Source organism: Bombina bombina, chromosome 1 (assembly GCF_027579735.1).
Source record: "Bombina bombina isolate aBomBom1 chromosome 1, aBomBom1.pri, whole genome shotgun sequence".
In the NCBI taxonomy this organism is placed as follows: Eukaryota; Metazoa; Chordata; class Amphibia; order Anura; family Bombinatoridae; genus Bombina; species Bombina bombina.
This window is the reverse complement of record NC_069499.1, coordinates 753244550-753316638: the sequence shown is the minus strand read 5'-3', so window position 1 is coordinate 753316638 and position 72089 is coordinate 753244550. Positions and strand designations below refer to the sequence as shown.

At 39.6% G+C, this 72089-nt stretch overlaps 1 protein-coding gene across 2 annotated transcripts; it reads right to left on the bottom strand.

Annotated features, from left to right (window-relative positions):
* Positions 1-21677: 21677 nt before the first annotated feature.
* On the bottom strand, positions 21678-57046 carry NKAP (NFKB activating protein). 2 transcript variants are annotated; one of them, XM_053699295.1, is made up of 10 exons: positions 56659-57046; positions 55316-55396; positions 55159-55235; positions 48940-49038; positions 35960-36005; positions 33239-33354; positions 30182-30260; positions 29509-29658; positions 22377-22973; positions 21678-22092 (listed from the first exon to the last, which is right to left on the bottom strand). In XM_053699295.1, the coding sequence occupies exons 1-9, from the start codon at positions 56901-56903 to the stop codon at positions 22799-22801; spliced, it is 1068 nt and encodes a 355-aa protein (XP_053555270.1). In that variant the 5' UTR covers positions 56904-57046; the 3' UTR covers positions 21678-22092; positions 22377-22798. The 2 variants fall into 2 exon arrangements, with proteins under 2 accessions (XP_053555270.1, XP_053555271.1); XM_053699296.1 differs by having other exon boundaries at positions 35960-36002.
* Positions 57047-72089: the final 15043 nt, after the last annotated feature.

Sequence of the window (72089 nt, the reverse complement as noted above, 5' to 3'; positions counted from 1 at the left end):
CCTCGACGGGGATAGTTCTACGCTTAGCTAGGGTAGAGACTGCTCCCTCCACCTTAGGGACCGCCTGCCACGAGTCCCATGAAGCGGCATCTATGGGAAACATCTTTTTAAAAACAGGAGGGGGAGAGAATGGTACACCTGGTCTATCCCATTCCTTCGTAATAATTTCTGAAAACCTCTTAGGGATTGGAAAAACATCAGTGTAAACAGGCACTGCAAAGTATTTGTTCATTTTACACAATTTCTCTGGGACTACAATGGTGTCACAGTCATCCAGAGTTGCTAAAACCTCCCTGAGCAACAAGCGGAGGTGTTCAAGCTTAAATTTAAATGCTGTCATTTCAGAGTCAGACTGAAGTAACGCCTTCCCTGAATCAGAAATGTCACGAACAGATAGAAGCTCTCCTGCTTCGGCTTCTGTACATTGTGAGGGTATATCAGACATAGCTACTAAAGCGTCAGAAAGCTCTGTATTTGTTCTAGCCCCAGAGCTGTCTCACTTTCCTTGTAACCCTGGCAGTTTGGACAATACCTCTGTGAGGGTATGATTCATAACTGCCGCCATGTCTAAACTAGGTAAACGCATTGGACGCGCCAGATGTACTTGGCGTGGCGTCACTTGCGTGGGAGATATAGGTTCTGACACATTGGGAGAGCTAGGTGGGTTAACCTCCCTTTTGTCAGTCTGAGAAACCTCTGGTGATAAATCTTTAAAACCCATAATATGGTCTTTATAACTTATAGAAAGGTCAGTGCATTTGGTACACATTCTAAGAGGGGGTTCCACAATGGCTTCTAAACATAATGAACAAGGAGTTTCCTCTATGTCAGACATGTTTAACAGACTAGTAATGAGACCAGCAAGCTTGGAAAACACTTTAATAAATGTGAAAAAGCAATTAAACAAAAACGGTACTGTGCCTTTAAGAGAAAAAAACTACCAAAAAAACAGTGTTAAAAAGTAGTAAACTCTACAAAATTTTTATAGTGTGTATAAGAGACTAAAGCAGCATTGCACCCACTTGCAAATGGATGATTAACTCCTTAGGCACCAAACCGGATTAGAAAAACGGTAAAACCGTTAAAAAAACAGTCAAACACACTGCCACAGCTCTGCTGTGGCTCCTACCTGCCCTTAAACACGATTTTTGCAGGAAAAAAAAAACCCTCTTTAGTGGTCCTAGATGCCAGAGGACTCCTTTAGGGAAGCTGGATGTCTCAGTCTGAATATCAACTAGGCATAAAGTGCGCAAAAATAGGCCCCTCCCACCATGCACTCAATGTCAGAGGGCCTTTAAAAAAGTACTCCTATGAGTAATCTAACAAGCCATGTGGAAAACTAGGCCCCAAATAAAGATTTATCACCCTCAGAGAAAAAAAAAAATTTTCTGTAAGTTATACAAACGTTTTTACACTAAGTAATATGAGAGTTAACATGAATATTACCCTTATCTTGTAAGCATGATCCCAGTCGTTGTTAAATCACTGTATCAGGCTTACCTCAAATATACCAGGCACTGTCAGCATTTTCTAGACCTTATCATCTCTCTAGAAAAAAATATACTGAACATACCTCAAAGCAGGTGATCTGCAAATCGCCCCCCCAACTGAAGTTTTCTTTCCATACTCTTCAGTTATGTGTGAGAACAGCAATGGACCTTAGTTACAAACCGCTAAGATCATCAACCTCCAGGCAGATTCTTCTTCCAATTTCTGCCTGAGAGTAAAACAGTACAACGCCGGTACCGTTTAAAAATAACAAACTCTTGATTGAAGGTAAAAACTACACTAAGTCACCACATATCTCTTGATACTTCCTTTCTTGTCGAGAGTTGCAAGAGAATGACTGGGGGTGGCAGTTAGGGGAGGAGCTATATAGACAGCTCTGCTGTGGGTGTCCTCTTGCAACTTCCTGTTGGGAAGGGGAATATCCCACAAGTAATGGATGAACCCGTGGACTGGATACACCTTTACAAGAGAAAGAAGGCATCTAAGTTTTTTGGTTCAGAACTCTGGACAGCACTTTTTTTATTGGTGGATGAATTTATCCACCAATCAGCAAGGACAACCCAGGTTGTTCACCAAAAATGGGCCGGCATCTAAACTTACATTCTTGCATTTCAAATAAAGATACCAAGAGAATGAAGAAAATTTGATAAAAGGAGTAAATTAGAAAGTTGCTTAAAATGTCATGCTCTATCTGAATCACAAAATAAAAAATTTGGGTTCAGTGTCCCTTTATTATTATTATTATTATTATTATTGGTTATTTGTAGAGCGCTAACAGATTCCGCAACGCTATTAACAAAGGCCCTGCCAAGAGTTGCACTGTTGTAGTCAGCTCTTGAGAAGGTGATAAACAAACAGCTGGACTCTTAAGCTTACATGCTAGGGGGGTTCAGGGGATAGCAATGGAGGAGAGGAACTGGTATAAAGAAAGGTTAGCGTAGGTTGTATGCATCCCTGAACAGTAGAGTCTTTAGGGAGCACTTGAAGCTTTTAAAACTAGAAGAGAGTCTTGTGGAGCGAGGCAGAGAGTTCCACAAGATGGGAGCCAGTCTGGAGAAGTCCTGTAAATGGGAGTGTGATGAGGTGACAAGAGAGCAGGAGAGTAGGAGGTCGTGAGCAGAGCGAAGGGGACGGGAGGGAGAGTATCTGGAGACAAGGTCTGAGATATAGGGGGGAGCAGTGCAGTTGAGGGCTTTGTATGTCAGAGTGAGAATTTTGTGTTTGATCCTAGAGACAAGAGGAAGCCAGTGAAGAGATTGGCAGAGAGGTGCAGCAGATGAAGAGCGACTTGTAAGGAAGATGAGTCTGGCAGAGGCATTCATTAAGGATTGTAAAGGAGTTAGGCGGTAGGTGGGGAGACCAGAGAGGACAGAGTTGCAGTAATCGAGGTGAGAGAGGATGAGAGAGTGGATTAAAATCTTAGTTGTGTCTTGTGTAAGGAAGTGTCTAATTTTAGAGATGTTTTTAAGGTGGAAGCGGCAGGCTTTAGCCAAAGACTGAATGTGAGGAGTGAAAGAAAGATCTGAGTCAAATGTGACCCAGAGACATCGGGCATGCGGGGTAGGGGTAATGATGGAGTTGTCGACAGTTATAGAGAGATTGGGGGTGGAGAGTTTTGAATTAGGGGGGAAAATAAGGAGCTCAGTTTTGGAGAGATTTAGCTTGAGGTACTGAGAGGACATCCAGTTGGAGATGTGAGAAAGACAGTTAGTGACACGGGTTAGCAAGGAAGGAGAATGGTCTGGTGCAGAGAAGTAGATTTGGGTGTCGTCGGCATACAAATGATATTGTAAACCGTGGGACTTTATTAGGGAACCTAGTGATGATGTGTAGATTGAGAAGAGAAGGGGACCGAGGACAGAGCCTTGCGGTACTCTGACAGAAAGTGGTGACGGGGCAGAGGAGGCCCCAGAGAAGGCTACACTAAAGGTACGGTTTGACAGGTAGGAAGAGAGCCACGAGAGGGCTGTGTCACATATGCCGAAGGATTGGAGGGTTTGGAGCAAGAGAGGGTGGTCAACAGTGTCAAAGGCTGCGGACAGATCAAGGAGAATAAGCAGAGAGAAGTGGCCTTTTGATTTTGCTGTAAGTAGGTCGTTGTTAACCTTAACAATTGCTGTTTCTGTGGAGTGATGGGGACGTAATCCAGATTGCAATGGGACAAGGAGGGAGTTTATTGTAAGGAAATGGGATAGGCGTGCATAAGCTAGTTTTTCGAGAAGCTTTGATGCAAGAGGGAGGAGGGAAATAGGGCGGTAGTTGGATGGGGAGGTAGGATCAAGGGAAGATTTTTTTGAGGATAGGTGTGACCAGTGCATGTTTCAGCGATGAGGGAAATATACCGGTGCTGAAGGAGAGGTTGAAAGTGTGTGTGAGTATAGGGGTAAGGGTGGCAGAGAGGGAGGGGAGTAGCTGTTTGGGGATAGGGTCAAGGGGACAGGTAGTGAGGTGAGAGCGCAGTATAAGTGCCGAAACTTCTTCCTCAGTAACAGGGGAGAATGAACTAAGTTTAAGGTTATGTGGGTTGTGGTTGATTGAGAGCATTTGAGGGGGTGAGAGAATGGAATTATGTTGAGAGCTGATTTAATTTCTTATGGAGTTGATTTTGTTATTGAAGTGGTTGGCAAAGTTTTGAGCTGACAGAGAAGTTGTATTAGGAGGTGGGGGAGGGCGGAGAAGAGTATTGAAAGTGGAGAACAAATGTTTTGGGTTTGAAGAAAGATTAGAGATAAGAGTAGAGAAGTAGTGTTGCTTGTGGAAATTAAGGGCAGAGTAGTAGGAGTTCAAGATAAATTTGTAGTGTTGAAAATCAGCTGAACTCCTGGATTTTCTCCAGTGCCGCTCAGCAGTAGGGGAACATCTGCGTAGGTATCGTGTCAGAGGAGTATGCCTGAGGATGAGTGTTTGATTTCCGAGCTATGGTAAGAGGGGCGAGATTGTCAAGGACGGATGTAAGGGTGGAATTATAGTGGCAGATAGATTGGTCAGGGCATGAAAAGGAGGAGAACGATGAGAGGAGAGGTTTGAGGGAATTAGAGAGCTGTTGTTGATCTAATGACGTAATGCTTCTGTGAAGTTTGGTGTGAGGAGCAGAAGGAGGGAGAGTTGTAGGGAGGAATGATATGTTGCAAGCAAGGAGATGGTGGTCAGAAAGAGGAAAGGGTGAGTTTGTGAAGTTTGAGAGGGTGCATCGATAGCTAAAGATCAGGTCAAGAGAGTGACCATCTTTGTGAGTGGGAGAATCAGTCCATTGTGACAAACCAAAAGAGGAAGTGAGTTGCAGAAGTTGTTTTGCGGAGGAGGCAGTGGGATTGTCAAGAGGGATGTTGAAGTCACCAAGAATGAGGGAAGGGGTGTCTGAGGAAAGGAAATAAGGTAGCCATGCAGCCAAGTGATCTAGAAATTGAGTTGAGGAGCCAGGAGGACGGTATATGACTGCGACACGTATAGAAAGAGGAGAGAATAAGCGAATCATGTGGGTTTCGAATGAGGAAAATGTGAGGGAAGAGATGGGATGTATTTGTTGAAAGGTGCAACGAGAGGAAAGTAAAATACCTACGCCACCTCCTTGTCTATTACCAGATCTAGGAGTGTGGCTGAAGTGGAGACCCCCATGTGACAGAGCAGCAGTGGATGCTGTGTCTAGGGGAGAGAGTCAGGTTTCTGTTAGGGCCAGAAGGTTGAGGGAGTGGGAGATAAAGAAGTCATGTATAGAAGTGAGTTTGTTGCAAACAGAGCGAGAGTTCCAAAGTGCACAAGTGAAAGGGGAAGTGGCTTTTGATGCAAGAGGAATGTGAGTAAGGTTGTCAGAGTTTTGTTTTTTTAGTCTGTGGGATGGTATACATGGATGTGCACGGCTAGGCAGTTTTTGTGGACCAGGATTAGGGGAGATGTCACCAGCAGTTAGTAGAAGCAAGAGGGAGAGTGACATAAGATGAGATACAGATTTGCAGTAGTGAGACTGCTTTTGAGACAAGGTGCGGGGGGAGAGAGAGTGTTTAGGAATAGGTAGAGTTCATGAGTACAAAAGTAATGTGAGTTTAAGAGAGATGGGCTAATGAACAGTGCAGGTGGAGAGGGAGAAGGAGTAATTGAATAAAGTAGTTTGTTATAGAGACAAAAGACAGCAAAAAGGAATAAGAAGATATTAGGCATTTTTACAAAAGAGGGAACCAGTTAAACCCATAAGACACAGTGTTACAGTAGCAATTGCATTTGAAAACAGTAAGGTATATCAAACATAATATTACAAAAGTACCTGCCTTTTTCTTGCCCCTTGCCCAATCCTTGTCCAATTCTTGTATAATTCTATTGCTAGTGAATCACTTATAAAATGTTCACATTGAAAATGTGAACATATGTTGTTATAGCAATGCACAGGCCAGACTGGTGTGAAATATATGCAGGGAGAGCAGTCAGCTGAGTCCACTAAATTTAGTTGATTGCTAATCAAAGACAATTGGAAAGGCCAATTGGAAAGTAAGATTCTCGTCTGGTCAGGGTGAGATGTTAAGTAAACAGACAATAAAATTTGGGGGAGGTTAATACTATGGAATAAGACAGCTATACATTTTAGAATAATAGCAAGTATTGATAAGGATTGAACATCACATGGCAATTAAATGAACATTAGAAATAACACATTGGATAACAGTACAACAGATGTAGGACTAAATTAACGAACTAAAATCATTTGCTCTATGTAAATATTCATGTACCAGAAGAGAGTTACAGGAGAGTAAAAAACACCAGAGAGCAGGGAATAGTTGCAGATTGACAGGGTCTCTATTCACGTACCAGAAGAGAGTTACAGGAGAGTAAAAAACACCAGAGTGCAGTGAATAGTTGCAGATTGACAGGGTCTCTATTCACGTACCAGAAGAGAGGTACAGGAGAGTAAAAAACACCAGAGTGCAGTGAATAGTTGCAGATTAACAGGGTCTCTATTCACGTACCAGAAGAGAGGTACAGGAGAGTAAAAAACACCAGAGTGCAGTGAATAGTTGCAGATTGACAGGGTCTCTATTCACGTACCAGAAGAGAGTTACAGGAGAGTAAAAAACACCAGAGAGCAGGGAATAGTTGCAGATTGACAGGGTCTCTAGTCATGTACCAGAAGAGAGTTACAGGAGAGTAAAAAACACCAGAGAGCAGGGAATAGTTACAGATTGACAGGGTCTCTATTCACGTACCAGAAGAGAGTTACAGGAGAGTAAAAAACACCAGAGTGCAGTGAATAGTTGCAGATTGACAGGGTCTCTATTCGCGTACCAGAAGAGAGTTACAGGAGAGTAAAAAACACCAGAGAGCAGGGAATAGTGTATAATCTGTCCCTTTAAGAAACTAGCTGACAATCCTTTTTCCAAACCTTCTTGGAGAAAAGATAAAAACCTAGGAATCCTGACCTTACTCCATGAGTAACCCTTGGATTCACACCAATAAAGATATCTATGCCATACCTTATGGTAAATTTTCCTGGTGACAGGCTTTCGTGCCTGTATTAAGGTATCAATAACTGACTCGGAGAAGCAACGCTTTGATAAAATCAAGCATTCAATCTCCAGGCAGTCAGCCTCAGAGAAATTAGATTTGGATGGTTGAAAGGACCCTGAAGTAGAAGGTCCTGTCTCAGAGGCAGAGACCATGGTGGAAAGGATGACATGTCCACTAGATCTGCATACCAGGTCCTGCGTGGCTACGCAGGTGCTATCAGAATCACTGATGCTCTCTCCTGCTTGATCTTGGCAATCAGTCGAGGGAGCAGAGGAAACGGTGGAAACACATAAGCCAGGTTGAAAGACCAGGGCGCTGCTAGAGTATCTATCAGTGTCGCCTTGGGATCCCTGGACCTGGATCCGTAACATGGAAGCTTGGCGTTCTGGCGAGACGCCATGAGATCCAGTTCTGGTTTGCCCCAACGGAGAATCAGTTGTGCAAATACCTCCGGATGGAGTTCCCACTCTCCCGGATGAAAAGTCTGACGACTTAGAAAATCCGCCTCCCAGTGCTCTACACCTGGGATATGGATAGCTGATAGGTGGCAAGAGTGAATCTCTGCCCAGTGAATTATTTTTGAAACTTCTAACATCTCTAGGGAACTTCTTGTTCCACCTCGATGGTTGATGTAAGCTACAGTCGTGATGTTGACCGACTGAAATCTGATGTACCTCAGAGTTGCTAACTGAGGCCAAACCTGAAGAGCCTTGAATATCGCTCTTAGTTCCAGAATATTTATTGGAAGGAGAGACTCCTCCTGAGTCCACGATCCCTGAGCCTTCAGGGAGTTCCAGACTGCACCCCAACCTAGAAGGCTGGCATTTCTTGTTACAATAGTCCTGCGAAGGTCATACCTTTGGACAGATGGACCCGAGATAGCCACCAGGGAAGAGGATCCCTGGTCTCTTGGTCCAGATTCAGTTGAGGGGCCAAATCTGTGTAATCCCCGCTCCACTGACTGAGCCTGTATAGTTGCAGCGGTCTGAGATGTAAGCGTGCAAACGGCACGATGTCCATTGCCGCTACCATTAAGCCGATTACTTCCATACACTGAGCCACCAAAGGGCGCGGAATGGAATGAAGAACCCGACAGGAATTTAGAAGCTTTGATAACCTGGACTCCGTCAAGGTAAATTTTAATTTCTACAGAATCTATCAGAGTCCCTAGAAAGGAAACTCTTGTGAGTGGGGATAGAGAACACTTTTCCTTGTTCACTTTCCACCCATGCGACCTCAGAAATGCCAGTACTACGTCCGTATGAGACTTGGCAATTTGGAAGTTTGACGCCTGTATCAGGATGTCGTCTAAATAAGGGGCTACTGCTATGCCCCCGGCCTTAGGACCGCCAAAAGCGACCCTAGAACCTTTGTAAAGATTCTTGGGGCTGTAGCTAATCCAAAGGGAAGAGCTACAACTGGTAATGCCTGTCTTGAAAGGCAAACCTGAGAAACTGATGATGATCTTTGTGTATCGGAATGTGAAGATAAGCATCCTTTAAATCCACTGTAGTCATATATTGACCCTCCTGGATCAGTGGTAGGATGGTACGAATAGTTTCCATCTTGAACGACGGAACTTTGAGGAATTTGTTTAAGATCTTTAGATCCAAAATCGGTCTGAAGGTTCCCTCTTTTTTGGGAACCACAAACAGATTTGAGTAAAAACCCTGTTCCTGTTCCTCCTTTGGAACTGGATGGATCACTCCCATAACTAGGAGGTCTCGTACACAGTGTAAGAATGCCTCACTCTTTATCTGGTTTGCAGATAATTGTGAAAGGTGAAATCTCCCTTTTGGGGGGGAAGCTTTGAAGTCCAGAAGATATCCATGGGATATAATTTCCAACGCCCAGGGATCCTGAACATCTCTTGCCCACGCCTGGGCGAAGAGTGAAAGTCTGCCCCCTACTAGATCCGTTACCGGATAGGGGGTCGTTCCTTCATGCTGTCTTAGAGGCAGCAGCAGGCTTTTTGACCTGCTTATCTTTTTTCCAGGTCTGGTTTGGTCTCCAGACCGTCTTGGATTGAGCAAAAGTTCCCTCTTGTTTATTATTAGAGGAAGTTGATGCCGTACTTGCCTTGAAGTTTCGAAAGGCACGAAAATTAGACTGTTTGGCCCTAGATTTGGACCTGTCCTGAGGAAGGGCACAACCTTTTCCTCCCGTGATATCAGCAATAATCTCCTTCAAACCAGGCCCGAATAGGGTCTGCCCCTTGAAGGGAATGTTAAGTAGCTTAGATTTTAAAGTCACGTCAGCTGACCATGATTTAAGCCATAGCGCTCTGCGCACCTGTATAGCAAAACCAGAATTCTTAGCCGTTAGTTTATTCAAATGAACAATGGCATCAGAAATAAAATAATTGGCTATCTTAAGTGCTCTAAGTTTGCCAAGTATGTCATCCAATGGAGTCTCTACCTGTAAAGCCTCTTCCAGAGACTCAAACCAGTACGCCGCAGCAGCAGTGACAGGGGCAATGCATGCAATGGGCTGTAGGATAAAACCTTGTTGAATAAATATTTTCTTAAGGTAACCTTCTAATTTTTTATCCATTGGCTCTAAAAAAGCACAACTGTCCTCGACAGGGATAGTAGTATGCTTTGCTAGAGTAGAAACTGCTCCCTCCACCTTAGGGACTGTCTGCCATAAGTCCCGTGTGGTGGCGTCTATTGGAAAACATTTTTCTAAAAATAGGAGGGGAAGAAAACGGCACACCTGGTCTATCCCATTCCTTATTAAAAATTTCTGTAAACCTTTTATGTATTGGAAAAACATCAGTACACACCGGCACTGCAAAGCATTTATCCAGTCTACAAAATTTCTCTGGCACTGCAATGGTATCACAGTCATTCAGAGCAGCTAAAACCTCCCTAAGTAACACGCAGAGGTGTTCAAGCTTAAATTTAAATGTAGAAATATTAGAATCAGGTATCTTTCCTGAGTCATTAACATCACCCACTGACTGAAGCTCTCCTTCCTCAGCTTCTGCATATTGTGAGGCAGTATCAGACATGGTTCTTAAAGCGTCAGTATGCTCTGCATTTTGTCTCACCCCAGAGCTATCTCGCTAACCTCTAAGTTCAGGTAGTCTGGCTAATACCGCTGACAGTGTATCATCCATGACTGCCGCCATGTCTTGTAAAGTAAACGCTATGGGCGCCCTAGAGGTACTTGGCGCCATTTGAGCGTGAGTCCCTTGGGCGGGAGTCAAAGGGTCTGACACGTGGGGAGAGTTAGTCGGCATAACTTTCCCCTCGTCAGATTCCTCTGGTGATAATTTTTTTAAAAACAGAATATGATCTTTATTGCATAAAATGAAATCAGTACATTTGGTACACATTCTAAGAGGGGTTCCACCATGGCTTTTAAACATAATGAACAAGGAGTTTCTTCTATGTCAGACATGTTTATACAGACTAGCAATGAGACTAGCAAGCTTGGAAAACACTTTAAATCAAGTTAACAAGCAAATATAAAAAACGGTACTGTGCCTTTAAGAGAAACAAATTTTGTCAGAATTTGAAAAACAGTGAAAAAATGCAGTAAATCAAATGAAATTTTTACAGTGTATGTAATAGGCTAGCAGAGCATTGCATCCACTTGCAAATGGATGATTAACCCCTTAGTTCAAAAAACGGATAAAAAAAAAAAACGAAATAGATTTTTTTTGTTTTTTTTTTGTTTTTTTAACAGTCACAACCAACTGCCACAGCAAGCTGTGGTCCTACCTTCCCCAATAAACGACTTTGGAAAGCCTTTGAGCCCTTTAGAGATGTCCTATAGCATACAGAGGACTCCTGAGGGAAGCTGGATGTCACAGTTTGAAATTTTAACTGCACCAACTGTAACTTTTATACTATAACAGTGGAAAGCCTCAGTAAAACTGTTTCCAGTCAAAATTTAAGCCAGCCATGTTGAAAAAACTAGGCCCCAATAAAGTTTTATCACCAATGCATATATAAAAACGATTAAACATGCCAGCAAACGTTTATATTGCAATATCATAAGGGTATTACCCCTGGGAGTAAGCATGATACCAGTCGTTATTAAATCACTGTATTCAGGCTTAACTTACATTAATCCGGTATCAGCAGCATTTTCTAGTGTTTTCCATCTCTAGAAAAAATTATAACTGCACATACCTGATAGCAGAATAAACTGCACGCCATTCTCTCGCTGAAGTTACCTCATCTGTGTAATCCCCTCAGACATATGTGAGAATAGCAACGGATCTTAGTTACAACCTGCTAAGATCATAGAAACCTCAGGCAGATTCTTCTTCTATTTACTGCCTGAGATAAAATAGCACAACTCCGGTACTATTTAAAAATAACAAACTTTTGATTGAAGAAAATAAACTAACTATATTTAACCACTCTCTCCTACAACATCCTAGCTTGTTGAGTGTTGCAAGAGAATGACAGGCTATGACAGTTAGGGGAGGAGCTATATTACAGCTCTGCTGTGGATGTCCTCTTGCAACTTCCTGTTGGGAATGAGAATATCCCACAAGTAATGGATGATCCGGACCTTTCAAGAGAAATAGGGACTCTTGATAAGGGCTCTTTGCAGCTGAAACCGGTAGACGTACCCTGATTGGCTCACACTTTTTTTGAATCTCTAACAGCTCACTGAGCTGACAGAACAGAGGCCAGTAACAACTACATCTCAAGCAGGGCTGGCTTAAGACATTGTGTTGTCTGGGTCCGAGATCAAAATGACACCCCCTGCCCGCCGCGACCCCCCACTGCACTATTTACAGCCTGTGTGCAGATATTAAACTTTGAAACATATTCTGGATATCTGAGGTGTCAGTGTAGCCAGTACTAATTGCTTGATATTAAAGAGACATGAAGCCACACATTTTTCTTTGATGGCTCAGATAGAGCATAAAAACATAATTTATGCTTACCTGATAAATTCCTTTCTTCTGTAGTGTGATCAGTCCACGGGTCATCATTACTTCTGGGATATTACTCCTCCCCAACAGGAAGTGCAAGAGGATTCACCCAGCAGAGCTGCATATAGCTCCTCCCCTCTACGTCACTCCCAGTCATTCGACCAAGGACCAACGAGAAAGGAAAAGCCAAGGGTGAAGTGGTGACTGGAGTATAAATTAAAAAATATTTACCTGCCTTAAAAACAGGGCGGGCCGTGGACTGATCACACTACAGAAGAAAGGAATTTATCAGGTAAGCATAAATTATGTTTTCTTCTGTTAAGTGTGATCAGTCCACGGGTCATCATTACTTCTGGGATACCAATACCAAAGCAAAAGTACACGGATGACGGGAGGGATAGGCAGGCTCTTTATACAGAAGGAACCACTGCCTGAAGAACCTTTCTCCCAAAAATAGCCTCCGATGAAGCAAAAGTGTCAAATTTGTAAAATTTGGAAAAAGTATGAAGCGAAGACCAAGTTGCAGCCTTGCAAATCTGTTCAACAGAGGCCTCATTCTTGAAGGCCCAAGTGGAAGCCACAGCTCTAGTAGAATGAGCTGTAATTCTTTCAGGAGGCTGCTGTCCAGCAGTCTCATAAGCTAAACGAATTATGCTACGAAGCCAAAAAGAAAGAGAGGTAGCAGAAGCTTTTTGACCTCTCCTCTGCCCAGAGTAAACGACAAACAGAGAAGACGTTTGTCGAAATTCCTTAGTTGCCTGTAAGTAAAATTTTAGAGCACGGACTACATCCAGGTTGTGCAGTAGACGTTTCTTCTTCGAAGAAGGATTTGGGCACAAAGAAGGAACAACAATCTCTTGATTGATATTCCTGTTAGTAACTACCTTAGGTAAGAACCCAGGTTTAGTACGCAGAACTACCTTATCCGAATGAAAAATCAAATAAGGAGAATCACAATGTAAGGCTGATAATTCAGAGACTCTTCGAGCCGAGGAAATAGCCATTAAAAATAGAACTTTCCAAGATAACAACTTTATATCAATGGAATGAAGGGGTTCAAACGGAACGCCCTGTAAAACATTAAGAACCAGGTTTAAACTCCATGGTGGAGCAACAGTTTTAAACACAGGCTTAATCCTGGCCAAAGCCTGACAAAAAGCCTGGACGTCAGGAACTTCTGACAGACGTTTGTGTAACAGAATGGACAGAGCTGAGATCTGTCCCTTTAATGAACTAGCAGATAAACCCTTTTCTAAACCTTCTTGTAGAAAAGACAATATCCTAGGAATCCTAACCTTACTCCAAGAGTAACCTTTGGATTCACACCAATATAGGTATTTACGCCATATCTTATGGTAAATCTTTCTGGTAACAGGTTTCCTAGCCTGTATTAAGGTATCAATAACTGACTCAGAAAACCCACGTCTTGATAAAATCAAGCGTTCAATTTCCAAGCAGTCAGCTTCAGAGAAGTTAGATTTTGATGTTTGAAGGGACCCTGTATCAGAAGGTCCTGTTTCAGAGGTAGAGACCAAGGTGGACAGGATGACATGTCCACCAGGTCTGCATACCAAGTCCTGCGTGGCCACGCAGGTGCTATTAGAATCACTGATGCTCTCTCTTGTTTGATTCTGGCAATCAATCGAGGAAGCATCGGGAAGGGTGGAAACACGTAAGCCATCCTGAAGTCCCAAGGTGCTGTCAGGGCATCTATCAGGACTGCTCCTGGATCCCTGGATCTGGACCCGTAACGAGGAAGCTTGGCGTTCTGTCGAGACGCCATGAGATCTATCTCTGGTTTGCCCCAACGTCGAAGTATTTGGGCAAAGACCTCCGGATGGAGTTCCCACTCCCCCGGATGAAAAGTCTGACGACTTAAGAAATCCGCCTCCCAGTTCTCCACTCCCGGGATGTGGATTGCTGACAGGTGGCAAGAGTGAGACTCTGCCCAGCGAATTATCTTTGATACTTCCATCATAGCTAGGGAGCTTCTTGTCCCTCCCTGATGGTTGATGTAAGCTACAGTCGTGATGTTGTCCGACTGAAACCTGATGAACCCCCGAGTTGTCAACTGGGGCCAAGCCAGGAGGGCATTGAGAACTGCTCTCAATTCCAGAATGTTTATTGGCAGGAGACTCTCCTCCTGACTCCATTGTCCCTGAGCCTTCAGAGAATTCCAGACGGCACCCCAACCTAGAAGGCTGGCGTCTGTTGTTACAATTGTCCAGTCTGGTCTGCTGAATGGCATCCCCCTGGACAGATGTGGCCGAGAAAGCCACCATAGAAGAGAATTTCTGGTCTCTTGATCCAGATTCAGAGAAGGGGATAAGTCTGAGTAATCCCCATTCCACTGACTTAGCATGCACAGTTGCAGTGGTCTGAGGTGTAAGCGTGCAAAGGGTACTATGTCCATTGCCGCTACCATTAAGCCGATTACTTCCATGCATTGAGCCACTGACGGGTGTTGAATGGAATGAAGGGTGCGGCAAGCACTTTGAAGTCTTGTTAGCCTGTCCTCTGTCAGGTAAATCTTCATTTCTACAGAATCTATAAGAGTCCCCAGGAAGGGAACTCTTGTGAGTGGAACGAGTAAACTTTTCTTTTCGTTCACCTTCCATCCATGTGACCTTAGAAATGCCAGTACTAACTCTGTATGAGACTTGGCAGTTTGAAAGCTTGAAGCTTGTATCAGAATGTCGTCTAGGTATGGAGCTACCGAGATTCCCCGCGGTCTTAGTACCGCCAGAAGAGCACCCAGAACCTTTGTGAAGATTCTTGGAGCTGTAGCCAATCCGAATGGAAGAGCCACAAACTGGTAATGCCTGTCTAGGAAGGCAAACCTTAGGTACCGGTAATGATCTTTGTGAATCGGTATGTGAAGGTAAGCATCTTTTAAATCTACAGTGGTCATGTACTGACCCTCTTGGATCATAGGTAAAATTGTCCGAATAGTCTCCATCTTGAACGATGGAACTCTTAGGAATTTGTTTAGGATCTTTAAGTCCAGGATTGGTCTGAAAGTTCCCTCTTTTTTGGGAACCACAAACAGATTTGAGTAAAACCCCTGTCCCTGTTCCGATCGTGGAACTGGATGGATTACTCCCATTAACAAGAGCTCTTGTACGCAGCGTAGAAACGCCTCTTTCTTTGTCTGGATTGTTGACAACCTTGACAGATGAAATCTCTCTCTTGGAGGAGAGTATTTGAAGTCCAGAAGGTATCCCTGAGATATTATCTCTAGCGCCCAGGGATCCTGGACATCTCTTGCCCAAGCCTGGGCGAAGAGAGAAAGTCTGCCCCCCACTAGATCCGATCCCGGATCGGGGGCCCTCAATTCATGCTGTTTTAGGGGCAGCAGCAGGTTTCCTGGTCTGCTTGCCCTTGTTCCAGGACTGGTTAGGTTTCCAGCCTTGTCTGTAGCGAGCAACAGCTCCTTCCTGTTTTGGTGCAGAGGAAGTTGATGCTGCTCCTGCTTTGAAATTACGAAAGGAACGAAAATTAGACTGTCTAGCCTTAGCTTTGGCTTTGTCCTGAGGCAGGGCATGGCCTTTACCTCCTGTAATGTCAGCGATAATCTCTTTCAACCCGGGCCCGAATAAGGTCTGCCCTTTGAAAGGTATATTAAGCAATTTAGACTTAGAAGTAACATCAGCTGACCAGGATTTTAGCCACAGCGCCCTGCGTGCCTGAATGGCGAATCCTGAATTCTTCGCCGTAAGTTTAGTAAGATGTACTACGGCCTCCGAAATGAATGAATTAGCTAGTTTAAGGACTCTAAGCCTGTCCGTAATGTCGTCCAGAGTAGCTGAACTAATGTTCTCTTCCAGAGACTCAATCCAGAATGCCGCTGCAGCCGTGATCGGCGCAATGCATGCAAGGGGTTGCAATATAAAACCTTGTTGAACAAACATTTTCTTAAGGTAACCCTCTAATTTTTTATCCATTGGATGTGAAAAAGCACAGCTATCCTCCACCGGGATAGTGGTACGCTTAGCTAAAGTAGAAACTGCTCCCTCCACCTTAGGGACCGTTTGCCATAAGTCCCGTGTGGTGGCGTCTATTGGAAACATTTTTCTAAATATCGGAGGGGGTGAGAACGGCACACCAGGTCTATCCCACTCCTTAGTAACAATTTCAGTAAGTCTCTTAGGTATAGGAAAAACCTCAGTACTCGCCGGTACCGCAAAATATTTATCCAACCTACACATTTTCTCTGGTATTGCAACTGTGTTACAATCATTCAGAGCCGCTAACACCTCCCCTAGTAATACACGGAGGTTTTCCAGTTTAAATTTAAAATTTGAGATATCTGAATCCAGTCTGTTTGGATCAGAACCGTCACCCACAGAATGAAGTTCTCCGTCCTCATGTTCTGCCACCTGTGACGCAGTGTCTGACATGGCCCTAATATTATCAGCGCACTCTGTTCTCACCCCAGAGTGATCACGCTTACCTCTTAGTTCTGGTAATTTAGCCAAAACTTCAGTCATAACAGTAGCCATATCCTGTAATGTGATTTGTAATGGCCGCCCAGATGTACTCGGCGCTACAATATCACGCACCTCCCGAGCGGGAGATGCAGGTACTGACACGTGAGGCGAGTTAGTCGGCATAACTCTCCCCTCGTTGTTTGGTGAAATTTGTTCAATTTGTACAGATTGACTTTTATTTAAAGTAGCATCAATACAGTTAGTACATAAATTTCTATTGGGCTCCACTTTGGCATTGCAACAAATGACACAGGTATCTTCCTCTGAATCAGACATGTTTAACACACTAGCAAATAAACTTGCAACTTGGAATACAATTCAATTAGAATAATATTAAAAACGTACTGTGCCTTTAAGAAGCACAGAAGATCTATGACAGTTGAAAATTAATAAATTGAAACAGTTATAGCCTCAATCCTTATAAACAACACAACTTTAGCAAAGGTTTAATCCCATTAGCAAAGATAACAAATTCTGAAAGCAGGAAACAAATTACAGAATAAACGTTTTTTGTCTCAGTCAACTATAATTCTCACAGCTCTGCTGAGAGAAATTACCTCCCTCAAAATAAGTTTTGAAGACCCCTGAGCTCTGTAGAGATGAACCGGATCATGCAGGAAATACAATGAGCTGCTGACTGAAATATCTGATGCGTAGCAAAAGCGCCAAAAAACGGCCCCTCCCCCTCACACACAGCAGTGAGAGAGAACAGAAACTGTCAGAAAAAAGATTAAGCAACTGCCAAGTGGAAAAATAGTGCCCAAAACATTTATTCACTCAGTACCTCAGCAAATGAAAACGATTTTACATTCCAGCAAAAACGTTAAACATAATTTCTAGTTATTAAACAGCTTTATGTACTTCTTACAGTGTAATTCTAGTGAAGTACCATTCCCCAGAATACTGAAGTGTAAAGTATACATACATGACATTATATCGGTATGGCAGGATTTTCTCATCAATTCCATTGTCAGAAAATAAAAGCTGCTACATACCTCTATGCAGATTCATCTGCCCGCTGTCCCCTGATCTGAAGTTTACCTCTCCTCAGATGGCCGAGAAACAGCAATATGATCTTAACTACTCCGGCTAAAATCATAGCAAAAACTCTGGTAGATTCTTCTTCAAACTCTGCCAGAGAGGTAATAACACACTCCGGTGCTATTTTAAAATAACAAACTTTTGATTGAAGATATAAAACTAAGTATAATCACCATAGTCCTCTCACACATCCTATCTAGTCGTTGGGTGCAAGAGAATGACTGGGAGTGACGTAGAGGGGAGGAGCTATATGCAGCTCTGCTGGGTGAATCCTCTTGCACTTCCTGTTGGGGAGGAGTAATATCCCAGAAGTAATGATGACCCGTGGACTGATCACACTTAACAGAAGAAATTTCCAGTAGACTTCTAATATCACATTCATTTTCCTCTATCAGGAGCATGCAGGTGTTTGAAGCACTATATGGCAGTCATTTTGCAGGAATGCCTTTAACAATGTTACACACATTTAAGCAATAAATGACAGCAGTGTTAGCACAATTTTTAAATTAAAAGCAATGAAGCAAAACAGCTGCCATAGTGCTACAGACTTTTACATGCTTCTAAGCCTACTAACGTATGCTATACAACAAAGGATACCCTGAGAAAGATGGAAATTAATAAGAGGAGTTTCTTGGATTATTCCTGAACCAAAAATGTTTGTTTTTATGTCCCTTTTAAATATATATTGTTTTTATTATTTTTTAAATAAATTCATTTATTTTTATTTTTTTCTGGCAGGGGTAAAAATACTTACTAATTTCCATATGACACAAATTGTATAATCAGCCGCAATGAAACAGGTGGCACGTTTTCTGCATTAGGAGTAATTTGACCAATAAGATGAATAGTTAAATACAGTTAGGCATAAAATAGTCTACTTGTGCAAATTATGTAATTAATGCTTGAATGTTTCCAGACCATACTCAGACGATTGTTAATACCAGTAATATTGTGTTCAGTGGGATTACACATGAAAATCTTGTAAAATGTAACTAAAATTTCCCAGAGAAATGTAGCCTAGGGAAAGATTCTATGCAGGCTGATATCTCATGCTGTTGGGGATGCCTGTTACAGGTTAATATAAAAAAAAAAAAAAGATTAGTTCATGCTTAAAGATGCCAAGCCCAGTCTGTTAATATAAAGTAATTTGTGCTTAAAGGGACACTGTACCCAAAATGTTTCTTTCGTGATTCAGATTGAGCATGAAATTTTAAGCAACTTTCTAATTTACTCCTATTATCAAATTTTCTTCGTTCTCTTGCTATCATTATTTGAAAAAGAAAGCATCTAAGCTTTTTTTTGGTTTCAGTACTCTGGACAGCACTTTTTTATTGGTGGATGAATTTACCCACCAATCAGCAAGGACAACCCAGGTTGTTCAACAAAAATGGGCCGGCATCTAAACTTACATTCTTGCATTTCAAATAAAGATACCAAGAGAATGAAGAAAATTTGATATTAGGAGTAAATTAGAAAGTTGCTTAAAATGTCATGCTCAATCAGAATCAGGAAATAAATTTTTTGGGTACAGTGTCCCTTTAAGAAAGCAAATAGAGCGCTTTGCTTTTTGGGCTACAAGTGCTGTGAATGCAAATAAACAGTGAACGGTTTTGAAAAACAAAAAGGCAAACAGACATAACGGGGTCAAGCTCAACAAGCCTTCAAGACATGTTTATTAATATGAATTAAACTCCTAAAAAAAAGCGTTGTCAGGTTATGAATTTAAGCTTCACAAAAAACAGGTACGCAATTAGGCACAGATATGGATATTTTCCAGATTACGTGGTTTTACATCTCCTCGCTTGCAATCAGAGTGGCCGCTCACCTCTGACAACTACCGCCCACCCCTCTCAACAGAAGCCCGCGTGCAGGTTGTTTGTAGCCATATGCTGTGCGGCTTTCTGAATCACGTGGACACCGCAATAAACTTTTGGGGTTAAAGACAGAGCCACAGCAGGCGGCAGGTGTAGCATGATCATGCGGTCAGTCAACAATCTGGAGCCGCTGTCATGCTGATGCCGCCTGCTGTGTCAAGTTGCGAGTGTTTCCTCCTCAAGAGGATACAAAGTGAAGGAGCGGTCCGTTTGGATCTCACAGAAGTACCGCCCCCTGTCGCGTGCCGCCTGGGCCATTGGACCCACTTGGTCCCATGGTTGAGCCGGCCCTGATCTCAAGGAACCAAGTAAAGAAGAAGAAATATTCAGCAATACTCTGGAAACAGGCGTCCAACTAAGCTATTGAGTGACTGCACTCTCTTTAGAGACTCATCACAAGATCCAGGAACGGATGCCTATGTGATCACGCAGCTATATTGGCTGACACACAGGATACTTCAACACTATTCACCCAGCGGGGTTAAGGTACTTTATATCACCATTTGATCACAGTTGGAATAACACTGCCATCACTTAAAGGACACCTTCCTATGTATGTGCACAACCATTGGAAAATCTATTATCACTGACCCTGTTCCTTATATTTATGGAAACTAAAATGGACAAATAGCACTTGGACACTTTTTTCCCTATTTTGCTGTTTTACGTTCCATCTCTCCTTATTGTTTTTATATATATATTTTTTAGATATCTTATATGTATTTTTTAGATATTTTATACCACTTGGTCTATCATAGACTATTGCAATAGTTTCATATTTCGAGGATCCGGATCCTTATTGTTTTATTGAAATATTTTATTGTGAAACAGTATTGTTAAGAATAAACTAATTCTCTTACCCAAACTTTATTTTATATATCATTTATATTTCTTTGCATACTATAATTGTTGAATTCATTTTATTCACTATTTGATATAACAAATACCCGCATTTGAGGTCCACACGCACTAGCTATTAGGTATCACCCATCTATTAATTTATAGATCATAGTAGATACCCTATTGCTTCTTCTAGCGCTGCTCCCCTTCTTTGCTTTATGTTTCTCCATTAACCCTTAGGGAGATTAGTTTTTTTTTGGGAGTCCTAGCAATATTAGGGATACAGTGCGAGGCAGTATTCATTTTTTTGCTCTTTACCCCAGGCATCTAGAGCACTTCATGGCAGGAAATAGCACTGCCATCTAATGCTCTTGGAAATAGATAACTTTCTTGCAAAACTGCTGCCATATAGTGCTCCAGAAATGGGCCGGCTCCTGAGCATGCTTCTCTACTTTTCATAAAAAGATACCAAGAGAACAAAGAAAAATTGGTAATAGAATTAAATTTGTTTACAATCACATGCTCTATCTGAATCATGAAAGAAAAGGTTTGTGTTTCATATCCCTTTAATAAAGCATGAGTAGGTTGCAGATTAAATTGTTGACCAAAAAGGTATTTTGCTAATCAATCAATATGAGCCAAAAAAGGTTTAAGTGGCAGACAACTCTACCATGTATGCAATTTATCTCCTGATACCCCACAATCTCGCCAACTGAAGTCAGATTTATGCTGGAAAATACATTAAACGACTGGGGATTAGAACGGGTTAGAATTTTAAAATTTAGTTCTAATAAATTGCGTTTTTTTAAAAATATATATATGTATGAATAATAAATATCACAATTAAGTAATGCATTACAAAACACCTGTAAAATAAATGTTCTAAAGCATTATCAGAGCTTGAAAGCTCCACCGACAGGTAGAAAATTGCAGCAGAAGAGTAAAAAAAAAATTATATATATACACTGACATTTTCCAATTTTATAAACCTGAATGAACAAGTAACTTTTTCTCACCGGGCTAGTCAAATTTTAACCCCTGACTAGTAAATAGTGAGTTTTCCACCACTGGATTATACCCCTTAAAACACCTTGTGTATGTCAATGATAACTCTGCTGTGGCAGTTAGAGACAGATATAAATGAGATTCTGCAGGATCCAACCTTGGATTGAGTCTGCAGACAGGGCTAGTCACATAATGTTAGAAGATAAAATGTTTTGCAGTTATCCGTTAGACAATTAAGGAAAGATATAAAAAGTAGGGTTAGTCTTGAGAAGTCAGAGATAATATCCAGCTCTGAGAATTAGAAAAGTTACAGGTTTTAAAAGTTACATGAAAAGGGGCAAAATAAATGACGAAAGTATATTGCAAAATTGTTTAAGCATAACTAAAGATTTTATATTAAAAATCTCAAGGTGTGACCTGTCCTTTTAATAATCCTTTGTTGACAAAGACAGAGAGAGAGAGAGAATGTCTTCTTATAGAAACATTTTGAAATGGAAGGAGGAAAAAAAAATTAAGTGACAAAGATTTTATTTTAAACATTTATTGTTGGATACCATTACATGATATTTGTTTTAAAATTTAAAAAAAAAAAAAAAGGGGGGGGGAGAAGGTTCTGAACCTGAATAAATTTTTTGTTATAATAATATTTGTTATGTGGCAAAACTATAAAATATATTCCTCATAAAAATATATTTAGCGTTTGCAGTTTTTTAAAAAAAAGATTAGAAAGCAAAAGAACAAAGAAAATAACAAAAATACAAAAAATTGACTAGATGAATGAAACAAAGAGAGAAAAAAAAAAAAAAAGGGAGGAGGAAATGAAACTTGTAAATAGAAAAAAAACATCCTCTCTCTTTCAAAAAAGTTTGAAAAAAAAATATCTGGCAATCCTTCTAAATATTTGGGACATTCTTTGACATCTGTACACAGACACTTAACCCTTTCGTGACAGGGTTAAAGTGCCTACATCGGAACAACTGTTCCGATGTAGACAAATTGAAACTACGCGATCGTGCATACGATCGCGAGATTTCAATTATTGGATCGCATCTGGGGGGCGTCCCTACAATCCTAGGAACGCCCTCCAGACCGCGATTAAATCCCTGAAGCACAGAAGGCTTCAGGACAGCCGTTAGTTATGACGTTCCATTCCGTCATAACGGCTTTAAAGCCCAGTCTAATTATGACGGAATGGAACGGCATAACGGCTTTAAAAGGTTAAACAATCATACAGGCCGTGTCAAAACACTAAATTTTATACATAAAGATTGGCAACAAGGTTATGAAAAAAATAAAACCAGAATACAGTTGGGTCTGGTGGCATATCTTAAAATGATAAACATTTCCAGAATGTTTTTAATCATAAAATATACATGAATACCATTACTTTGTTTTAATTTTATTAAAACATTGAACTAAAGCCAACATACCTTGCACAAAATTTTAAGTATTTAAAAAAATAAATAAAAAAAAAAAATTAAAAAAAAAAAATTATATTTTAGGTTACAATGCAGGAAATAGGAAGGTATGAAAAAGACAGACCAAAAGTTTAAAAGACCTCACCAAAAAAAAAATATTTACATTTTCAAAAAAGTTTTTTTGGAAATAGTCTGTACAAAAAAACATACAAAAAAAAAAGGACAGCATTATTTTTCTTCCTTTCCCTTTGTCTTTCTGTAAACCATCTCCCTGAAGCTAGACAGGATCTTATTTTCTCTCTTGCGCCTTTCCTCTTGGTTGAAAGATGCTAGGGCTCGCTTTTCATCCGCACTGTAGATCTGGTTTTCCTTACGCAGACGCACAGCCTCCATACGACGATGTCTAAAATAAGATAACATTTATTTTGTTTTAAAAAATGAAGAGCCAATACAATGCATGAGAAACTAAACCTAATCAAACAAAAATCCAAGATGGACATTATTTCTGAGAAATGTATTATAAACAGACATTATCTTTAGAATATACATTTGTAATAAAAAATGACAAAACGTACCATTAAACTTTACAAAGATTTAAACAACTATGTAAAACACTATAAAATGATTTACTATAGGTACCACACTATTTATAGAAGGAGCAGAATTTGTTACTAAATAAAAGAAAATTTGTATATTTTGGTCTTGGACAAAGGTAGCATCTGAGCTATGTATTACTAGTGCCCATTGCTATTTAACCTCTTGTGTCAATTGGGACGCAAGTACTTTTGCCCAGCGTACTGTGTTGCTGTAGTACCTAAGTCAAAAACACAATTTATGCTTACCTGATAAATTTATTTATCTTGTGGTGTATCCAGTCCATGGATCATCCATTACTTGTGGGATATTCTCATTCCCAACAGGAAGTTGCAAGAGGACACCCACAGCAGAGCTGTATATAGCTCCTCCCCTAACTGTCATAGCCAGTCATTCGACCGAAAACAAGCCGAGAAAGGAGGAACCATAGGGTGTACTGGTTACTGTAGTTTAAATTTAAAAATTACCTGCCTTAAAATGACAGGGCGGGCCGTGGACTGGATACACCACAAGAGAAATAAATTTATCAGGTAAGCATAAATTATGTTTTCTCTTGTAAGGTGTATCCAGTCCACGGATCATCCATTACTTGTGGGAAACCAATAAAAGTTTGATATCTATGGAATGAAGAGGTTCAAACGGAACTCCTTGAAGAACCTTAAGAACCAAGTTTAAGCTCCATGGTGGAGCAACAGGTTTAAACACAGGCTTGATTCAAACTAAAGCCTGACAAAATGCCTGAACGTCTGGAACATCTGCTAGACGCTAGTGCAAAAGAATAGACAGAGCAAAAATCTGTCCCTTTAAGAAACTAGCTGACAATCCTTTTTCCAAACCTTCTTGGAGAAAAGATAAAATCCTAGGAATCCTGACCTTACTCCATGAGTAACCCTTGGATTCACACCAATAAAGATATCTACGCCATACCTTATGGTAAATTTTCCTGGTGACAGGCTTTCGTGCCTGTATTAAGGTATCAATAACTGACTCGGAGAAGCCACGCTTTGATAAAATCAAGCATTCAATCTCCAGGCAGTCAGCCTCAGAGAAATTAGATTTGGATGGTTGAAAGGACCCTGAAGTAGAAGGTCCTGTCTCAGAGGCAGAGACCATGGTGGAAAGGATGACATGTCCACTAGATCTGCATACCAGGTCCTGCGTGGCCACGCAGGTGCTATCAGAATCACCGATGCTCTCTCCTGCTTGATCTTGGCAATCAGTCGAGGGAGCAGAGGAAACGGTGGAAACACATAAGCCAGGTTGAAAGACCAGGGCGCTGCTAGAGTATCTATCAGTGTTGCCTTGGGATCCCTGGACCTGGATCCGTAACACGGAAGCTTGGCATTCTGGCGAGACGCCATGAGATCCAGTTCTGGTTTGCCCCAACGGAGAATCAGTTGTGCAAATACCTCCGGATGGAGTTCCCACTCTCCCGGATGAAAAGTCTGACGACTTAGAAAATCCGCCTCCCAGTGCTCTACACCTGGGATATGGATAGCTGATAGGTGGCAAGAGTGAATCTCTGCCCAGTGAATTATTTTTGAAACTTCTAACATCTCTAGGGAACTTCTTGTTCCCCCTCGATGGTTGATGTAAGCTACAGTCGTGATGTTGACCGACTGAAATCTGATGTACCTCAGAGTTGCTAACTGAGGCCAAACCTGAAGAGCCTTGAATATCGCTCTTAGTTCCAGAATATTTATTGGAAGGAGAGACTCCTCCTGAGTCCACGATCCCTGAGCCTTCAGGGAGTTCCAGACTGCACCCCAACCTAGAAGGCTGGCATTTGTTGTTACAATAGTCCAATCTGGCCTGCGAAGGTCATACCTTTGGACAGATGGACCCGAGATAGCCACCAGGGAAGAGGATCCCTGGTCTCTTGGTCCAGATTCAGTTGAGGGGCCAAATCTGTGTAATCCCCGCTCCACTGACTGAGCCTGCATAGTTGCAGCGGTCTGAGATGTAAGCGTGCAAACGGCACGATGTCCATTGCCGCTACCATTAAGCCGATTACTTCCATACACTGAGCCACCAAAGGGCGCGGAATGGAATGAAGAACCCGACAGGAATTTAGAAGCTTTGATAACCTGGACTCCGTCAAGGTAAATTTTCATTTCTACAGAATCTATCAGAGTCCCTAGAAAGGAAACTCTTGTGAGTGGGGATAGAGAACACTTTTTCTTGTTCACTTTCCACCCATGCGACCTCAGAAATGCCAGTACTACGTCCGTATGAGACTTGGCAATTTGGAAGTTTGACGCCTGTATCAGGATGTCGTCTAAATAAGGGGCTACTGCTATGCCCCGCGGCCTTAGGACCGCCAAAAGCGACCCTAGAACCTTTGTAAAGATTCTTGGGGCTGTAGCTAATCCAAAGGGAAGAGCTACAACTGGTAATGCCTGTCTTGAAAGGTAAACCTGAGAAACCGATGATGATCTTTGTGTATCGGAATGTGAAGATAAGCATCCTTTAGATCCACTGTAGTCATATATTGACCCTCCTGGATCAGTGGTAGGATGGTACGAATAGTTTCCATCTTGAACGACGGAACTTTGAGGAATTTGTTTAAGATCTTTAGATCCAAAATCGGTCTGAAGGTTGCCTCTTTTTTGGGAACCACAAACAGATTTGAGTAAAAACCCTGTTCCTGTTCTCCTTTGGAACTGGATGGATCACTCCCATAACTAGGAGGTCTCGTACACAGTGTAAGAATGCCTCACTCTTTATCTGGTTTGCAGATAATTGTGAAAGGTGAAATCTCCCTTTTGGGGGGGGAAGCTTTGAAGTCTAGAAGATATCCCTGGGATATAATTTCCAAACGCCCAGGGATCCTGAACATCTCTTGCCCACGCCTGGGCGAAGAGTGTAAGTCTGCCCCCTACTAGATCCGTTACCGGATAGGGGGTCGTTCCTTCATGCTGTCTTAGAAGCAGCAGCAGGCTTTTTGACCTGATTACCTTTTTTCCCAGGTCTGGTTTGGTCTCCAGACCGTCTTGGATTGAGCAAAAGTTCCCTCTTGTTTATTATTAGAGGAAGTTGATGCCGCACCTGCCTTGAAGTTTCGAAAGGCACGAAAATTAGACTGTTTGGCCCTAGATTTGTACCTGTCCTGAGGAAGGGCACAACCTTTTCCTCCCGTGATATCGCAATAATCTGCCCCTTGAAGGGAATGTTAAGTAGCTTAGATTTTAAAGTCACGTCAGCTGACCATGATTTAAGCCATAGCGCTCTGCGCACCTGTATAGCAAAACCAGAATTCTTAGCCGTTAGTTTATTCAAATGAACAATGGCATCAGAAATAAAATTATTGGCTAGCTTAAGTGCTCTAAGTTTGCCAAGTATGTCATCCAATGGAGTCTCTACCTGTAAAGCCTCTTCCAGAGACTCAAACCAGTATGCCGCAGCAGCAGTGACAGGGGCAATGCATGCAATGGGCTGTAGGATAAAACCTTGTTGAATAAATATTTTCTTAAGGTAACCTAATTTTTTATCCATTGGCTCTAAAAAAGCACAACTGTCCTCGACAGGGATAGTAGTACGCTTTGCTAGATTAGAAACTGCTCCCTCCACCTTAGGGACTGTCTGCCATAAGTCCCGTGTGGTGGCGTCTATTGGAAAACATTTTTCTAAAAATAGGAGGGGAAGAGAACGGCACACCTGGTCTATCCCATTCCTTATTAATAATTTCTGTAAACCTTTTAGGTATTGGAAAAACATCAGTACACACCGGCACTGCAAAGCATTTATCCAGTCTACAAAATTTCTCTGGCACTGCAATGGTATCACAGTCATTCAGAGCAGCTAAAACCTCCCTAAGTAACACGCGGAGGTGTTCAAGCTTAAATTTAAATGTAGAAATATTAGAATCAGGTATCTTTCCTGAGTCATTAACATCACCCACTGACTGAAGCTCTCCTTCCTCAGCTTCTGCATATTGTGAGGCAGTATCAGACATGGTTCTTAAAGCGTCAGTATGCTCTGCATTTTGTCTCACCCCAGAGCTATCTCGCTAACCTCTAAGTTCAGGTAGTCTGGCTAATACCGCTGACAGTGTATTATCCATGACTGCCGCCATGTCTTGTAAAGTAAACGCTATGGGCGCCCTAGATCTACTTGGCGCCATTTGAGCGTGAGTCCCTTGGGCGGGAGTCAAAGGGTCTGACACGTGGGGAGAGTTAGTCGGCATAACTTTCCCCTCGTCAGATTCCTCTGGTGATAATTTTTTTAAAAACAGAATATGATCTTTATTGCATAAAATGAAATCAGTACATTTGGTACACATTCTAAGAGGGGGTTCCACCATGGCTTTTAAACATAATGAACAAGGAGTTTCTTCTATGTCAGACATGTTTATACAGACTACCAATGAGACTAGCAAGCTTGGAAAACACTTTAAATCAAGTTAACAAGCAAATATAAAAAACGGTACTGTGCCTTTAAGAGAAACAAATTTTGTCAGAATTTGAAAAAACAGTGAAAAAATGCAGTAAATCAAACGAAATTTTTACAGTGTATGTAATAGGCTAGCAGAGCATTGCATCCACTTGCAAATGGATGATTACCCCTTAGTTCAAAAAACGGATCAAAAAAACGAAAGACTTTTTTTTGTTTTTTGTTTTATTAACAGTCACAACCAACTGCCACAGCAAGCTGTGGTCCTACCTTCCCCAATAAACGACTTTGGAAAGCCTTTGAGCCCTTTAGAGATGTCCTATAGCATACAGGGGACTCCTGAGGGAAGCTGGATGTCAGTGTTTGTAATTTTAACTGCACCAACTGTAACTTTTATACTATAACAGTGGAAAGCCTCAGTTAACTGTTTCTAGTCAAAATTTAAGCCAGCCATGTGGAAAAAACTAGGCCCCAATAAAGTTTTATCACCAATGCATATATAAAAACGATTAAACATGCCAGCAAACGTTTATATTGCAATATCATAAGTGTATTACCCATGGGAGTAAGCATGATACCAGTCGTTATTAAATCACTGTATTCAGGCTTAACTTACATTAATCCGGTATCAGCAGCATTTTCTAGTGTTTCCCATCTCTAGAAAAAATTATAACTGCACATACCTGATAGCAGAATAAACTGCACGCCATTCTCTCGCTGAAGTTACCTCACCTGTGTAATCCCCTCAGACATATGTGAGAATAGCAATGGATCTTAGTTACAACCTGCTAAGATCATAGAAACCTCAGGCAGATTCTTCTTCTATTAACTGCCTGAGATAAAATAGCACAACTCCGGTACTATTTAAAAATAACAAACTTTTGATTGAAGAAAATAAACTAACTATATTTAACCACTCTCTCCTACAACATCCTAGCTTGTTGAGAGTTGCAAGAGAATGACTAGCTATGACAGTTAGGGGAGGAGCTATATTACAGCTCTGCTGTGGGTGTCCTCTTGCAACTTCCTGTTGGGAATGAGAATATCCCACAAGTAATGGATGATCCGTGGACTGGATACACCTTACAAGAGAAAACTGTGGTTCATGCAGCAGCTGGGGGCAGAAAGCATCTGCCTTCATATGGTAAGGGAGCATCGATTGTGCTCCCTTACCATACAATGGCAGATCGCCGATCGTTACAGAGAGTGACTGTCTGTATCACTCTTTGTAACTGTCCTCCATTGGTGCTGGTGGGAAGGAAGCAGTGAGAGGGGGAAATGCCAGAGAGTAGTTTGCATGGGGGGGGAAAGAGAGATCAGGGTGGTGGGAGGGCGAGTCTACAATACAGACATATTTTTTTTTTTTATAAAAGCCCTAGACTATACTGGCTGATTGTCTACCAGCATTTAAGATGGTAGTGAACAGTTAAGGGGGAGGAGAAAGAGGGTGGAAAGTGTCAGGTGGGAAGATAATCCCGACACTAGAGCAAATATTAACCTTACAAGCCAAATGATTTACCCCATCTCTGCCAGGAATTCCAGAAGTGTGTCACACAGCTGCAATTAGCAGCCTTCTAATTGGCCATGTACGTCTGCTATTGCTGAAAAAGGGGATCCCAGAGAAGTTTTTACAACCATTTGTCTTATGACTGCAGTAGCTGTGTGTAAATAATTTCAGTGAGAAACCCATTTTGTGAAAAAAGTTATTTTCTTTACATGATCGTATTTATAGTATACTAAACTTGGCCTACATCAATACCTTGGGTTGTTTACTTTTTCATAGGTAAATCAAAAAAGCTCTATATCTGTTTAGCTGGAGTGATAGCAAAAATGCTGGTGCTTTGGGCAAGTTTTTCTCTGAAATTTCTGGTAGTGAAGGGGTTCATTATCAGTATTTTTGACAATAAAATAATTTTTCACTTTCATGAGGTCTAAGTGGAAGAAATACCAACCTGCTACCGCTCATCACATAACCAGACTTCTCAAAAGAGGCGATTTCATCACTTGTCAGACCAATTTCACCTCTTCTTGGGATACGTTTTCCAGCCTTCACATACTCTGCCATGGCTGCACCTTCACCAGGCAGCAGAGCGTGTCCGTAGCTTTAAGAGATAAATGTTTTAATACTGCAATAGGATCTAAAATAACCTTATAACATTAGTATAAACCAGACTGATTTTCCGCCTTAATATATTATTTTTAGAACAGGTGTGACAAAAAAAAGAAAAGGGAAGAGTATATATTTATATGAAACAGAATTATGCACTCTACAATACAGCTGCGAAGAGGAAGAACATATTACAGTTTAAAAGAGTATGGGCAATGGTGTCTTAAACTTGTTGGTTTTTACATTTGCATTCGTTTTGGTTATGGGATCCATGGAAATTGCAGCAATGATTATAAGCAAACAAGGCCTGTTCTAGATTCTCTACATCGTTTAATGAGTTGATTTATTGCAAACCTTCATTCAGACCTAACTAGCTGCTACAAAGGCCTTTCATTGCTATAATTTACATATTCTCTACCCCCCACCACATATATCTGTCAGCAATATGGGCATAACACAATACAGATGCAAAGACAATATACAGGGCAATTTTATAGACGCCAAAACAAGATTCTTACTTTAAAGGTTTATCATCTTGTGAGAGATGTGTAATAGGGGGTTCTGGTCCCACAAAATCTGCATCATCTGTATTAATTTCTGTAAAAAAAATAAAAATATGTCACTGTCAGAATATTACAATGAATCAATCCACTAACTTTACTTTTATATTTCTTTCCACAACAGACTATGGATTGCAGCTTTAAAAGAAGAAACTAGAGGTTTACCAAACCTTTTTTGTTGTCATTATTCTGGAAGTTGAAGGGACAGTCAACACCAGAATTTTTATTGTTTTAAAAGATAGATAATCCCTTTATTACCCATTCCCCAGTTTTGCATAACCAACACTGTTATATTAATATACTTTTTACCTCTGTGATTAACTTGTATCTAAGCCTCTTCTGACAGCCCCCTGATCACATGACATTTTATTTATTATCTATTGACTTTCATTTTAGCCAATTAGTGCAGTGTCTGCATCAATCCATGGGTGTGATCACAATGTTATCTATATGGTTTACATGACCTAGTTCTCCCCTGTTGTGAAAAGCAAATAAAGCATGTGATCAGAGGCGGCCTTCAAAGGTTTAGAAATGATCATATGAGCCTTCCTAGGTTTAGCTTTCAACTAAGAATACCAAGATTAAAGCAAAATTGGTGATAAAAAGTAAATTGGAAAGTTGTTTAAAATCACATGCCCTATTTGAAACATGAACGTTTTTTTGGACTTGACTGTCCCTTTAAACTGTTTTCTAATGAAATCTCACTGAAACCATATGTGCACAAGTGTTGTAAAAAGTATAATTGTGTCTAAATTAGAATTTATTTATTTTTTTATTTTTTTTAAAAAAAGCAAAGTAAATTTTACCCTGACCTATATTTTATTAGGTAACATTTAAATGAGAAATGTAAAGTCAGTGGTGTAAAAGTAATACAATTTCACTGTTCCTCTTTTCTGCCATGTTTTGAGGCATCGTATTTTAAAAGCTTCTATACTATAAGAGTGTAGCTTTTATAGGGAGTGTGATCGGCTATAGGATATAAAATCGCTAATAGCCAGTTTTTCACTGATAGGGAGTGAATTTAATAGTTCTTGGCCAATCACGCAGAAAGATGGCAACACTCGAGAAAATTTAGTTAAGTAAGCTAAAGGGGCAGAAACCCTTTATAATTCCAAGATTTTCTGTCTTGCAATTACATTAACATACTATGTGAGTGTGATTTATTTTTAATGCATTAACACCAATTGTTTATAGCTAAACTCGACCCACGATTTGCCTTATCTGGTGGAACCAATCCAGACTTGTTACAGGAGTAGACCATGTTTGTCACTATCATTTGTTCAGAAAACCTTGCACTTCCTTATCTGATCACCACAGCTAAGGCCAGTTATAGGCAGAAATGAAGCAGGTTTAAAACGGGATAGGAAACCAATCATGAAAGTTCAGCTGATAAGTGGTTTAAAATGACATGCTGTAATTTACTTCTATTATCAAATTGTCTTCATTCTCCTGGCATCCTTTGTTGAAAAGCAGAAATGTAAGCTTAGGAGCCGGACCTTTTCTGGAGAACTATATGGCAGAAATTTTACAAGAATGTTATCAATTTGCAAGATCACTAGATGGCAGCACTATTTCCTGCCATGTAGTGCTCCAGATGCCTACATAGGTTTATATTAAACAGAGTATCATGGAAATTAGGTAAATTGGGAGAAAAAAAAATTAAGATTGTATGCTCTGTCGCAATCCCAAAAGAAAATATTTGGGTTTCATATTCCTTTAAGCTTGTGAAGTCTGCAGTGTTGGAAAATCCATTTATTACCCATTTCACAGTTTTAAATAACCAACACGGTTATATTAATATACTTTTTACCTCTGTGATTACCTTGTATCTAAGCCTCTGCAGACTGCCCCCTTATTTTAGTTCTTTTAACATTTTAGCCAATCAGCGCTGACTCCTAGGTAACTCCACGGGCGTGAGCACAATGTTATCTTTATGGCACACATGAACTAATGCCCTCTAGTTGTGAAAAAATTTCAAAATGCATTCAGATAAGGAGGTGGCATTCAAGGGCTAAGAAAGTAGCATATGAGACTACCTAGGTTTAGCTTTCAACACAGAATACCAAGAGAACAAAACAAAATTGATGATAACAGTAAATTGGTTTAAAATGACATGCCCTATCTGAATCATGTAAATTTATTTTTGACTAGACCCTTTAAAGTGTATGGGATTGTTTAGATTACATTGTGTATATGAAATAGCTGTTTCTGATAAATTAACCCACAACCAAATAAAATGGGCCGAGCTTGTATGGAGACCAGTTATCTTATCTGTCTAATTATAAATACAAAAAGTCCTATTTTGTTTCCAAGTTTGACCAATACATAAAGAGAACTATGAGAAATTGTTTACATAGTTTTTCTATAACCATTACTCAATTACTGAAAGTTTCAATATATGTGGAAATACCACAGGCTTAAGTAGCTACTTCATAAAGCACAATAAAAAAGGTAAAAGCAGCTATTTGTAAACAATTTACACTCAAAACGACAGTATAATATCCTTTTAATTACCATTTCTAACATTACCCATATGCTCAAATAATCTAGATTAGTCCTTGTCAAGAGACCCTTATACAAATCTAACACTTCCTGTGCTCATCAAGATACAATCCCATGTACAAATCTAACACTTCCTGTGCTTGTGAAGACGACCCCATGTACAAATCTAACACTTCCTGTGCTTGTGAAGACGACCCCATGTACAAATCTAACACTTCCTGTGCTTGTGAAGACGACCCCATGTACAAATCTAACACTTCCTGTGCTTGTGAAGACGACCCCATGTACAAATCTAACACTTCCTGTGCTTGTGAAGACGACCCCATGTACAAATCTAACACTTCCTGTGCTTGTGAAGACGACCCCATGTACAAATCTAACACTTCCTGTGCTTGTGAAGACGACCCCATGTACAAATCTAACACTTCCTGTGCTTGTGAAGACGACCCCATGTACAAATCTAACACTTCCTGTGCTTGTGAAGACGACCCCATGTACAAATCTAACACATACTTGTTCTCTCGACCCAGCTGTCCTCTTCTTGCATTTGTTCATCATCAGAGTCTTCACTGCTGGAATCGCTGCTTTCTTTTCTGCTTTTCTTACTCTTCTTTTTCTTTGACTTCTTCCTGTAATTTAAAATGTACATTGGTATAATATATATATATATATATATATACATATACATACATACATACATACATACAGGGAGTGCAGAATTATTAGGCAAGTTGTATTTTTGAGGATTAATTTTATTATTGAACAACAACCATGTTCTCAATGAACCCAAAAAACTCATTAATATCAAAGCTGAATAGTTTTGGAAGTAGTTTTTAGTTTGTTTTTAGTTATAGCTATTTTAGGGGGATATCTGTGTGTGCAGGTGACTATTACTGTGCATAATTATTAGGCAACTTAACAAAAAACAAATATATACCCATTTCAATTATTTATTTTTACCAGTGAAACCAATATAACATCTCAACATTCACAAATATACATTTCTGACATTCAAAAACAAAACAAAAACAAATCAGTGACCAATATAGCCACCTTTCTTTGCAAGGACACTCAAAAGCCTGCCATCCATGGATTCTGTCAGTGTTTTGATCTGTTCACCATCAACATTGCGTGCAGCAGCAACCACAGCCTCCCAGACACTGTTCAGAGAGGTGTACTGTTTTCCCTCCTTGTAAATCTCACATTTGATGATGGACCACAGGTTCTCAATGGGGTTCAGATCAGGTGAACAAGGAGGCCATGTCATTAGATTTTCTTCTTTTATACCCTTTCTTGCCAGCCACGCTGTGGAGTACTTGGACGCGTGTGATGGAGCATTGTCCTGCATGAAAATCATGTTTTTCTTGAAGGATGCAGACTTCTTCCTGTACCACTGCTTGAAGAAGGTGTCTTCCAGAAACTGGCAGTAGGACTGGGAGTTGAGCTTGACTCCATCCTCAACCCGAAAAGGCCCCACAAGCTCATCTTTGATGATACCAGCCCAAACCAGTACTCCACCTCCACCTTGCTGGCGTCTGAGTCGGACTGGAGCTCTCTGCCCTTTACCAATCCAGCCACGGGCCCATCCATCTGGCCCATCAAGACTCACTCTCATTTCATCAGTCCATAAAAACTTAGAAAAATCAGTCTTGAGATATTTCTTGGCCCAGTCTTGACGTTTCAGCTTGTGTGTCTTGTTCAGTGGTGGTCGTCTTTCAGCCTTTCTTACCTTGGCCATGTCTCTGAGTATTGCACACCTTGTGCTTTTGGGCACTCCAGTGATGTTGCAGCTCTGAAATATGGCCAAACTGGTGGCAAGTGGCATCTAGGCAGCTGCACGCTTGACTTTTCTCAGTTCATGGGCAGTTACTTTGCGCCTTGGTTTTTCCACACGCTTCTTGGGACCCTGTTGACTATTTTGAATGAAACGTTTGATTGTTCGATGATCACGCTTCAGAAGCTTTGCAATTTTAAGAGTGCTGCATCCCTCTGCAAGATATCTCACTATTTTTGACTTTTCTGAGCCTGTCAAGTCCTTCTTTTGACCCATTTTGCCAAAGGAAAGGAAGTTGCCTAATAATTATGCACACCTGATATAGGGTGTTAATGTCATTAGACCACACCCCTTCTCATTACAGAGATGCACATCACCTAATATGCTTAATTGGTAGTAGGCTTTCGAGCCTATACAGCTTGGAGTAAGACAACATGCATAAAGAGGATGATGTGGTCAAAATACTCATTTGCCTAATAATTCTGCACTCCCTGTATATATATATATATATATATACACACACACATACATACATACATATATACACACACATATACATACATATATACATACATATATACACACACATATACATACACACACACACATTACACACACATAAAAGAGCAGGGATACAGGTATATCTAAATAAAAACACAGTATAAAGTATCTTACCCTGTAAGAAATAAAATTATTCATAAAAATTAGGAAAGATGATTAGTTATTTTACTTTCCTTGCTGACAAAGCCTGAGGCCATCTCTAAATTGCTCTTTGTATTGATCATATTATTGGCTCACTTATTTTATCATTACTGCAGGCTATATGAATAATTTAATAAATTAATTTGAGTATTGTGGCAGGGTTAGACTTGTGAAGTCTGCTGTGTGCTCTTCCAGTTTTTAGGACTGCAAAATCCACAGTATTCAGACTTAAAGGGACACTGAACCCAATTTTTTTCCGTGACTCAGATAGAGCATGCAATTTTAAGCAACTTTCTAATTTACTCCTACTAACAATTTTTCTTCATTCTCTTGCTATCTTTATTTGAAAAAGGAGACATCTAAGCTAATGAGCCAGCCAATTTTTGGTTAAGAATCCTGGACAGCACTTTTTTTTTTATTTTTTTATTGGTGGGTGAATTTATCCACCAATCAGCAAGAACAACCCAGGTTGTTCACCAAAAATAGGCCGGCATCTAAACTTACATTCTTGCTTTTCAAAGAAAGATATCAAAAGAATGAAGAAATTTGATAATAGGAGCAAATTAGAAAGCTGCTTAAAAATGCATGCTCTATCTGAATCATGAAAGAAAAAAATTTGGGTTCAGTGTCCCTTTAAATAATGAAAATATATTGCGACGTTATTTTACAAAACATAACTAAGCATTTTATATTACATTTTCAAAGTGTTTACTTTTTTTTTCCCTTTAAAAGTGTAAGTATCACAATACACTGCTCACCTTTTCTGCTTTTTCTTCTTTTTCTTTGATTTCTTTCTATCTTCTTCTTCAAAAACAAAAGAAACGGAAAAAATAAGACGAAAAAAAAAAAATCAAGAAAGGGAGGAAAAAAGAATTAGAGTATTAAAACAATTTTCTCTCCACGTCACCTGGTATTTTGAGAAATGCAATTTATGCAAGAAGTGAGAAGTGGTGCAACAATTTCCACAAATTAGACAATCCTCGATAATGTAAAATTATTTTAGGATACATTTCCAAACACAGGGGATTGTTTTTAGCAGTGGTAAAACAAATTATTTAAATTACCATGACGTACCCTGTATGTCTCTGGTTGTTAAGGGTTTTCTTGGGTATAAAAGCGTAGACTCCACTGTGAGCGGCATTTACCATGCAATTATACCTTCTCTCTCCTTCCCGTTGACGACCAGAAATAGCGCAGTCTCACAGCAAGATCGCTCTATTAAAAATTAGACTAGAAACATACAGGGTACATTGCTGGTTCTTAAAGGGATAGACTACTCCATAATTTTTATGGTTAGAAAGATAGACAATCCCTTTACTACCCGTTCCCTAGTTTTGCATAACCAACACAGTTATAGTAAATCCTTAATGACCAATGGTGAAATTATTCCGTCATGGAACCATTGAAACAATTGAAGCTGTGCCCTTAAGGGGTTAATACACTTTTTACCTCTGTGATTACCTTGTATCTAAGCCTATGCAGCCTGCCCCCTTATTTCAGTTCTTTTGAAAGACTTGCATTTTTGTCAATCAGTGCTGACTCCTAGGTAACTCCACGGGGCATGAGCACAAAGTTATCTATATGGCACACATGAACTAAAAAAACATCAAAATGCATTCAGATAAGGAGGCGGCCTTCAAGGGCTAAGAAATTTGGGAACAAAGCAAAATTGATGATAAAAGTAAATTGGAAAGTTGTCTAAAATTACATGCCTATCTGAATCATGAAAGTTTAAATTTTGACTAGACTGTCCCTTTAACCCCTTAGTGACCAGACCATTTTTCAATTTTCTTACCGTTAAGGACCAGGGAAATTTTAAATTTCAGCGGCGTTTGCGTTTAGCTGTAATTTTCCTCTCACTCTTTTACTGTACCCACACATTATATACAGTTTTTCTCATCATTAAATGGACTTTCTAAACATACCATTATTTTCATCATATAACTTACTATATAAAAATATATAAAATATGATTTTTTTAAAACACACACACACAATTTGTCTAACTTTGACCAACAAAATCTGTTACACATCTACAACCACCAAAAAAAACCACCCATGCTAAATAGTTTCTAAATTTTGTCCTGAGTTTAGAAATACTCACTGTTTACATGTTCTTTGCAAGTTATAGGGCAATAGGTACAAGTAGCACTTTGCTATTTCCAAACCATTTTTCTCTCAAAATTAGCGATAGTTACATTGTAACAATGATATCTGTCAGGAATCCGTGAATAACCCTTCACATGTGTGTGTATATATATACACAAAAAGGTGAAGAAAGAATTCGATCCGTAGGTCAGATAAGTAGGTTAAAAACAACTTTATTTGTTCTCCATTAAAAAGTCCCTGGAGGGGTCCTACAGCAAAGAAACATTGAGCACTGTGTACTCAAGCTGACATGTTTCGGCTGTGTGCCGTAATCATAGCTTGATTGAGTGCATCAGTGCTAACCATTTAAAAGACAAAGTTAATTCTAATTGGTTAAAACATAATTGCACATTTACAATGTTAGAACTAAAGTGCTGTGTTAACCTATTCCCTGCCTGATTATTTTATGCTACTGACCAACTACTAACTTTTGTTGAAGAGTTACATTCTTGTGTTTGTATATACGTGTGGATATGGAAAACTATGAAAAGTTATTTGAGATTTGGGACCTAATGCACTGTATGACCATCATTAAGGTGTTTAAAATAAATTATGTATACTACTTTGCGTTGTATTTAAACCCTCTGTTTAGCGCAGCACCCATGTTCTATGCATTAACTATGTACCTAAATCATAACACTAACTGATTGAGAATCGTACCTATAGTGAATAAAGTTCTTATTGTAGTTTTTAAATATCTACTTTGAAGACCTCTGATAAGTTTCACTGGACTGGTGACTTATTGTACATTATGCTTACTAATCAATATCCTTATGTAAGTGCATAACAGAGACACTTCTTTTTCTTCTCTATTGTTTTCTTCTGTTTACTGCTGAGGTACGTGAGAGTGTATGTATTACCCATTTGTCTAAGTGCTCTGTCTAACAATCAAAGCTTTTACTCAATAGTATATTATGGGAATTTTCGAGATCTATAAATCTGTGGTACTTAGTGGTTGCTTAGTAATATTATGTGAATATATATATTATTCTACAATGCTGTTTATTGTTATTGCCAATAGTTAATTAGATCATATTCGGAGTTAAGACCCCTTGGCACTCTTGTTTGGAGTTTAACCCCTTAGTGACCAGAGCACTTTTCCATTTTCTGTCCGTTTGGGACCAAGGCTATTTTTACATTTTTGCGGTGTTTGTGTTTAGCTGTAATTTTCTTCTTACTCATTTACTGTACCCACACATATTATATACCGTTTTTCTCGCCATTAAATGGACTTTCTAAAGATACCATTATTTTCATCATATCTTATAATTTACTATAAAAAAAATGATAAAATATGAGGAAAAATGGAAAAAAAACACACTTTTTCTAACTTTGACCCCCAAAATCTGTTACATATCTAAAACCACCAAAAAACACCCATGCTAAATAGTTTCTAAATTTTGTCCTGAGTTTAGAAATACCCAATGTTTACATGTTCTTTGCTTTTTTTGCAAGTTATAGGGCCATAAATACAAGTAGCACTTTGCTATTTCCAAACCATTTTTTTCCAAAATTAGCGCTAGTCACATTAGAACACTGATATCTTTCAGGAATACCTGAATATCCCTTGACATTTATATATTTTTTTTTAGTAGACATCCCAAAGTATTGATCTAGGCCAATTTTGGTATATTTCATGCCACCATTTCACCGCCAAATGCGATCAAATACAAAAAATTGTTCACTTTTTCACAAATTTTTTCACAAACTTTAGGTTTCTCACTGAAATTATTTACAAACAACTTGTGCAATTATGGCATAAATGGTTGTAAATTCTTCTCTGGGATCCCCTTTGTTCAGAAATAGCACACATATATGGCTTTGGCGTTGCTTTTTGGTAATTAGAAGGCCGCTAAATGCCACTGCGCACCACAAGTGTATCATGCCCAGCAGTTAAGGGGTTAATTAGGGAGCTTTTAGGGAGCTTGTAGGGTTAATTTTAGCTTTAGTGTAGTGTAGTAGACAACCCCAAGTATTGATCTAGGCACATTTTGGTATATTTCATGCCACCATTTCACCGCCAAATGCGATCAAATTAAAAAAAACGTAAAATTTTTCACAATTTTAGGTTTCTCACTGAAATCATTTACAAACAGCTTGTACAATTATGGCACAAATGGTTGTAAATGCTTGTCTGGGATCCCCTTTGTTCAGAAATAGCAGACATATATGACTTTGGCGTTGCTTTCTGGTAATTAGAAGGCCACTAAATCCTGTTGCGCCTCACACGTGTATTATGGCTAGCAGTGAAAGGGTTAATTAGGGAGTTTGTAGTGAGCTTGCAGGGTTAATTTTAGCTTTAGTGTAGAGATCAGCCTCCCATCTGACACATCCCACCCCCTGATCCCTCCCAAACAGCTCCCTTCCCTCCCCCACCCCACAATTGTCCCCGCCATCTTAAGTACTGGCAGAAAGTCTGCCAGTACTAAAATAAAAGGGTTTTAAAAAAAAAATGAATTTTTTTTTTAGCATATTTACATATGCTACTGTGTAGGATCCCCCCCTTAGCCCCCAACCTCCCTGATCCCCCCCAAAACTGCTCTCTAACCCTCCCCTCTGCCTTATTGGGGGCCATCTTGGGTACTGGCAGCTGTCTGCCAGTACCCAGTTTACAATAAAAAGTGTTTTTTTTTCTCTTTGTTTTTTTTTTTCTGTAGTGTAGCTTCCCCCCCCCCCCCCCCACCCACAGACAAACCCCCACCACTTTGCTGATTATTTTATTTTTCGATTTACTTAATCTTTTTTATTTGAACATTTTCTGCAGTGTAGCGGTTCCCACCCGCTCCCTCCCCGTGCACGCGCCCGCCCCCACCCTCCCGTGCACGCGCGCGCGCCCGTGCGCGCCCCCAGCCACCCCCGCCCACGATCCCGCCCCCCTTCACTTCCACAGGGCCATCGATGGCCGCCACCCGCCTCCCGGTCCGGCTCCCACCCACCAACTCAGGTAGCCACCGATCTCCGGTGCAGAGAGGGCCACAGAGTGGCTCTCTCTGCACCGGATTACTTAAAAAGGTTATTGCAGGATGCCTCCATATCGAGGCATCACTGCAATAACCGGAAAGCAGCTGGAAGCGAGCAGGATCGCTTCCAGCTGCTTTCCACACTGAGGACGTGCAGGGTACGTTCTCAGGCATTAACTGCCTTTTTTCTGAGGACGTACCCTGCACGTCCTCAGTCGTTAAGGGGTTAAAGATCCAATACATCTCTCTTTTTCCCAAAATTAAATTCCTGTCTCCACCTCTTAAAGGGGTTTTGATTTTTTCAATGGCTTGCCATCTCAGAGTGGTACTGCTTTTGTTGTGTGAATCTTTAAAATGTCTGACCAAGGGGGTAGTTGCCTCTCCCATTTTGATGGTGGACAAATGGTTACGTATTCGGACATTAACCTCAGTTGAGGTGAGTCCTACATATTGCAGCTTACATTCCACACAGGACAGAACGTATATGACATAGGAGGATGTACAGTTTAGGCAGGAGGTTATTTTGAACACTTCACCTGTGACTTCTGAGCGAAATTCATTCGAGATAGTGGCTTTGTCACACGGTTTACATCTGGCCCTGCCACATCTGTACATCCCCCTATGCCTCAGCCAAGAGCTTTCTTCTGTGGCTGTTATTCTGGGTAATTCAGAGGGTGCCAAATAGTTACCTATGGTCTTGCTTTTCCGATAAGAGCATCTGAGGCCCCTATCCACACTATCTACAAGTCTGTCGTCAGCTTTGAGTAGATGGAAGTGTTTGTTGATTATACCACAGATGTTCTTATAATCTGTGCTATAATCGGTTACAAATGTGACCTTTCCTTCCTGAGTGGATGGATTGGAGGATCTTAATGATCCCTGTAAGAGTGCCTTCCTATCCAGTCTATCTACCTGTGACTTCGCTTGCTTGACAGTATATTTGGCATAGCCCCTTTTCAAGAGTCTCTTCTCCAGATCTCTGCTTTGTGCCTGATAAGTGCTCTCATCTGTACAGTTTCTTTTTGTTCTGATAAGTTCACCTTTAGCCACTGCAAGTGGAACTTGCTTAGGATGGCAACTCTTTGCATGAAGCAAAGTGTTTCTTGTAATCGGTTTCCGATAAGTACTAGTTCTGACTCTTTCATTTTCAGCAACTGTTAGGGTAAGGTCTAGAAAATGTATCTGACTAGTATTGGTCTCATGAGTAAATCTGAGACCTATGCTGTTGTTATTCAGTTTGGTCATAAAGTCAGACATTTCATTGTCTGTACCCTGCCAGACAAGCAAGAGATCATCTATGTATCGCCTATAGAAGGCGATACATAATTGGTGATCATTTTCTTCTCCATAGATGTGGGACAGCTCCCACCAACCCATAAAAAGGTTGGCATATGAGGGCGCAAATTTGGCCCCCATTGCTGTCCCACACCTCTGGAGAAAAAAGTCCTCATTAAACCTAAAATAATTATGCTTGAGGAGAAAGTTAGTGACTCTCAGAATATACCTGATGAATGTTTCATCAAAATAGGAAGATTCCTCTAGAAAGAAGGTTATAGCTTTTATTCCTTCTTCATGTGGAATGGAAGAGTACAGAGCCGTGACATCAATTGTCAGCCACTTAAACTGGCTTTCCCAATTGAAGTCTTCCATAAGATTTAATAAATCTTTCGTATCTCTTATGTGGCTCTGTAAGCGGACCACAAACGGATAGAGGATTGCATCAAGCCATTGTGACAGATGCTCAAGGAGGGACCCTATGCCGCTCACAATGGGCCGTCCCTGAACATCCGTCAAGCTCTTATGCACCTTTGGAAGATGGTGGAAGATGGGCACAACAGGATTCTTTACAAAAAGAAAATCATGTGTGTTTAGATTCAGGTGCCCATCCTCCAGACCATCATCCAAAAGTGATCGTAGTTCCTTTTGAAAAGGAACGGTGGGATCCCTTGATAGTCTTACATAATTGTTAGTATCATTAAGTTGTCGCTCTGCTTCACTAATGTAAGCACTTCTGTCCTGGACTACCACTGACCCCCCTTTATCCGCTGAGCGGATGATAAGGTTTTTGTTTTTCTGTAACTCTAGTAGAGCTTGTTTCTCTTTGTGGGACAAATTTGCTTTGTGCTCACCTCCATCCGTCATATGTGACAGCTGTGTGAGATCTTGTTCTATCCTGTTGTAGAAAGTTTCCAGGATGGGGCCCCTAGACTGTATGGGATAGAATGTTGATTTATTCTTGAAACCATTAAAATTCTTAATCGTATGTGTGGGATTATCATTTTCCCCTACACAGGCCAAGTTTTGTAGTGTGATCAGATCACAAGTTTCTGAAAAATCCAAGAGCTGTGAATTTTCAGGGCCATGCTGCAATGATGTTATGTTCTCAGGGTCCTCAGCCCTCCTCTCATTACTCCCCTGAAAATGTTTTCTAAGGGTGAGATTTCTGATTAGTCTGTTTACATCCAGCATGGTCCTGAAAAGGTCAAATGAGCAAGAGGGGGCAAAATTTAAACCCAGACTTAGTACTTTCAATTGTGTATGTGTCAAAGTAATTGAGGAAAGATTGATAACATTATACTCTTTTATTGGTATTTCGTAGCTCTGTTTCCTCTCTTGGGATATATATTTTTAGTAGACAACCCAAAGTATTGCTCTAGGCCCATTTTGGTATATTTCTTGCCACCATTTCACCACCAAATGCGATCAAATAAAAAAAAATCGTTCACTTTTTCCCAAACTTTAGGTTTCTCACTGAAATTATTTACAAACAGTTAGTGCAATCATGGCACAAATGGTTGTAAATGCTTCTCTGGGATCCCCTATACTCAGAAATAGACATATATGGCTTTGGAATTGCGTTTTGGTAATTAGAAGGCTGCTAAATGCCGCTGCACACCACATTTTTATTATGCCCAGCAGTTAAGGGGTTAATTAGGTAGCTTGTAGGGTTAATTTTAGCTTTAGTGTTTAGATCAACCTGAAACATCCCACCCCTGACCCCCCCCCCCCTCAAACAGCTCTCTTCCCTCCCCCACCTCACAATTGTCACTGCCATCTTAAGTACTGGCATACAAGTCTGCCGGTACTAAAAAGAGAGATAGAGATAGAGATGATAGAGATAGAGATAGAGATGATAGAGATAGAGATAGAGATGATAGAGATAGAGATGATAGAGATAGAGATAGAGAAGATAGAGATGATAGAGATAGAGATAGAGAAGATAGAGATGATAGAGATAGAGATAGAGATGATAGAGATGATAGAGATAGAGATGATAGAGATGATAGAGATAGAGATGATAGAGATGATAGAGATAGAGATGATAGAGATAGAGATGATAGAGATAGAGATGATAGAGATGATAGAGATAGAGATGATAGAGATGATAGAGATAGAGATGATAGAGATGATAGAGATAGAGATGATAGAGATAGAGATAGAGATGATAGAGATAGAGATGATAGAGATGATAGAGATAGAGATGATAGAGATGATAGAGATAGAGATGATAGAGATGATAGAGATAGAGATGATAGAGATGATAGAGATAGAGATGATAGAGATGATAGAGATAGAGATGATAGAGATGATAGAGATAGAGATGATAGAGATAGAGATGATAGAGATAGAGATGATAGAGATAGAGATGATAGAGATAGAGATGATAGAGATAGAGATGATAGAGATAGAGATGATAGAGATGATAGAGATAGAGATGATAGAGATGATAGAGATAGAGATGATAGAGATGATAGAGATAGAGATGATAGAGATAGAGATAGAGATGATAGAGATAGAGATAGAGATGATAGAGATAGAGATGATAGAGATGATAGAGATAGAGATGATAGAGATGATAGAGATAGAGATGATAGAGATGATAGAGATAGAGATGATAGAGATGATAGAGATAGAGATGATAGAGATGATAGAGATAGAGATGATAGAGATAGAGATGATAGAGATAGAGATGATAGAGATAGAGATGATAGAGATAGAGATAGAGATGATAGAGATAGAGATGATAGAGATAGAGATAGAGATGATAGAGATAGAGATGATAGAGATAGAGATAGAGATGATAGAGATAGAGATGATAGAGATAGAGATGATAGAGATGATAGAGATAGAGATGATAGAGATGATAGAGATAGAGATGATAGAGATGATAGAGATAGAGATGATAGAGATGATAGAGATAGAGATGATAGAGATGATAGAGATAGAGATGATAGAGATGATAGAGATAGAGATGATAGAGATGATAGAGATAGAGATGATAGAGATAGAGATGATAGAGATAGAGATGATAGAGATAGAGATGATAGAGATAGAGATGATAGAGATAGAGATGATAGAGATAGAGATGATAGAGATAGAGATGATAGAGATAGAGATGATAGAGATAGAGATGATAGAGATAGAGATGATAGAGATAGAGATGATAGAGATAGAGATGATAGAGATAGAGATGATAGAGATAGAGATGATAGAGATAGAGATGATAGAGATAGAGATGATAGAGATAGAGATGATAGAGATAGAGATGATAGAGATAGAGATAGAGATAGAGATAGAGATAGAGATAGAGATAGAGATAGAGATAGAGATAGAGATAGAGATAGAGATAGAGATAGAGATAGAGATAGAGATAGAGATAGAGATAGAGATAGAGATAGAGATAGAGATAGAGATATATATATATTGGCAGTGCCCAGTTTGTAAAAAAAAAAAAAAAAAAGTTTCCCAAATTTTCTGTAGTGTAGCTGCACCCCTCAATACCCTACCCCCCCTCCAAGATCCCTTTCCAAACATTTATTCTTCTCCCTTACACTTATCTGTAGTGTAGAGTCCCCAGTCCCACAAGCCCACCTGTGCGTGCTCCCGCCCCCCGCTACCAGTGCCATCATCCGGCCTGATAGGAAGTGGACCAGCGATAGAGATAGAGATAGAGATAGAGATGATAGAGATAGAGATGATAGAGATAGAGATGATAGAGATAGAGATAGAGATGATAGAGATAGAGATGATAGAGATAGAGATAGAGATGATAGAGATAGAGATGATAGAGATAGAGATGATAGAGATAGAGATGATAGAGATAGAGATGATAGAGATAGAGATGATAGAGATAGAGATGATAGAGATAGAGATAGAGATGATAGAGATAGAGATGATAGAGATAGAGATGATAGAGATAGAGATGATAGAGATAGAGATGATAGAGATAGAGATGATAGAGATAGAGATGATAGAGATAGAGATGATAGAGATAGAGATGATAGAGATAGAGATGATAGAGATAGAGATAGAGATGATAGAGATAGAGATAGAGATGATAGAGATAGAGATAGAGATGATAGAGATAGAGATGATAGAGATAGAGATAGAGATGATAGAGATAGAGATAGAGATGATAGAGATAGAGATGATAGAGATAGAGATAGAGATGATAGAGATAGAGATGATAGAGATAGAGATAGAGATAGAGATGATAGAGATAGAGATGATAGAGATAGAGATGATAGAGATAGAGATGATAGAGATAGAGATAGAGATGATAGAGATAGAGATGATAGAGATAGAGATGATAGAGATAGAGATAGAGATGATAGAGATAGAGATGATAGAGATAGAGATGATAGAGATAGAGATAGAGATGATAGAGATAGAGATGATAGAGATAGAGATAGAGATGATAGAGATAGAGATAGAGATGATAGAGATAGAGATGATAGAGATAGAGATAGAGATAGAGATGATAGAGATGATAGAGATAGAGATGATAGAGATAGAGATGATAGAGATAGAGATGATAGAGATAGAGATGATAGAGATAGAGATGATAGAGATAGAGATGATAGAGATAGAGATGATAGAGATAGAGATGATAGAGATAGAGATGATAGAGATAGAGATAGAGATGATAGAGATAGAGATGATAGAGATAGAGATAGAGATGATAGAGATAGAGATGATAGAGATAGAGATGATAGAGATAGAGATGATAGAGATAGAGATGATAGAGATAGAGATGATAGAGATAGAGATAGAGATGATAGAGATAGAGATGATAGAGATAGAGATAGAGATGATAGAGATAGAGATAGAGATGATAGAGATAATAGAGATAGAGATGATAGAGATAGAGATGATAGAGATAATAGAGATAGAGATGATAGAGATAGAGATGATAGAGATAGAGATGATAGAGATAGAGATAGAGATAGAGATAGAGATAGAGATAGATATATATATATATATTGGCAGTGCCCAGTTTGTAAAAAAAAAAAAAAAAAAAAAAAAAAAAAAAAGTTTCCCAAATTTTCTGTAGTGTAGCTGCACCCCTCAATACCCTACCCCCCCCTCCAAGATCCCTTTCCAAACATTTATTCTTCTCCCTTACACTTATCTGTAGTGTAGAGTCCCCAGTCCCACAAGCCCACCTGTGCGTGCTCCCGCCCCCCGCTACCAGTGCCATCATCCGGCCTGATAGGAAGTGGACCAGCGATAGAGATAGAGATAGAGATAGAGATGATAGAGATAGAGATGATAGAGATAGAGATGATAGAGATAGAGATAGAGATGATAGAGATAGAGATGATAGAGATAGAGATAGAGATGATAGAGATAGAGATGATAGAGATAGAGATGATAGAGATAGAGATGATAGAGATAGAGATGATAGAGATAGAGATAGAGATGATAGAGATAGAGATGATAGAGATAGAGATGATAGAGATAGAGATGATAGAGATAGAGATGATAGAGATAGAGATGATAGAGATAGAGATGATAGAGATAGAGATGATAGAGATAGAGATGATAGAGATAGAGATGATAGAGATAGAGATAGAGATGATAGAGATAGAGATGATAGAGATAGAGATGATAGAGATGATAGAGATAGAGATGATAGAGATAGAGATGATAGAGATAGAGATGATAGAGATAGAGATGATAGAGATAGAGATGATAGAGATAGAGATGATAGAGATAGAGATGATAGAGATAGAGATGATAGAGATAGAGATGATAGAGATAGAGATGATAGAGATAGAGATGATAGAGATAGAGATGATAGAGATAGAGATGATAGAGATAGAGATGATAGAGATAGAGATGATAGAGATAGAGATGATAGAGATGATAGAGATAGAGATAGAGATGATAGAGATGATAGAGATAGAGATAGAGATAGAGATGATAGAGATAGAGATGATAGAGATAGAGATGATAGAGATGATAGAGATAGAGATAGAGATGATAGAGATAGAGATAGAGATGATAGAGATAGAGATGATAGAGATAGAGATAGAGATGATAGAGATAGAGATGATAGAGATAGAGATAGAGATGATAGAGATAGAGATGATAGAGATAGAGATGATAGAGATAGAGATGATAGAGATAGAGATAGAGATGATAGAGATAGAGATAGAGATGATAGAGATGATAGAGATGATAGAGATAGAGATGATAGAGATGATAGAGATGATAGAGATAGAGATAGAGATGATAGAGATGGAGATGATAGAGAGAGATGATAGAGATAGAGATAGAGATGATAGAGATAGAGATGATAGAGATAGAGATGATAGAGATAGAGATGATAGAGATAGAGATGGAGATGATAGAGATAGAGATGATAGAGATAGAGATGATAGAGATAGAGATAGAGATGATAGAGATAGAGATAGAGATGATAGAGATAGAGATAGAGATGATAGAGATAGAGATGATAGAGATAGAGATGATAGAGATAGAGATGATAGAGATAGAGATGATAGAGATAGAGATAGAGATGATAGAGATAGAGATGATAGAGATAGAGATGATAGAGATAGAGATAGAGATGATAGAGATAGAGATGATAGAGATAGAGATAGAGATGATAGAGATAGAGATGATAGAGATAGAGATGATAGAGATAGAGATGATAGAGATGATAGAGATAGAGATAGAGATAGAGATGATAGAGATAGAGATAGAGATAGAGATGATAGAGATAGAGATAGAGATGATAGAGATAGAGATAGAGATGATAGAGATAGAGATAGAGATGATAGAGATAGAGATGATAGAGATAGAGATAGAGATGATAGAGATAGAGATAGAGATGATAGAGATAGAGATAGAGATAGAGATGATAGAGATAGAGATAGAGATGATAGAGATAGAGATGATAGAGATAGAGATAGAGATAGAGATATATATATATATATATATATATATTGGCAGTGCCCAGTTTGTAAAAAAAAAAAAAAAAAAAAAAAAAAAGTTTCCCAAATTTTCTGTAGTGTAGCTGCACCCCTCAATACCCTACCCCCCCTCCAAGATCCCTTTCCAAACATTTATTCTTCTCCCTTACACTTATCTGTAGTGTAGAGTCCCCAGTCCCACAAGCCCACCTGTGCGTGCTCCCGCCCCCCGCTACCAGTGCCATCATCCGGCCTGATAGGAAGTGGACCAGCGATGGGCCGCCGCCCACCCGCCTCCCTGCTATGGCTCCCACCCACCAACGATCGGCACCATCGCTGGCCGATGCAGAGAGGACCACCTTTGTGAGGCACCAGTAACTACTAAAAATGTTAATACCCTGTTTAACATAAGCTGCAATATATTCTTACCGCTATCAGATTCTGAAGCACTCTCGCTGTCTTCTGAGTGCTTTCTGCGCTTCTTCTTTGATGCCTTTTTCTTCTTTTTCTTTTTTTTACTTCTTTTGTCTGCAAAGAAACAGGAAACTAGTATTGCAAGAGCTAACTGGAATGTCATGTACAATATGTATGTACTGCTTTAGAGTAGCAGCTGTCAAATGGACCCTTAAAGGGACACTGAACCCAAATTTCTTCTTTTGTGATTCAGATAGAGCATGACATTTTAAGCAACTTTCTATTTTACTCCTATTATCAATTTTTCTTCATTCTCTTGGTATCTTTATTTTAATGCAATAATGTAAGTTTAGATGCCGGCCCATTTTTGGTGAACAACCTGGGTTGTTCTTGCTGATTGGTGGATAAATTCATCCACCAATGAAAAAGTGCTGTCCAGAGGTCTGAAACAAAAAAAAAAAAAAACTTGGGTTCAGTGTCCCTTTAAGATACAGAAAAGGACTCATGTCACATGTACAGTAATCACCTAATTACAAGACATATTCTTCTATAGCAAGACAACAAAAATATCTGCCAAGTGCAAACATCTTAAAAATAAAGACTTTATTTCAATTGTTTATTAAAAGCTAAACTCCGCCTACCAGTTGCATTATTTGATGGGATCCATAGCGGACATGTAAACTGACAGTGGCTTGCCTTGCCTGCTCGATTTGTAAACAAAAAAACGAAATTGTTTTGCAGTTTATCATAAAATAACCTCAGCTTTGGCCAATCTGGGACAGACAGTCGCAGGGTTAGCTTTGAGAAGACTGTAGTGTGCATTTCATGATGAGATAAACAGCAAATTAGGCAGAGATATGCACAAGGTTAGGCGAAGCCTTTAACTTAGTCTTTCAGAACTGGAAAATCCACGATTTTCCAATATAAAAACAGGCCAAAATAAATAATCCAAGTATATTGCAAAGTTGTTTTACTACACATAATTAAATATTTTGTATTACAATCTTACGTTGTTTATTTTCCCTTTCTTTAATTTTGCACTGAATATTTTCTCAATAAAAGTTCAGTAGATTGCAACTAAATCCCACCTCCCCTATTCATAGAGAGAGGAATAAGAATCACAATTAAAAAGACCACAGTCCCCACTTTCATATAAACAGTCTAATGACCTGGTTAGCATCATGCTACAGACATATACACAGATTAAATTACACCACAAATTGCATTTTCCCTATTTTGCATGCAACAACAAAGATTCTTTATGAGGTATTCGATTACCTTCCTTCTGTAACTTTTTGTTCATAAGCAATTTAGAGAGTGAAAGGGAGGTCAAAGTGATGAATGCTGCATAAAGAACTAAACCAATATACACAAAACAGAAGGATCTAGCTTGTATTTATGCTGAGCCTATAAGCATTCACTGATAAGGTAATACTAATGCACTACTGGGAGCTAGCTGAACACATTGTTTGAAGCAATAACAGAGGCATAAACGTGCAACACCAGAATTATTGTTGTTGTTTTAAAAGATAGATAAACCCTAAAGTGAATGTAAAGTTAACAGGACAGCCTCACTGCATTGTATAGAAATAAAAATTAGCATGAGTTTAATTCATGACATTTTTGAAAATTTATTTTCTTACATTTTTACTGCTCCGCCGATAAGCACAGCTCTCCCACCCGCCATACTTAAAAGGGACACTGAACCCAAATTTTTTATTTCGTAATTCAGATAGAGCATGCCATTTTAAGCAACTTTCTAATTTACTCCTAGTATCAATTTCTTCGTTCTCTTGCTATCTTTATTTGAAAAAGGCATCTAAGCTTTTTTTTTTTTTCAGAACTCTGGACAGCACTTTTTTATTGGTGGATGAATTTATCTACCAATCAGCAAAAACAACCCAGGTTGTTCACCAAAAATGGGCCGGGATCTAAACTTACATGCTTGCATTTCAAATAAAGATACCAAGAGAATGAAAATATTTGATAATAGGAGTAAATTAGAAAGTTGTTTAAAATGTCATGCTCTATCTGAATAACGAAAGAAAAAAATTTGGGTTCAGTGTCCCTTTAACCCCTTAATGACCGCAGCACTTTTCCATTTTCTGTCCGTTTGGGACCAAGGCTACTTTTACATTTCTGCAGTGTTTGTGTTTAGCTGTAATTCTCCTCTTACTCATTTACTGTACCCACACATATTATATACCGTTTTTCTCGCCATTAAGTGGACTTTCTAAAGATACCATTATTTTCATCATATCTTATAATTTACTATAAAAAAAATTATATAATATGAGGAAAAAATGGAAAAAAACACACTTTTTCTAACTTTGACCCCCAAAATCTGTTACACATCTACAACCACCAAAAAACAACCATGCTAAATAGTTTCTAAATTTTGTCCTGAGTTAAGAAATACCCAATGTTTACATGTTCTTTGCTTTTTTTGCAAGTTATAGGGCCATAAGTACAAGTAGCACTTTGCTATTTCCAAACCCCTTTTTTTCAAAATTAGCGCTAGTTACATTGGAACACTGATATCTTTCAGGAATCCCTGAATATTCCTTGACATGTATATATTTTTTTTTTTTTAGAAGACATCCCAAAGTATTGATCTAGGCCCATTTTGGTATATTTCATGCCACCATTTCACTGCCAAATGCAATCAAATAAAAAAAATTGTTCACTTTTTCACAATTTTGTTCACAAACTTTAGGTTTCTCACTGAAATTATTTACAAACAACTTGTGCAATTATGGCATAAATGGTTGTAAATTCTTCTCTGGGATCCCCTTTGTTCAGAAATAGCAGACATGTATGGCTTTTGTTGTTGCTTTTTGGTAATTAGAAGGGCGCTAAATGCCACTGCGCACCACATGTGTATTATGCCCCGCAGTGAAGGGGTTAATTAGGGAGCATGTAGGGAGCTTCTAGGGTTAATTTTAGCTTTAGTGTAGTGTAGTAGACAACCCAAAGTATTGATCTAGGCCCATTTTGGTATATTTCATGCCACCATTTCACCGCCAGATGCGATCAAATTAAAAAAAACGTTAAATTTTTCACAATTTTAGGTTTCTCACTGAAATCATTTACAAACAGCTTGTTCAATTATGGCACAAATGGTTGTAAATGCTTCTCTGGGATCCCCTTTGTTCAGAAATAGCAGACATATATGGCTTTGGCGTTGCTTTTTGTTAATTAGAAGGCCACTAAATGCCGATGCACATCACACGTGTATTATGGCTAGCAGTGAAGGGGTTAATTATGTAGCTTGTAGGGAGCTTGCAGGGTTAATTTTAGCTTTAGTGTAGAGCTCAGCCTCCCACCTGAAACATCAGACCCCCTGATCCCTCCCAAACAGCTCTCTTCCCTCCCCCACCTCACAATTGTCCCCGCCATCTTAAGTACTGGCAGAAACTCTGCCAGTACTAAAATAAAAGGTATATTTGTGGTTTTTTTAGCATATTTACATATGCTGCTTTGTAGTATCCCCCTTAGCCCCCAACCTCACTGATCCCACACCAAACAGCTCTCTAACCCTCCCCCTCTGCCTTAGCGGGCGCCATCTTGGGTACTGGCAGCTGTCTGCCAGTACCCAGTTTAGTAAAAAAAAGGAATCTTTTTTTTTAAAAATCCCCTTTTCTGTAGTGTAGCTGTCCCCCCCCCCCCAACCTCCCACCAGTTGCAGATCACTTAGAAACATTTTTCTTTTCTTATTTATTATAGCTATTTTCAGATTTTTTTTCTGTAGTGCAGCGGTTCCCTCCCGCTCCCGTCCCGTGCACGCGCCCGCCCGCCGCCCCCCGTGCACGCGCGCGCTCACATGCGCGCCCCCGTCGCTCCCGCCCCCGCCCCCCTGCACATTACACGGCGCATTGATGGCCGCCCACCCGCCTCCCAAGTCCGCTCCCACCCACCAACGATACCGGCCATCGATGTCCGGTGCAGAGAGGGCCACAGAGTGGCTCTCTCTGCATCGGATGGCCATTTAAGGTTATTGCAGGATGCCTCCATATCGAGGCATCACTGCAATAACCGGAAAGCAGCTGGAAGCGAGCAGGATCGCTTCCAGCTGCTTTCCACACCGAGGACGTGCAGGGTACGTCCTCAGGCGTTAACTGCCTTTTTTTTGAGGACGTACCCTGCACGTCCTCGGTCGTTAAGGGGTTAAAACAACAAATTCTTGTTTCCCCCCGGAGCATTCAGCCCCTTTGCATAAACGTCAAGGCCCGGGGAAAACAAAAATTGGTTGGTTTAAGATTGTCATCTGTCAATCAATTAGACAAAATGGCAGGGGGGAGAGCTGCGCTTATCGGCAGAGCAGTAAAAATTTAAGAAAATAAATACATTTCAAAAATGTCATGACAAACTCATGCTCATTTTTATAAGTCTATACAATGCCGTGAGGCTGTCCTGTTAAATTTACATTCACTTTTAATGACCCATTCCCCAGTTTTGCATAACCAACACAGTTATAGTAACACACGTTTAACCTCTAATTACCTTGTATCTAAGCCTCTCCAGACTGCCCTCTTATTTCAGTTCTTTTGAAAGACTTGCATTTTAGCCAATCAGTGCTCACTCCTGGGTAAATTCACGTTCATGAGCTCAATGTTATCTATATCAAACACATGAACTAACGCCCTCTAGTGGTGAAAAACTGTCAAAATGCATTTAGATTAGAGACGGCCTTCAAGGTCTAAGAAATTAGCATATGAACCTCCTAGGTTTAGCTTTCAACAAATACCAAGAAAACAAAGCAAAATTGGTGATAAAAGTAAATTGCAAAGTTGTTAAAAATTACATGCCATATTTGAATCATGAAATTTATTTTTTGGACTTCACTCTCCCTTTAAGCAAAAGTGCTAATAACTATCAGATTACCCTCTCTCAATCTGAGCCATTTAGCATTACAGTTACTGTGATGGCAACTGACAGTCTTGCGTATTTTGAAGGGCTATTGAGTTTTTAGAGAAACAAATACGGCATTTGAAATTGCCACTTCTCATGAAGAGTCTTTTCCATAATCTGTTGGATATATTCTGGAGATATTGCACAGATACAAATGGCAGGTTTTGATGACTACTTGGATATGGGGAATGAATGAGAGCGCTGAGTCAATTGTGACTCCGAGACAGCTGACCTGGGTAGAAGAGGCGATTAGATTCTACTACAAGTGAAATTCAGGTTTGGAACCAGCTGAGAAATGGAGCATACACAGAAAGTTCTTTTTTTATGTTCAGCTCTAAGTATTGTGAAGATTTCTATGAGAAAATTGCAGACAAAAGGAAGGTGTGATAAGGAAAGATGTATAGATGGAGAAAAGCATGTGAGCCAAGACTGAGCCTTGTTATGCCTCCACAGAGAGTGGCAAAGGATCACAGGATGTTCCATTAAAGGAGACACTGTATCATTGGTTAGATAGTAAAGAAGAAAGTCCTGGATGCCAAAAGAAAGAAGAGTTTGTTATTATATACTATGTCAAATGCTGAAGAGAGCGCTTGAACAAAAAATGAGATAAAAAAACCTTTTGCTTTAGCAGTGACTTGATAGCTTGTTACCTTTTTAGGATGGTTGTGATTAGCCAAGCTTGAAAGTGAAAATATAGTATAGGATAACTTTGTACATTTTTACTCACGAATGTTTTAATTTAAAGGGACATGAACCCCCCCCCCCCCCCGAAAAAATCCTAACTTTCCAGTTTACTTCCAATATCAAATTTGCTTCATTCTCTTAGTATTATTTGTTGAAGGAGCAGCAATCCACTATTGGTTTCTAACTGAACACATGGGTGAGCCAATGATGACAGGAGAAGGAAGCAAATTAAATAATAGAAGTCAATTGGAAAGTTGTTTAACATGGTATGCCCTGTCTAAATCACTTATGTCTAATTATGACTTTACTGTCACTTTAAGTTTCAAGACCATTTAGGTAACAACAGAAAAGCAAATAGAAAGTAAAAGAGGAGAGAAAAAATAAGCAAAGAGAGAAAAGCAGCAAATGGACAAATATTGAACAGGCAAGTGATAAAGGTGTAAGTGACATGGAGCAAGAAGCAAAAGACTACATTAGTACATGTGACAGTGCTAAAGAATTGCAACTGTTTCTGATCTGCATTCTAGCGATGGGAAGAATTATATTAGTAGAATGACACTGACAATGTCACTGTGTATAGTAAACTAAATCTTTCTTTTAAACCATGCAATTTTCAAAGAACATTCGCATAATGTTTACCTTCTGATGAAGAAGATTGCGAACTGCTAGATTTTTTGTTTTTTTCATCATCTTCTACAGGAGTATGTTCATCAGAACTGCAAAGAGAGAGATATTATACTGAATGAGACTTGTCATTGTATATATAGTCATGACCATACAGCTCATATAAACTTACTCAGGTTCAGCAACTTTAGGTGACAGACCCCAAACTTCTGGAGCTCCAAGTTCACCAATCCGCTCTCGCTCTTTTAGACGTCTAAAATGGGATAGAAAAGTGACATCAAGGAAAGCATTTATCAGGTGGCAATATATCCCAAGTGCCAGGGCTCATAAAATTCTACTTTGGTCTAACTTTTTTTTAAAAATATTCTATCAAGGCTTTACTTACCTTGGCACCAGCAGCACTGCACCTACAGAATGCTACTTGGTGCCAGGAAAAGTGCCCTGCCCATTGGAAGGACAAGGTGAAGGGCTGACAGCAGTACCCTTCATTTTGTGTGCTCTCTGCATCCCTTCTGCCTAGGGTTGCCGGGTGTCCAGTGTTTATCCGGACAGTTCCGTATTATAGCAGGCGTCCAGTCAAGGTTTGCAACAATAATGTCACAAATGTTTTTTTTGTTTAAGTCCTCTGACTGGCACCTACATTTTAAAGGCCTTGTATGCCTCTATGAATTACAAACATAGCCCAGAAAAATGTGATTGTGCAAGTGCATTACTGTGTTACTAGCAGCCAAGAAGGGTAACAAAACAAATATCAGTCTTATGTGTAACTGGCATGGGAGTGTAAAAACACTGCTCTTTGTGTGCTTCTTGTAGCCACTGGGGTACAATAGTTGCTGTGTGTGTGTTACTAATAGTCATGGGAGGGTCAATCCACTATGTTGTGTGTGTAACTGTTAGTCTGAGAGGTAAAATTATTGATTGCTATGATACTGGCAGATAAAGGATAAAATCATTGCTCAACTGTGAAACAATACATATAATGGGATCATGGATAGAGTCTAAGGTAGAGCATTGGGCCATGTGACCTACAGGCTGTCTAGTATTTTTCAGGAGGGCAGCAGGCAACTCTACTTCCTGCTGCTACCACTCGACCATTACTGCATTTGTCTTGCACACTTTCCATAAAATAAATACATAATTTCCAAAAATGTCCTCTAAATTGCTCCCTAAAGGTTCACACTGACTCCAAGAAGTTAACTGACTCTTAGGTTTTAGATACTTGTCCAACCCTTGTAATGACACTACTATAATTTTAAATACCAATGATGCAGCACCGATAAGTGTAGGAACCTTCAATCAAAACAGGCAATATATTTAGAAATTCTTGGAAAGAAAATTACATTTTGGAATCCCCTTAAGGGTTTAATGTTATTAGGACAGCGTCGCTTAAATTTCCCATACACCCTACATGCCTGAAGTATATTATTACTTTTAATGAACCCTCTAACAGCCACACAAATCTATACTTTGCCATCACTGGGGTTAAACAGCGAATATTCCTCCAGCACACCGCACCTGGCAATAAAAGCCTCTTGTCTCTGCCTCAGGATCTCCTCTTTTCCTTTCTCATAATAATCTCCCCACTGTTTGCCATGGTAAGGCCGAACTGAGGGCTCTCTGGAGCGGCTACGGTGGCGGCCACTTGAAGCTCCCCGCTCCCTTGATCTAGATCTACGCGATCTTTTATCTGGAGACCGCTCATTGCTGCTGTAGCGCCTCTTCGCCGGGCTGCGGCTCTTGGAACGGTGAACCGGAGCCATACGGTTTATTTTGGAGTAGGGTAGAGACTAGAACCCATCCAGTGAAAGGACTAGTAACGTCGCAACAGGAACGTAACTGCAATGTTCACAGGAAACAGCTGAGATGGAAATTGGCAGCGGCTAGTTCCCATCAGGCTAGAGGGTTTGTGATGCCACGTGACTGTTGAGATCACGTGGCAATGACAGTTTCCGCCGGAAGTAATCGCTACTTGTTGTGCGTGATATTTTATTTCACTGTTTTAACATGGCACCTGCTACCAATTGATCTAGAGTCAGAGCTGCTCTTTCAATCACCCTGAACGAGCGTGTGTCAGGGCGATTGATCTCTAGGTGACGGAGAAGAAAAGAAGCAGTTACTGCTTCTTGAAGGGACATGAAACCTAACATTTTCGTTCAGAATTTACTTCTATTATCATATTTGCTTTATTCTCTTGATATCTTTTGTGGAAAAAAACATAGGTAGGTTCAGGAGGAGCAATACACTGCTGGGAGCTAGCTTCTAATAGGTGTCTGCACATATATACCTCTTGTTATTGGCTGATGTGTTCAGGGTCTCTCAGCAGTGTATTTAATCGTCTAATCTATAAAAGCATACAATTTTACAACTGTGACTAGACTACTGTGTAGAAATACTGTTCGGGACTCGCACAGCACTGCTGGTCTGAGTGGAAAATGTAGCTAGTCCAATCTGCAGCACTAGTTCCACATCAGAGTTGTGTGACTAATCAGCAGCATTTTCTGCTCTGGAACAGCAGTGCTCTGTGGGGTTGAAATCAGAAACTGATGATTTATCTCCGTGACAGCAGGATTTTGAGAATCAGGCCCTTAGACGCCATGTTAGGAGCTAGTAAGGTTGGGCATATTTTCCTACTCCTGTATAAATATATATATATTTAAACAGAAATTATTGCACAGGCAATTAGCACATCGTTAGTATACACTGCACTTATCCCATTAAGGGACTGCTGTGTTTTACACAGTATTAGACGCAAAAAGCCTGAGATGTTGCATATCTAATTTGCATATCTTACCCAGAATCCTATGGTGCACTGGTTACATTGTAAATGGAGTCTTTCTGGGTAAAGGCAAGCAGGAATACTTAATTTCTTATATTATACGTTTATGAATTGAAAGATTTTAATCTCATGCTTTTTTTCTCCGCTATAATTTAAATAATGTTTTATTTTGCCCTGGAATAAGCTTCACTTTGCAGCAATCAAAACCTATCTGCTGCTGAAAAGTTTTAATTAGAATGAAACCGTTGCCCAACAGTTTTTGTGTGTTTGCTGTACTTACCATATTAATAGCTTGATTTATCCCATTTCTGACGCTTCCTAGCCTCGTCTCCACCTCTTATATGGAGAATTTCAATCTCCCTGGTTTCGTCCGACTATGGAGATTGACAGCTTCTGCCCGCGTGGTACACACTAGGCAGTACATACTAGGGATGAGCATATTTTTGTTATTTATCATTCGTTGTTAAGATGAATGGCGAAAATGTCTACAGTCTGGAACACTTTATCACCATGATAGGTCTAGTTTCCATCCCTGTATAAGACCTGACCCTAAGACGGTTCATTAAAAGTATGAGAATGATCCCTTTAGCTGACAGTGCTCTAGTCTAGATCCCATCCCTATTGAGGTTTTGACCTCTAGAGGTAAAAGGTCCATTTATAAGAATTATTCCTAATCACTGTGAGTGGTACAGTTCCCATTCATGTTCTGAACCTGACCACTAGGGGGCAAAAGAACCATATGTAGCAGAGTCAACTAGATCCTACACTCTAAATGAACGATGTCCATCTGCAGGATGGGAACTAGTCAAAATCTTTGGGCTTGAACATCTTTATGCAAAATGTTTACATCAAACCATAAGCATGTACACTGTACAGGCATATCTCGTTTTATTGCTCTTCACTTTAATGCGTTTTACAGATATTGCTGTTTTTACAAATTGAAGGTTTGTGCCAACACTGTGTAGAGAAAGTCTATCTGAGCCATTTTTCTGATATAGATATACACATATAAACCCCTTGAATACACACACACACATATACAGTGGATATAAAAAGTCTACACACCCCTGTTAAAATGTCAGGTTTCTGTGATGTAAAAAAATGAGACAAAGATAAATCATTTCAGAACTTTTTCCACCTTTAATGTGACCTATAAACTGTACAACTCAATTGAAAAACAAACTGAAATCTTTTAGGTAAAGGGAAATAAAAATAAAAAACGAAAATAATATGGTTGCATAAGTGTGAACACCCTTTTATAACTGGGGATGTAGCTGTGTTCAGAATTAAGCAATCACATTCAAAATCATGTTAAATAGGAGTCAGTACACACCTGTCATCATTTAAAGTGCCTCTGATTAACCCCAAATAAAGTTCAGCTGTTCCAGTAGGTCTTTCCTGACATTTTGTTAGTCGCATCCTTTAGGTAAAGGGAAATAAAAAACTAAAATAATATGGTTGCATAAGTGTGAACACCCTTAAACTAATACTTTATTGAAGCACCTTTTGATTTTATTACAGCACTCAGTCTTTTTGGGTTTGAGTTTTTCAGCATGGCACATCTTGACTTGGCAAGATTTTCCCACTCTTCTTTGCAAAAACACTCTAAATCTGTCAGAATGCGAGGGTATCTCCTGTGCACAGCCCTCTTCAGATCACCCCACAGATTTTGAATTGGATTCAGGTCTGGGCTCTGGCTGGGCCATCCCAAAACTTTAATCTTCTTCTGGTGAAGCCATTCCTTTGTTGATTTGGATCTATGCTTTGGGTCATTGTCATGCTGAAAGATGAAGTTCCTCTTCATGTTCAGATTTCTAGCAGAAGCCTGAAGGTTTTGTGCCAATATTGTCTGGTATTTGGAACTGTTCATTATTCCCTCTACCTTGACTAAGGCCCCAGTTCCAGCTGAAGAAAAACAGCCCCAAAGCATGATGTTGACACCACCATGCTTCAATGTGGGTATGGTGTTCTTTTGGTGATATGCAATGTTGTTTTTGCGCCAAACATATCTTTTGCAATTATGGCCAAAAAGTTCAACTTTGGTTTCATCAGAACACCTTTTGCAACATGCTTTTGGGAAACTTCAGATGTGTTCTTGCAAAATTTAGCCGGCTTGGATGTTTTTTTTTTGTAAGAAAAGGCTTCCATCTTGCCACTCTACCCGATAGCCCAGACATATGAAGAATGCGGGCAATTGTTGTCACATGTACCACACAGCCAGTACTTGCCAGATATTCCTGCAGCTCCTTTAATGTTGCTGTGGGCCTCTTGGCAGCCTCCCAGACCAGTTTTCGTCTTGTCTTTTCATAAATTTTGGAGGGACATCCAGTTCTTGGTAATGTCACTGTTGCACCATATTTTTTTCACTTGATGATGACTGTCTTCACTGTGTTCCATGGTATATCTAATGCCATGGAAATTCTTTTGTACCCTTCTCCTAACTGATACCTTTTAACAATGAGATCCCTCTGATGTTTTAGAAGCTCTCTGCGGACCATGGCTTTTGCTGTAGGATGCGACTAACAAAATGTCAGGAAAGACCTACTGGAACAGCTGAACTTTATTTGGGGTTAATCAAAGGCACTTTAAATGATGACAGGTGTGTACTGACTCCTATTTAACATGATTTTGAATGTGATTGCTTAATTCTGAACACAGCTACATTCCCAGTTATAAAAGGGTGTTCACACTTATGCAACCATATTATTTTCGTTTTTTATTTTTATTTCCCTTTACCTAAAATATTTCAGTTTGTTTTTCAATTGAGTTGTACAGTTTATAGGTCACATTAAAGATGGAAAAAGTTCTGAAATGATTTATCTTTGTCTCATTTTTTTACATCACAGAAACCTGACATTTTAACAGGGGTGTGTAGACTTTTTATATCCACTGTATATATGTGTATATATGTATATGTGTGTATATATATATATATATATATACAACAACATTTTAAATTAGGGGGAGGTAAAAGGTGAGTTTAAAATCCTCCACTACTGTAAGGTAGCTGCAATTTGGAAGTTGCTGTGAGCTTTATTCTGAAAAGAGCTGTAAGGTTTGTTGGATCACAATTGCAGAATTAACCTTTCAGAAAGAATGAGAGAAAAAGATATATGGTATATATCTCCTGATTAGTTGGTTACAGGAGAAAGTGTATACACAGTTGATTATTTTAAGTTTCCTTTTTTTTATATGACAGAGTATATGCATGCAACTCAGTTAATAACGTTATTTAGCAGATGTATGTTTGAGTTGTAGTAATAAGCATCCTTCATATACATTAACTGGACAGCAGTACTTGTGCAGGAATAACTTGAGACGGAGTACACAGCGGAGCGTTCGTGACGTCACAACTAGAGTGTGTGAGCCTCAGCCAATGATGTCCGTGGAATTGCTGACAGGCTAGGTAGAGGGGAGAGCTCACAATTCTCTCTAACAAGCTGATGTAGGAACCAGATCAATTAGCGATGGTAAGTGGTTCTCTGGTAGTGTTTGTAAAAGAAAGTCCAGCAATATAACACACCAGGTCGGCTGTAGATAGTGATATTGTCCCAAACATTAAATGATCACTTGATAGGAAGTCTTGGATTGCTGATTGTTGTTTGTCCTCAAAATTACTATGTAAGGCTTGAAAGCTCAGGTAGTAAACACTAATATCCAGCAGTAAACAATGGTAGTAGAAATGAATAACAGTTAATGAACTGTAGAGCCAAGCTTGAAGTTATGGAGGCTTCAGTTAGAGCATGTTTAGCTACTCAAACTTAGAACTATTGGCAATGAGCCATGAGCATGATGGGAATTTATAGACTTCCCTTAAAGAGACAGGAACATTCAGATTAAACACATGACAGATCCCCCCGTCAAAGGGGCTGCACTGCAGCCATAGGAGCAGGTTTATCAGGATGAGACTGGTGAAATCGCGAAAGCAACCTTGTTGCATTAAGATGAGATGAAGGTTCCCAAGAATCATCCTCAGGGAGGAAACCCTTCCAGCGTACCAAATACTGCAGGGTACCCTTGTGCCAACAGGAATCTAAGATGGACTTAATTTCAAAGATTTCCTCCTCGTCATGAATTTGTGCTGGAATCACAGCAGAATGCTGTTGTCTGGTTGGAAAATATGGTTTAAGAAGTGAGACATTAAACGTCAAATGAATGCGATAAAATGATGGGAGATCCAATTTCACAGCATTTTCATTGATAAGCTGTGTAATCAAAAAAGGTCCTATGAACAATTGAGAGAACTTTTTGCTAGGTGTTTTAAGTTTCAGGTGTTTGGTTGATAACCACACTATCACCTACTGTACAATTAGGTGATTTCCTTCTCTTGTTGTCATAATAATGTTTTTGACGATCTTGTGCTGCCTTAATATTGTCTTGTAGTTGAGAAAAAGTATTCGCAAGTGTATTAATAGTATCATCAACATGAGGTGAGGAGGAAGGAGAGTGAGTATACAAGTGGAAAACTGGATGAAAACCATAATTAGCGAAGAATGGAGAACATTTGGTGGAAGAGTTCATTAGATTATTGTAGACAAATTCTGCTGTATACAAATTATCAGACTGATGGAATGAACAGAAAAAAACGGATATACTGTTCTAACCACTGGTTGACCTTCTCCGTCTGTCCATTAGTCTGTGGATGGTAAGCGGTGCTGCATCGATGATCGATCTTAAGAATGGCACAAAGCTCTTTCCAGAATCTTGAGGTAAACTGGGTGCCACGATCTGTGATAATGATGTTAGGAATGCCATGTAATCTTACAACTTCCTTCATGAAGAGATATGCAGTCTGTGAAGCTGTAGGAAGTTTCTTGTAGGGAACAAAATGGGCCATCTTTGTAAGAAGGTCAACCACAACTAGTATTGTGTTAAAATTAGATGATCGAGGTAGATCCACAATAAAATCCATCCCGACAGTAGTCCATGGACGATTAGGTATAGGAAGTGGTTTCAACAAACCATTAGGACGAAATTTCTGTGGCTTTAGGGTGGCACAAACCTGACAAGAGTTTACAAAGTCCTTTACATATGTGACCAAATTAGGCCACCAATAATTTCTGCCAATCAAATCAGTAGTTCTAGTTATACCTGGGTGTCCTGCTAGAGGGGAATCGTGATGAGTAGTAGTCAAGCTCTCCCTGATGACAGGTGGAATATAGATCTTATCGTGATAATACAACCCATCTTTGCCCAACCGGAGGACATCTTTTGGTATGGAATTATCCTGTTGTTGTGAAGAGCGAATTTGTTCGTGAGAAACATGGGTAACACCAAGGAAATGTTTCGGAGATAGTATTGTTAGTAATGGAATGTCAACAGGTGGAGGTGTTAGAGATCTTGAAAGAGCATCTGTTTCCCATTCTTCGAACCTGGATGGTAGGTTATATGGAAGTTAAATCTAGTAAAATATAAGCTCCATCTGAGTTGTCGAGCAGAAAGAGTTTTACTTGTTTGTAAATATTCTAGATTCCGGTGATCTGTATAAATGGTTATGGGGATAGTTGTACCCTCTAGTAGATGGTGCCAGTGCTCCAAAGATTTCCTAATGACGAGGAGTTCCTTTTCTCCTATGGAGTAATTTCTTTCAGGTGCTGACATTAGCTTTGAAAAGAAAGCCACTGGATGAATGGGATCTGTGAGTGAGACCTGTTGAGAGAGTATGGCTCCAATAGCGTAATTTGAAGCGTCAACCTCTAAAATATAAGGCAAATCAGGGTTAGGAAAATGCAAAATGGGTGCAGAAGAAAATGATGTCTTAAGTAAATCGAATGCTGATTGTGCGTCTTCATTCCATACAAAGGATGAATGATTACCTGTGAGAGATGAAAGAGGTTTAACAATTTGTGAAAAACCCTTAATAAATTTTCGGTAAAAATTGGAGAAACCGAGAAACTTTTGAACTTCTTTCTTAGAAGTAGGAATCGGCCAATTTAGGATGGCATCAACCTTGTTGTCTTCCATTCTAAGACCGTTGGGAGTGATTTCATAACCTAAGAAGGAAAGTTCTGTTACATGGAAAATGCATTTCTCTGGTTTGGCGAATAACTGATGAGTACGAAGCCTATCTAGAACACAACGTACATGCTTCAGGTGTTCCTGCATGTCCTTTGAGTAGATGAGGATGTTGTCTAAATAAACCACCAGGCACACGTACAACAAGTCCCTGAAGATGTCGTTTATGAACCGTTGGAACGTGGCTGGGGCATTGCAAAGGCCGAAAGGCATCACAAGATACTCAAAAAGACCATAGCGTGTCCTGAAAGCTGTTAACCACTCGTCTCCTTTACGAATGCGCACAAGGTTATAAGCACCTCTTAGATCTAGCTTTGTATAAATCTTCGTTTCACTAAGCCTCTCTACCATCTCTGGGATCAGTGGAAGAGGATACCTATTCTTAATGGTCCTTTTGTTAAGTTGACGGTAGTCAATAATTGGACGAAAAATATGCCAGCTCCAGCAGGTGAAGTGGACGGTCTGATGAAACCTTTCTTTAGGTTTTCGTCCATGTAAATCTTCAGGTGTTCCAGTTCAGGTTGCGAAAGTGGGTATTATGTGCCCAAATGGAATTGAGGATCCTGGTAATAGTTCTATGGGGCAGTCATAGATGTGGTGTGTTGGTAGGGTCTCCGCTTCCTTCTTATCAAAGACATCAATATAATCCCTGTAGACCTCTGGTATGTTAAGAGTTGGTACAGCTTCACTATGAAGAGATGTTTTAAAATGAATGCAGTTTTCCTTGCAAAACTGAGAATCAAACTCAACTAGTAACTCTTTCCAATCAATTGTAGGTTAATGTTTCTGTAGCCAAGCCAAACCTAGAACCAGAGGAAAAAGAGGAGACGGGAGAACATCAAATATAATCAATTCTGAATGTCCTGTAGAAGAAATCATTGTTATAGGAATAGTTTTGTGTGTAATAAGAGTAACAACAGAGCCATCAATAACACGAATGGAGAGTGGTGTATTTTTCTTTTGCAGGGGTATTTTATTAATTTTAGTCAGATCAACATCTATGAAGTTGGATTGTGCTCCGGAATCAATGATGGCATTAGTTGACACCTCCTGATGACCCCACTGCAAAAAGATAGATAAAGTATAGTAAGCTGAATCAATGATGCGATTTGAGAAACAATTTTTTACAGGAAAAAACTTACTAGGTTTTTGACGTTGAAGAACTGTACATTCTCTGACGGAGTGGTTAGGAGATGCACAATACATACATAAATTCATCCTCCTTCTACGCAACCTTTCTTCTGGTAGCAGAGGGCCTTTAACAAAGCCGATCTCCATGGGAACAGGTGATTCCTTGGAATTAGATGAGGAAGAATGAGAAGTGTAGGAACGATGTGGTGCATCTGAATGCTGGCGTTCTGCACGCCTCTCCCTGAGGCGTCTATCAATCTTGATGGAAAGCTCTATCAGTGCCTGTAAAGATCTTGGGGTATCTGCACGGGCTAATTCGTCCTTCAGTGCATCACTAAGACCAATTCGGTATTGATTTCGGAGTGCCACATCACTCCATTCCGTATCCTTTGAATAAAGTTTGAATTCTGTGAGGTACTCTTCTACTGGCCTATGGCCTTGTTTAAGGGAACGCATTAAATTCTCTGCAGTAATTTGCTTCTGCGTATCTTCATATAAGGTACCCATTTGAGAAAAAAAATCAGTTAAAGATCCTAGGACTGGATCATCATTTTCAAAAAACATATCTGCCCAACTGCGGGGCTCACCTCTCAAAAGGAAATAACTGTCATAACTTTAATTCTTTCATTAAAGTATGTCTTTGGCCTCATCTGAAAAAGTAAATAACAGGCGTTCCTGAATTGTCTGTACATGGAGCGGTCTCCGGAAAACTTCTCTGGCATAGAGACCTGAGGCTCAGGGGTATTATCCTTGATGATATTACGAAAAGTCTCATTTTGTAATTGTATATCCCTTAAGCCCTGTGTTAATTGATCTACCCGTTGGCTTAAATTATAGACAATTGTGGGTAAGTCTGCTGGATCCATTATTATAATTTTAGGCCAATAGTTATGTAAGGTAGCTGCAATTTGGAAGTTGCTGTGAGCTTTATTCTGAAAAGAGCTGTAAGGTTTGTTGGATCACAACTGCAGAATTAACCTTTCAGAAAGAATGAGAGAAAAAGATATATGCTATATATCTCCTGATTAGTTGGTTACAGGAGAGAGTGTATACACAGTTGATTATTTTATGTGTCCTTTTTTTTATATGACAGAGTATATGCATGCAACTCAGTTAATAACGTTATTTAGCAGATGTATATTTGAGTTGTAGTAATAAGCATCCTTCATATACATTACCTGGACAGCAGTACTTGTGCAGGAATAACTTATAAGTGCTGTACCTTGAGCTGCAATGGAGTTTGAGACGGAGTACACAGTGGAGCGTTCGTGACGTCACAACTAGTGTGTGTGAGCCTCAGCCAATGATGTCCGTGGAATTGCTGACAGGCTAGGTAGAGGGGAGAGCTGACAATGATCTCTAACAAGCTGATGTAGGAACTGGATCAATTAGCGTTGGTAAGTAGTTCTCTGGTAGTGTTTGTAAAAGAAAGTCCAGCAATATAACACACCAGGTCGGCTGTAGATAGTGATATTGTCCCAAACATTAAATGATCACTTGATAGGAAGTCTTGGATTGCTGATTGTTGTTTGTCCTCAAAATTACTACGTAAGGCTTGAAAGCTCAGGTAGTAAACACTAATATCCAGCAGTAAACAATGGTAGTAGAAATGAATAACAGTTAATGAACTGTAGAGCCAAGCTTGAAGTTATGGAGGCTTCAGTTAGAGCATGTTTAGCTACTCAAACTTAGAACTATTGGCAATGAGCCATGAGCATGATGGAAATTTATAGACTTCCCTTAAAGAGACAGGAACATTCAGATTAAACACATGACAACTACGCACAACACATAGAGAAAATAACTCATTGTGTAGTTCATTAACAAATCTAGACAGGCCAGTAGGCCTGTTTTTCCCACAGAAAATCTCTGGAATACACTGTTTCCAGTGCAGCAAGGAATTCTGGGTAAGATATGCAAATTAGGTTCACAATGACACACCTTTTTACTTCATGTCTGCTTTTCAGCAGATTCCCTTTACACCAAAGCATTGCTGTTCACACAGCTTATAAGCTTAGCTAGGGTTAAAGCAGTGATTCATAACTATCCCAGGACAGACTGTTTCGTGGTTATTGCCACTCATCAGCTGGGAGAAAGTTTGAATCACTGCTGGGTGAAGTTGTTTCCGGGCAAAACACAACAACATTTTAAATTAGGGGGAGGTAAAAGGTGAGTTTAAAATCCTCCACTACGCACAAAATACAGAGAAAATAACTCATTGTGTAGTTCATTAACAAATCTAGTCATTGTGACTTAATTGCATATCTTACCCAGAATTCCTTGCTGCATTGGAAACAGTGTATTCCAGAGGTTTTCTGTGGTCTAGATTTGTTAATGAACTACACAATGAGTTATTTTCTCTATATTTTGTGCGTAGTGGAGGATTTTAAACTCACCTTTTACCTCCCCCTAATTTAAAATGTTGTGTTTTGCCCGGAAACAACTTCACCCAGCAGTGATTCAAACTTTCTCCCAGCTGATGAGTGGCAATAACCATGAAACAGTCTGTCCTGGGATAGTTCTGAATCACTGCTTTAACCCTAGCTAAGCTTATAAACTGTGTGAACAGCGATGCTTATAAACTGTTTTTTCCATTAGATCTATCATGCAAGTGTAATAATTGACTAAGTTCTTTGCCTTATCCTTTGTATAGCTGTGTCTTTTCACACTTACATAACTCCTCCCCAACAAGCAGTTTAAATTTCCCTCCTACTCATACCAAATTGCTTGATTGTTGAATCCAGCTTCTCACCCTCTAACCTGCTTGCAACTTTAGAGACAGACGCGGCTCCCTCTCTACCAAACACAGGACCGGAACCGGCAAGCTGTGACGTCACACGCCATCGCACACGCTGCAATTTCCCCAAACTCTGCAGGGGAACTTCGCTCTGTCCGGACAGACCTCACCCATTACTTTTACTAGTAAGTCTCAAAAGCGCTTCCTTCAAACTCATACCGAAGTAACTTACGATCATTCAGCAATTACTCCTGACATGTTTCAGAATCTTAGTTAGGTTGCCTTCATATGTAAATGCTCTATACAACCTATATTCTTAAGAGTTCAGATTCAACTCCTAATTGCTGCATAAATCTCATTAACCCTATTTGTTGCCTTAAGTTGTACACTATGTCTGCTGCCACCTATGATTAGATATGGTATGTCTAAAACTTTAACTTGCAATTGCTTATTGTTTATATGTGGGAACCGGTTTGTCAATACTGAGTGGGGCTATATGCTCTGAGGTCTCAGCCATTGTCACTCCTATCCTTATATTAAAGTGAATTGTATCTAATGATTCTGATCCTTGCTGCCTTCCCTCACTTACACAGAATCACTGATACATTCACAACACTCCTAAACCTGCAGTTGTGGTCCTAAAAATTCCCTCTCTCCTTTACAGGGGTGAGATTACCTTCCACAGGCTGACAATAACAATCAAGCCTATACCATGGACCCAGCAGCCTTATTATCTCATGTAGAGAAATTAACTCAAACTGTAGATAACCTTACAACAGGGTTAAATACACTACAATTAGAAAACTCTGCCTTAAAGCAATACATCAATGAAAAAATTGATACCCTCACTGCACATATTAGTTCTAGTGAACCTCAACCTAATCCTCCACAAACATTTAGTGGTATTCGTTCAGAATTTAGGGAATTCAAAAACTCATGTTCCTTATATTTCAAATTAAAACCCAAAACATACTTCAATGATCATTTGAAGGTTCTCACCACAATTTCCTATCTACGTGGTGAACCACGTATATGGGCAAATTTGTTTTTTGAAACCAATGACCCATTGCTGTACTCATTTGATCAGTTTTTTAAAGCAATGGGACAGCTATATGATGATCCCTACAAACAGTTGTCTGCTGAGACAGCAATGAGGTCTCTGAGACAACATAAAAGGCCTGTGGAGGACTACATCGCAGAGTTTAAGAAATGGTCCCCTGATACACAGTGGAATGACCTTTCCTTGCGCAATCAATTCCGCCTAGGCCTCTCAGATACTCTCAAGGATGAACTAGCTAGACAACCCCTCCCAGAGACTTTAGAACTCCTAATAGATGCTAGCATCACATTAGATAGACGCATCAGAGAGAGACGCTCAGAAAAGTCACACTTAGAAACATCCACCAAACAAACAGTTACTACTCTACATCCACCTAAGACAACTACAAAAGCCTCTGAAATCCCTATGGAACTCGGTTTCATCAGAGGTCCATTAACACTACAGGAAAAATTAAGAAGAAAAGCTTTAGATCTCTGTATGTACTGTGGAGGGATCGATCACTCTGTAAAGGACTGCTCTCAATTACAGCGTAGGAAGGGTAAGATGAACACCACAAGTATATGTTTATCCGCTAAACAACCACAATCTAATCATTGCTCCCTTCCTATCTTATTACAGTGGGATCAGCAAAGACTCAACTCACAAGCAATCCTTGACTCTGGTGCCAGCCACAATTATATAGATTACCAATTCACTATTGTAAATAAAATTCCACTAGTTAAGAAAATGGTGCCTAGTATACTTCGTTTTATTGATGGTAAGGAAATTACATCAGGACCCATCTTATACCACACCATACCTTTAAGGCTCACCACACATGACCAACACACAGAATTTCTTACTTTTGATGTTATACCCTCACCTCTATATCCCATTATACTTGGTATCAGTTGGTTTAAACAACACGATCCCACTATACAATGGTCAACTTCACATGTCATCTTTGATTCTCCTTATTGTAAAAATTTGTGTCTCCATCATGAACAAATTTTACTTGATGTTCCTTTACAAATCCCCAAGGAATACATAACATTCGCTGATGTCTTTGACAAAAAAGAATCAGAGAATCTACCCCCTCATAGGGTTTATGACTGCCCTATAGATCTCCTACCAGGTGTTGATATACCTTACGGCCATATATTTCCCCTCTCTGATCCTGAGTTACAACATCTAAAAACTTATTTGGCAGATAATTTGAAGAAAGGCTTTATACGTCCTTCCACCTCCCCAGCTGGGGCTGGTATTTTTTTTGTTAAAAACAAAGATCAATCCCTAAGACCCATTATCGATTACAGAGAGTTAAACAAGCGTACGATAAAAAATCGCTATCCACTACCTTTAATTCCTCAACTCCTTGATAGATTACAAAATGCTACCATATACACTAAATTGGATCTTAGAGGGGCTTACAACTTGGTACGAATAAAGGAGGGTCATGAATGGCTTACAGCATTCCGTACACGTTATGGCCTTTTTGAATATACTGTGATGCCATTTGGCCTCTGTAATGCCCCGGCTACCTTTCAGTATTTCATAAATGATATCTTCAAGGATTTTTTGGATTTATTTATGGTAATATACCTGGATGACATACTCATATTCTCTACCTCACTTACTGAACACATCAAACATGTCACCCTAGTATTAACACGGTTACGAGAGAACTCTCTTTATGTTAAACTAGAAAAATGCTTATTTCATTCCAAAGAAATTAAATTTCTAGGTTATATTGTATCACCCCAAGGTATCCAGATGGATAATGATAAGATATCGGTAATTCAAAATTGGCCTTCCCCAAAAAGTAAAAAGGATATACAAAGGTTCATGGGTTTCGCCAATTTCTACAGAAAGTTTATTAAAAATTTTGCTGACTTGACTAGACCATTAACTAACTTGACCAAATCTGACACACACTTCAAATGGAACGATGATTTAGAAGGAATATTCAATTTTTTAAAAAAAGCTTTCACTACGGCCCCTATCCTCCAATTCCCTAATTCTGAGTTGCAGTACATCTTGGAAGTAGATGCATCTAATTATGCTTTGGGGGCAATTCTCTCACAGAGGCAGACTCCAAAAGATCCTCTGCATCCTGTTGCCTTCTATTCACGTATTCTTAATTCAGCTGAAATAAACTATCCAATAGGTGATAAAGAACTGTTAGCAATCAAAACATCATTGGAACAATGGAGACACCTTCTAGAAGGGACCCTTCTTCCAATCTTGATTTACACGGATCACAAAAATCTAGCATACCTACAATCTAATAGGACTCTTAGCGCACGACAGGTCCGATGGAACCTATTCTTGGCTAGATTTAATTATCTTATCACCTACCGTCCTGCAAACAAGAACAAGAAGGCTGATGCCCTTTCAAGACACTTGGTGGACCAAGTGTCACATCCAAACCTTTCACCTTTAATTCCTCTTGACAGATTCTTAGCTTTAACTACAGAACAAAACATTCAGTTCAAATCAGCACAACAGGCTGACTCCAATAAACCATTACAGGTCTTGCATTTACACTCGGATGGGTTGTATTATTATCAACAACAAATCTATGTACCCAACAGTCTCAGAACAACAGTCTTAAAAACTTTACATGATTCTCCATCTGCTGGACACATGGGCATAAAGAAAACTCAAGAATTAGTCTCCAGATTCTTTTGGTGGCCTACCTGCCTCTCTGATGTTGAGGATTACGTTAAAACCTGCTTAATCTGCGAAACTACAAAAAAAGGGAGGACTCCCCCTTACGGGAAATTGATCCCATTACCAACTCCTGACCGTCCTTGGAAGGACATAGCAATTGACTACATAGTCGACCTACCTATTTCTGAAGGGAATAACACCATATTAGTAGTCGTAGACCTATTTAGTAAAATGGCACATTTTGTGCCCTACCATAAGCTGCCAACTTCTTCTGAAACCATTTCCTTAATGATACATCATATATTCAAGTATCACGGACTCCCTAATAGTATTACCTCAGATAGGGGAACTCAATTCACCAGCCATTTCTGGAAACAACTTTGTCACACATTGGGTATTTCTAGACGTCTCAGTACCTCTTTCCATCCCCAAACTAATGGCCAGACTGAAAGGACAAACCAGTGCATAGAACAATATTTAAGATGTTTCATTTCAGCTAAACAAGATACCTGGACACAACTACTACCATACGCAGAATTCGCTTTCAACAATTCCATTCATTCCTCTACAAAGTT

Bases quoted from the DNA above. Each gene is read 5' to 3' on its own strand.
- NKAP (XM_053699295.1), bottom strand. From the start codon at position 56,903: ATGGCTCCGGTTCACCGTTCCAAGAGCCGCAGCCCGGCGAAGAGGCGC. The intron at 55,236-55,315 runs GTAAGTTTATAT...CTCTCTTTGCAG, and splicing joins CCTAAAGTTGCTGAACCTGA to TTCTGATGAACATACTCCTG. The intron at 29,659-30,181 runs GTAAGAATCTTG...TATCTCTTAAAG, and splicing joins CAAGATGATAAACCTTTAAA to CTACGGACACGCTCTGCTGC.